Source organism: Prionailurus bengalensis, chromosome B2, assembly GCF_016509475.1.
Source record: "Prionailurus bengalensis isolate Pbe53 chromosome B2, Fcat_Pben_1.1_paternal_pri, whole genome shotgun sequence".
NCBI lineage: Eukaryota > Metazoa > Chordata > Mammalia > Carnivora > Felidae > Prionailurus > Prionailurus bengalensis.
Window position 1 is genome coordinate 21,184,488 of NC_057349.1, and position 54,931 is coordinate 21,239,418.

The following is a 54,931-nucleotide window of genomic DNA, read 5'->3' on the forward strand; positions in this document are numbered from 1 at the left end:
TTTCTTTTATAACTGAAAGTTTGTACCTCTTAATGCCCTTCACTTATTTTGTCCCACCCCCACCCCCCTCCCAGCTCTGGTAGTCAACAGCTTGTTTCCTGTATCTATGAGTCTGTTTCTGTTCTGTTTTTGTTCATTTTTTTTGTTTTTTATAGTCCACACATAAGTGAAATCGTACAGTATTTGTCTTTCTGTCTGACTTGCTTCCGTTAGCATAATACCCTCTAGGTGCATCTGCATTGTTGCAAATGACGAGATTTCGTTCTTTTTTATGGCTGAGTAATACTCCACTGTGTGTACATACCACCTCTTTGTCCATTCATCTATCGATAGACACTTGGGTTGCTCCCATGTTTTTGCTGTTGTAAATAATGCTGCCGTGAAAACAGGGGTACATATATCCTTCAGATGGGTGTTTTCTTTGGATAAATATCCAGAAGTGGAATTGCTGGATTTTTTTTGAGAAATCTCCATACCGTTTTCCATAGTGGCTACACCAATTTACATTCCGACTAACAGTGCATGAGGGTTCCCTTTTCTCTGCATCCTCGCCAACACTTTTTCTTTTTTTTTTTTTTGCCTTTTTTGATAATAACCTATCTGACAGTGAGGCACTATCTCATTGTGGTTTTGCTTTGCATTTCCCTGATGGTGAGTGATGTTGAGCATCTTTTCACTGCCTGTTTGTCACCTTCAAGTCTTCTACCCATTTTTAAAAACAGGATTGTCTGGGTTTTTTGTTTTTATGTTGTATAAATTCTTTACACATTTTGGATACTAACTCCTTTTGGATGTATGATACGCAAACATCTTCTCACATTTAGTCAGTCGTCTTTTTGTTTTGTTGGTTTCCCTTACTGTGCAGGAGGTTTTTAATTCGATGTAATTTCATTTGTTTACTTTAGTTCGAGTTGCCCTTGCCAAAGCAGATGTAGAGGGGTGGTGCCTGGGTGGCTCAGTCAGTAAAGCATCCGACTTCGGCTCAGGTCATGATCTCACAGTTCGTGGGTTCAAGCCTCACAGCAGGCTCTGTGCTGACAGTTAGGAGCCTAGAGCCTGCTTCTGATTCTGTGTCTCCCTCTCTTACTGCCCCTTCCCCGCTCATGCTCTGTCTCTGTCTCAAAAATAAATAAAACATTAAAAAAGAAAAGAAAAGAGCAGAAGTAGGGGGCGCCTGACTAGCTCAGATGGTGGAGCATGGGACTCTTGATCTCAGGGTTGTGGGTTCAAGTCCCATGTTGGGTGTATTGATTACTTAAGAATAAATCTTTTTTTAATTATTTTTTAAAGTTTACTGGGGTGCCTGGGTGGCTCAGTCAGTTAAGCGTCCGACTTCAGCTCAGGTCATGATCTCATGGTTCGTGAGTTCGAGCCCCGTGTCAGGCTCTGTGCTGACAGCTCAGAGCCTGGAGCCTGTTTCGGATTCTGTGTCTCCCTCTCTCTCTGCCCCTCTCCCATTCATGCTCTGTCTCTCTCTGTCTTAAAAATAAATAAACATTTAAAAAAAATTTTTTTAAATAAAGTTTACTTATTTATTTTGAGAGAGAGAGAAAGTGCATGGGAGGAGGGGCAGAGAGAGAGGAGAGAGAGAATTCCAAACAGGCTTTGAGTGCCGTCAGCGGAAAGCCTGATGTGGGGCTCGAACCCACGTACCAGGAGATCATGACCTGAGCTGAAACCAAGAATCCGATGCTTAACTGACTGAGCCACCCAGGTCCCCCCAAAATAAAATCTTTTTAGAAAAAGCAGAAGTAAAAAAAGGGATTCTCTGAGGTTGTGTGTGTCTATTGTGGATAAACAATAAAATCAATTCGAGGCAGTGTGTGCAGTGGTGATTCATTCTGGAGAGCAGGATTTGTTGAGGAAAGTTTGTATGCAAGGGAAGCACAGGGTAGAGAAGGCTGTCCACTGAGGACATAAAAAGAAAAAAGAGAATGGGGCACCTGGGTGGCTCAGTTGGTTGAGCATCCGACTTCCGCTCAGGTCATGATCCAGCAGTTTGTGAGTTCGAGCCCCGCATCGGGCTCTGTGCTGACAGCTCAGAGGCTGGAGTCTGCTTCAGATTCTGTGTCTCCCTCTCTCTCTGCCCCTTCCTGGTCATGCTCTGTCTCTCAAAAATGAATAAACGTTAAAAAAATTTAAAAAGGAAAAAAGAGAAGTTGGGGCAGGAAAAAAATAGGAAGGTGCATACACATGCACATCTGGCTTCCTCAGGGGCCAAATGATTAAACAAAAAAGGCTGATCCCATTTGTAGGAAAGACTTTTTAGCCTTTGAGTTTATGGCTTTATATCAAGCTGGTCCAACTTACAAGACACAAAGGAAAAGGCGAAATAACAATCATTCTTTAGAATCAAGATTGCTGAGGTAAAAATATTACCAAGGAAGGTCTCTGTCCATTGCAGCAGATTTAAACAGGTTAACTGTCAAAATGGAAAAGTTCAAAGGCGTAAATATTAGTGTATGGTGTCAGAATTAGGGTAGTGGTTACCTTGGGGAGTAACTGGGGGGAGGGGTACCAAAGAAGGGCTTTCTGGGGTGACGGCAGGGTTCTAGTTCCCAACCTGGAGACTCCGTGTGTATGCAGGTGTGAAACTTCATCCAACTGTACTCTTATGATTTGTATATATTTATGTATGTATGTTATACTTCAACAAAAAAATTTACTCAAAATGCCTACTTCAAGGCGTTTCATTGCCTTGGTAATTCATTGGTAGTTGAATCTATATAAAAGAAGAAGCAATTTCAAAGCTATCCCTACTTTTCTTTAAAGAAGGTGCCTTTAGCTCCTTCTATCAGCATCTATTAGTATAGATACTAATAATTAAGAGAAAGAGTGCCTATTCATGAATTGAGTGTTTTGAGCTTCCCAAGAGATGAGAAACTAGCCTCACATAATTAAAGGAAGTATGGGGTTACCCGTACTCTAGTTGGCCAAAGCCAACTGGGTAGAGAAAAGTCTAGTCCTCTGCAGGTCAAGGGGTCAGCTAGCCTGTACTTTCCTAATTGTTTTCTTCTCTGGTATTATTAAAGGCCTAATTGGGCTGCTGGTAAACAATGAATACAGATTAGTGGTCATTAACCAGGGAGGTGGATCGCCTCAGCAGGTAGTTTCTGCTGGTTTTACTTGCAGTCGATTGATCATCAGGGATGACCAGGCTATGACTGTAGCTGCCCTACAGCCATGTTCTCACTCTAAGGGAAATACTCTTCCCTCTACCCCCACCCCCATCCCCACCCCCACTTGCGGGATGAAGATGGCAAACACAACACAGGGACACAGAGGCCCCACAGTACTGAACAGGCTTTCAGATGTGACTGCAGCCCTCTTCCCTTAGCTCTTCCATCCAGGGCCCTCCTCCACTGACCTAAGTGGCAGTGCTAGGGCAGCTATTAGCTCCTAAAGCCTTCCCTGTCAGGCGTACCCCTTTACCTTGTTTTCTCCAATCTTTTTTTTTTTTTAATGTTTGTTTATTTTTGAGAGACAGAGTGCGGGCAGCGGAGGGGCAGAGAGAAAGGGAGACACAGAATCCGAAGCAAGCTCCAGGCTCTGAGCTGTCAGCGCAGAGGCTGATGATTGATGCAGGGCTCGAACTCACGAACCGTGAGATCATGACCTGAGCCAAAGTTGGACGCCTAACTGACTGAGCCATCCAGGCGCCCCACTCCAGTCTTAAAAGTTGGCAGAAGTGACAAGTAACTCCTCTTTATGGAAAAAAAAAAAAAAGAAACTCTAAAAGGATTTTTATTATTTTCATACTGAAAATATGTTGCAGCATTACATGGGGTGGGACTTTCCAGGGAAGTTTATCAGCATTCCGTAAAAACACACACCCACTTCGACACGGCAGATGCCCCTCTGTCCCCATGAAACGGCGATTCTGTGCAAGATTCCATGAGTAAGAAGGAGCTCTGGTGGTCTTACAAAGTTTGAAAACAGAGGCTCCAGCAGCTCAGGGGTGGTGAAAGTGGCAATGTCCAGCTGGCCCCGCTCGGCGAAGGCTGCGCTGTCCCCACAAACGCCCAGGTGCTCCCCAGCACAGCCTCTGCTGAGATGCCCAGAGGAAAAGGCTGTGCAGCTCTAGAAGCAGTAAAGGGAGAGTTCGAGGCCAGATAGACCAGACGTCGTCCGAACGTTCTCATGTACAGACTAAAGGGACTAAGTACGGACTAAAAGGGAAAAGGGGAGCAAAAGGGAAATAAGTCAAAGTAACCAACCAAGAAATTAAAGACCCCCCAGGCAGTAAACAGAGAAGCTAAAGTCGGGACAGGTCAGCCTCTGATGAAGCAGGAGAGAAAGCCGCCAAATCTGCTTGACATGATCCGAGTCTCATCAATTGCCCTTTTTGCACAATCCAGAGGAATTGTATTTTATAAATGAAACTACTTTATAAAAAATTTTGTTAATGTTTATTTATTTTTGAGAGAGACAGAGACAGAGTGTGAGCAGGGGAGGGGCAGAGAGAGAGGGAGACACGAATCCGAAGTAGGCTCCATGCTCTGAGCTGTCAGCACAGAGCCCGACGCCAGGTTCGAGCTCACGAACTGCGAGATCGTGACCTGAGCCAAAGTGCAACACTCAACCGACTGAGCCACCCAGGCACTCCTAAATGAAGCTACTTTATAAATGAAAGATGTTAATAGTACTACAAATACACTTTGAAGAAGTAGAAAACACGGGGCGCCTGGGTGGCTCAGTCGGTTAAGTGTCCCACCTCTTGATTTGGGCTCAGGTCATGATCTCATAGTTCATGAGTTCGAGCCCCATATTGGGCTCTGTGCTGAGCATGCAGCCTGCTTGAGGTTGAGATTCTCTCTCTCTCTACCTACCTATTTCTCTCTCTGCTCCACCCCTGCTCGCTCTCTCTCTCTCTCTCTCTCTCAAAATAAATAAACTTAAAAAAAAAAAAAGAAGTAGGGGGCACCTGGGTGGCTTAGTCGGTTGAGCGACCGACTTCGGCTCAGATCATGATCTCACAGCTCGTGGGTTCGAGCCCCGCATCGGGCTCTGTGCTGACAGCTCAGAGCCTGGAGCCTGCTTCAGGTTCTGTGTCTCCCTCTCTCTGCCCCTAACCCACTCGCATTCTGTTTCTGTCTCTCTCAAAAATAAATAAACATTAAAAAAAATTGAAAATTCATTCTATGCCTTAAAAAACATTTTTTTGATAAGTATAAATCCCTTTTTTAAGAAGTGAGTTCATGGGCTCATTGTTTCTTTTTCAGTACAACTAGAAATCAATAAAATATCAAATTCAGGGAGGCTTTGACCATAGGCTGGGAGGCGGAGGAGTATGTTAGCAGTTTTTAATCCTGTAACAAGAAACATACCAAATGGCAATTTGAAGTCATCATCATGCATTTAACTTGTTATAAACATCTGATACTACCTAACTTTTTATCTTTTAGTGGAATTATGTATAAAAATGCTTCCTGATCTGGGCTTCTCTTGACAGACTCGGGTGTTCTCGGTGACATCTTTGTTCTCAGGTAGCTCGGCTTTTCCTAATAACTTTGTTAATGTGTTGGGAAAGATTGGAAATTTTTGAAAATGTAATGTAAATGATATGAAGTCATGAATTTGTAGGATTTTAGACCTAACAGATTATCAATCCTTTTTTTTTTTTACGTTTATTTATTTACTTTGAAAGAGACAGAGAACACTTGAGTGGGAGAGGGACAGAAGGAGAGGGAAAGAGGGAGAATCCCAAGCAGACTCTGCACTCGGTCAGTGTACAGAGGCTGATGCCTGGCTCAAATTCACAAAACCGTGAAATCATGACCTGAACCGAAATCAAGAGTCTGACGCTCAACCAACTGAGCCACCAAGCGGCCCCAAAGCTTTTTTTTAAGTTTATTTATTTTGAGAGAGAGAGAGAGAGAGCGAGCAGGGGAGGGGCAGAGAGAGAGAGGGAGAGAGAATCCCAAGCAGGCTCTATGCTGTGAGTGGGTCATGATCCCACAAATGGTGAAATCATGACCTAAGCCAAAATCAAGAGTCAGATGGTTAAGCAGCTGAGCAACCCAGGTGCCTCGAGATTATCAACGCTTTAAGATAATCATATTTGAGAGCCTCTATTTTTTTCCAAATTTACTGAAATATAACCAACGTATAACATTCTGTCAGTTTAAGGTATACAGTGCAGTGATTTGATACACATATATATTGTGAAATGATTACCATGATAGGGTTAGCTAACAACTCCATCACCTCCCATAATTACCTTTGTGTGTGTGTGTGTGTGTGTGTGTGGTGAGAATATTTAACATCTGCTCTTAGTAGATTTAAAGTATATAACTTAGTATCTTAGTAACTTTAGTAACTTAGTAACTTTAGTATTTTATTTAGTAACTTTTACTAACTTAGTAACTTTAGTATTTTATTTAGTAACTTTTAGTAACTTAGTAACTCTTAGTAACTTTAAAGTATATAGCATAGTATCGCGAACTGTGGCCACCAGGCTGTACATTAGAGCTCCAGAACCTATTCATCTTATAACTGGAAATTTGTGCCCTTTGACTTACATTTCCCTCACCCCCAGGCCCTGGGCAATCACCATTCTGTTCTCTGTTTCTATGAGTTCAGCTTTTTATATACCACATATAGGTGAGATCACATAGTATTTGTCCTTTTCTGACTCATTTTACTTAGCATAATGCCCTCAAGGGATTTTAAGAGCCTCTTCTTAAGAACAATTTGTCCCCAAATTTTAAGCTGGAAAGTCAATTGAATCACTATCTGGGGGGGAAAAAAACTGCAATTACATAGCTTTTTACATATTTTTGGAAAGATTTTATTTTTTAAGTAATCTCTACACCCAACATGAGTTTGAACTTACAACCCCAAGACCAAGATTCACATGCTCTACTGACTGAGCCAGCCAGGCATCTCTACCTTTTTCTAGTTTCAGTACTTATGCTAAGAACTATATGCAAGTTGATCATCAGGTTTATGCACTGATCACCAAATAAAAACCAGTAAAACATCAAGTGAGGAAGAAAGAAAGTCTGAAAAAAGTAGAGTGGTAGCCATCATCAGCAGGTGGACAGGGGCTCCTGACCCGGAAAGGTTATGTGACTTGTCTGATGTTGTGTTGCTAATGTTTTATAGCAAACCAAGACCTGAACTAGGCCTTAAGTTTCCTTCATGCCTTAGCTCAGTGCAGTGTCCAAACCTCACATGGCCTCCTGAAGGCAAGTCATTGTCCTAGGGCCACACCCAGCTTGCAAACCAAAAACAGCCAGAAAGGGGTCCAAATCTAGATGTTTCCAACTCACTAGTTTGCTTATATTTACGATTTTTTTTTTTTTTTTAGCATTTATTTTTGAGACAGAGAGACAGCATGAGCGGGGAGGGGCAGAGAGAGAGGGAGACAGAATCTGAAGCAGGCTCCAGGCTCTGAGCTGTCAGCACAGAGCCTGACGTGGGGCTCGAACCCACAAACCATAAGATCATGACCTGAGCAAAGTTGGACACTTGACCAACTGAGCCACCCAGGCGCCCCTATAGTTAGGATTCTTAATGCTCACTGGGTATCAGTCCATGTGAAAGAGCTTTGAAAAAAATACAGTTGCCAGATTCCTTTCCCAGAGATTCTGACTCATGTGCTTTGGGGTGGGGCCCAGGCATTTTATTTTTTAAAAACTCCCCCCAGGTGGTTCTAATGTGTAGCCAGTTAGATGAAAATCACTGTTTGTGGCACTGGTTCCCACCCCTGGTACACATCAGAATCATCCGGTGGAGCTCTGAAAGCCACCTGCCTGAACTTCACCTTCAGAGATGCTGGTGCACCTGGTCTGGGATGCAGCCTCGCACAAAAGCTTCCAGGGTGATTCTAACATCTAGCCAGGGACGAGACCCATTCCTCATGGGCTCCCCAGCCATTCATCACCGGCCTAAGTTGTCTCCCAGGGAGGATTTTAGGGCCCTGATCATTGCCATTCTTAAAATTCCAGCGCTATCAATGCTCAATAAATGCTTGTTGATAGAATTGCCTAATGAGGAGCAGAGTTAATGGACCAGTTAGAAGAAAAGGGCAAGCTTATGAAATAATGAGCATTTAGTATGCTAATGTCCTGAGGGTAGCTTATGCAGTCAGATAGGCAAATACTATGAGAATATGCAGATTATCCTACAAATGCATAGTAGAGGTTACTATCCTAAGCCTGGAATATCCTTATCCCCAAGGATATTTCAAGAATGGGAATAAGTAAATTATACCTCCCTTAACGAATTCCTGCCACAAACAGAATCACTCTTTACTGAGTCTAAAAGCAATCTTGGCACAAGCCTCTGCAGAGCAGGCTAATTCTGTTACCGAGTGTTGTGCCTAGATGAGAACCCAGATGTGTTTTCATGGAGGATAAGACCCATCAGTGTGAATTCATACCAGTAAGAAGAGCTCTTTTCCTGAATGGATTTGAGGACCCAAAGAGAGAAAAATGATTTTCACTCTGAACGTGATTTAACAAGAACGTTAAGTGAACACGTAGGGATAGCAAAGCTGTCTATTCGGCATAATCCCACATTTGTAATAAACGTAGCTAGGAAGAGATTTAACCAAATAGTAACATTGTCTTTGGGTAGTGGGATTACAGTGGCTTTTACTTTATCCTTTATACTGTTCTATGTTTTCTAAATTTTCATCAGGTGCATGTATTCCTTTTTGAACAAAGGAATCAGTCGCTGGTCTATGGCCCTGGTTCCCATCCTGGGGACACACTAGAATCAGTGTGTGGGGAACTTTAAAAATTATCATGGGGCGCCTGGGTGGCTCAGTTGGTTGGGCAACTGACTTCGGCTCAGGTCATGATCTCACAGATCATGAGTTCGAGCCCCACGTCAGGCTCTGTGCTGACAGCTCAGAGCCTGGAGCCTGCTTCAGTTTCTGTGCCTCCCTCTTTCTCTGCCCCTCCCCTGCTCACACTCTGTGTCTCTCTGTCTCTCAATAATAAATAAAGGTTAAAAAAAATTTAAAAATTATCTGCCCGAGTTCCATCTTTTTAAGAATTTAAAAGACTTGAGACCCATATTAAGAATCTGATTGTGTTCTCAGGGGTGCCTGGGGGGGCGCAGTTAAGCGTCCAACTTCAGATCAGGTCATGATCTCGCAGTCCGTGAGTTCGAGCCCCACGTTGGGCTCCGTGCTGACAGCCCAGAGCCTGGAGCCTGCTTCCAATTCTGTCTCCATCTCCCTCTCTCTCTGCCCCTCCCCTGTTAGCGCTCTGTCTCTGTCTCTCTCAGAAATAAATAAACATTAAAAATAATAATAAAAAAATAAAAGAATAATCCAATTGTGTTCAAGCTTGGGAATGATCACTGAAGGGTTTTCTAAACCTGTCAGTACGTAGGTGAGGAGGAACAGGTTTGTCCTGCAATTTGAAAATTCAGCAGGTCTGGCTGGGCTTTCCTAAGCAGTTGGAGATTTTGCAATCGCAGTGATGTGCTGGCCAGGCTCAGCAAAGTTGGTATCAGACAGGGGAATAACGAAGATGAAGTTCCCAATAACCAGGCAGTCTATCCATTCATTGCCAATTCTGACAAGCTAGGAATGCGCTAAACACTCCAGATTGGATTGGTACTGCTGATTGATAATGTGAAGCACACAGAGATATAAGGAGACCATGCTCACAAAGATTTGTGGACTAGTATCCCTAGATATTGACACTTGGCCACGACAGTTGGAAATCAGATGCAAATAACATATGGTTTGCAAATCAGAAGATGCAAAATGAGATGTGGATGAGCCTTTCAGAGAAATTTGAGCCCTGAGTTTATGTGCTTGGTTTATCTATCTGCTTGCTAAGTGCAGTGAATAAAATGGGCAACAAAACCTCAAATCCAGAGCGAGTTTCTCTTACCTTCGGGAACAAGGTTCTCTTTCCTCAGAAACCTCTCATAGCAGCCATCTATAGACTACTTTTTAAAAACCCTGATGCTCAGTTTCCTTTTTCCTGTCCATTTCTTTCACCTCTTTTCAGGCTATTCTGTTGCTTCACACAAATATTCTTCATTCAGTACTTTCCCAAAACAAAACTCTTTCTCTTGATGTCTTCCACCCTAAATACCCCTCAGTACCCATCCCATTTCACTGCCATCGGGAAACCTTACAGTCAGAAAGTTTTATTTTCTGCCTAACTGGATGCCATCAATTACAAATTGAATTGTAAACAACTTGAGGGAAGGAATCTACTTATTCATCTGTATCCCTCCAAAAGCACATAACTCCAGGAGGCTATTGCACATTTGTTGAACAGGTGAATTTCAAAGAAAAATATTATAATGATATCATATGTTTATTTATATGGAGCCATTTTGATTTTTTAAATATTTTCTTTATTTTTGAGAGAGAGAGAGTGCGAGCGGACAGGTGCAGAGAGGAGAGAGAGAGAGAGAGAGAGAGAGAGAGAGAGAATCCACAAAGTAGGCTCCAGGCTCTGAGCTGTCAGCACAGAGCCCGACATGGGGCTCAAACCTGTGAACCATGAGATCATGACCTGAGCTGAAGTCAGACGCTTAACCGACTGAGCCATCCAGGCTCCCGTTATATGAAGCCATTTTAAAAGTACATGGAATTTGGCAGCTCAAATGGGGGCATCCCCAGAATTGTGAAATTGACATCTCTTGGAAATTTCTCAGAAATGCAGTATCTTAGCCTCCTGACTCTTCTCTCTCCTCTCTCCCCCCTACCCACACCCTAGCAAATCAGAATTTGAGTTTTAATAATAATCTCCAGACAATTCCTATAACATTTGAGTCTAAGAAACATTGGTCACTCAACCTTGGCCACACATTGGAATCTATGCAGACTCTCAAAATGCACGATGTTGGGGCACCTAGGTGGCTCAGTTGGTTAAGCATTGGACTTCGGCTCAGGTCGTGATCTCGTGGTTCATGAGTTTGAGACTCGCATTGGGATCTCTGCTGTCAGCACAGAGCCTGCTTTGGATCCTTTGTCCCCCTCTCTCTACCCCTCCCCTGCTCTTTCTCTCAAAAATAAATAAGCATTAAAAATATTTTTAAAAAATAAAAATAGGGGCGCCTGGGTGGCTCAGTCGGTTAAGCGTCTGACTTCAGCCAGGTCATGATCTCGCGGTCCGTGAGTTCGAGCCCCGCGTCAGGCTCTGGGCTGATGGCTCAGAGCCTGGAGCCTGTTTCCGATTCTGTGTCTCCCTCTCTCTCTGCCCCTCCCCCATTCATGCTCTGTCTCTCTCTGTCCCAAAAATAAATAAAAACGCTGAAAAAAAAATTAAAAAAAAATAAAAAATAAAAATAGGGGCGCCTGGGTGGCTCAGTCGGTTAAGGGACTGACTTTGGCTTAGGTCATGATCTCATGGTTCATTGGTTCGAGCTCCCCGTGCAAACATTCAGCACAGAGCCTGGAGCCTGCTTCGGATTCTGTGTCTCCTTCTCTTTCCACCCCTCCCCCACTCACGCTTTGTCTCACTGTCCCTCAAAAATAAATAAATGTAATAAATAAAAAATTTTAAATAAAAATACATGATGTCTGGCCACTTAAACTCCAGGATCCCTAAGATCCTGATTCAATCTAGGGTGGAGCTTGGAATTAGGATTCTTAAGAGTGCCCCCGGTGTCCAGTCAGAGACAAGAACCATTGTGAGTGCTCTTGCTGGAGCTTTCCCAAACTCCTGCAATATTTTGTAAGCCCAGACCCTCACCTACATAGTGATTTCTCTCTTTACAACTCAACCTTCCCATCAGATGGTATTGCTTTTCATCTTGCAAAACATACCTTGTGGTTTCATTTGTTAATAAATGTCTATTGTGCCCCTAGAATTTGTCAGCACAAAGCCTAATCTCAAACTTGCTATCACAGTGAATTATCTAAATTCTCTTTCTTGGGTTCTTTCTTTACTATCCTATTTTCTAATTTTGTAAGCATTCTCCAGTGCTACTGTAAGCATGGCTTATTATTTCCAGAGTGGAGGAAAAGAAAACTACCTTTGCCCAGTTTTAAAGCAACTTAGAGATTATTTTGAGTCACAGAGACACCATCAAAGGCTGATTATATTTAAAAGGAAATATAATGTTTATAATATTTAACCTCTATAATAAACATGCCAACGTTCCACTTTGTCATCCTCACTGTAACTGACAGCACCTCTAGAGGGCTTACGATGCCCCAGGGAACTGTGCTTTTCCTGTATTAACTATCTCAGTTAATCCACCCGACAACCCTACAAGGATTATTTTCGGGGTGAGAAAATAGCGGCACCAAGAAGTTCATAAAGTTGCCCAAGGTCACACAGTTTGTCATGACCTGAAGACAGGTCCTAAGGACAGGACTGAAATGCAGGCAGGCAGACACAGAACCTGCTTATACCCATGCTGCGTGTTCTCTTGAGGCTGGTGTTTCGGGAACATACAATGATGATGATGTGGTTTCAGATTCCAGAGCATGGGAGAGCCTTTTATTCTGTCGTGCTTTTCTGAAGATCATTTAGCACCTTTTTCCAAACCCTTTTCCCACTTTAATCTGTGGCCCATAAAGCTGTTTCCCACGTACAACGCACTGGGAGGTTTAAAAGGATTTCATGTTTGGACAAATTCCTTCTGAATGTTGAGCAAGATAAGAAACAAGTTCTGACTAATATAGTGAAGTCCTAAGTAAAGAAGTCTTGATGGTTTATGATGAAAATTTCCCTTCCTAACCAAGTCCACTTTTATTTTTTTATTTTATTTTATTTTTTAACATTTATTTATTCTCGAGACAGAGAGAGACAGAGCATGAATGGGGGAGGGGCAGAGAGAGAGGGAGACACAGAATCGGAAACAGGCTCCAAGCTCAGAGCCATCAGCCCAGAGCCTGACGCGGGGCTCGAACTCACGGACCGCGAGATCGTGACCTGAGATGAAGTCGGACACTCAACCGACTGAGCCACCCAGGCGCCCCCCAAGTCCACTTTTAAATGTTAATACCTCACTGAAGAAAAGAAGGTAAATAAATGTAATATGTATAGTGTCAGCTAGGAGATGATTTCTTTTCATCTTCTCTTGTTCTTTTTTTATTTATTTAAATTCAAGTGAGTTAACATACAGTATAGTGTTGGCTTCAGGAATAGAACCCATTGATTCTTCTCTTACATATGACACCCAGTGCTCATCCCGAAAAGTGCCCTCCTTCACGACCAACACCCATTTAACCCATTTCCTCACACCCCTGCCCTCCAGCAACCCTCAGTTGCTTATGATTTGCCTCCTTTTCTGTTTTTATATTATTTTTCCTTCCCTTCCCCTATGTTCATCTGTTGTGTTTCTCAAATTCCACATATGAGTAAAATCATGTGATATTTGTCTTTCTCAGACTGACTTATTTCACTTAGTATAATACACTCTAGTTCCATCCACATTGTTGCAAATGGCAAGATTGCATTCTTTTTCATTGCCGAGTAGTATTCCATTGTATATATACACCACACCTTCTTTATCCATTCATCGGTCAATGGACATTTGGGCTCTTTCCATAATTTGTCTATTATTGATAGCACTGTTATAAACATTGGGGTGTTCTAAAGCTAGATTTTTCAACCCCAGCACTTTTGACATTTTAGGCCAGATAATCCTTTGTTGTGGGGGCTGCTCTGAACATTATTAAGATGTTTACCAGTATCCCTGGCCTCTACCCACTAGATGCCAGCAGCACTCTCCCCAGCTTGTAAATTGTGACAACCCAAGGTCTTCAGACACTGCTATGTGCCCCCTGGAGGTAGTGAGTAGGGGGGTAAAACCTCCCCCCACACCAGCTAAGAACCATTGTTCTGAAAATATTCAGGGGCACCTAGGTGGCTCAGTTGGTTGGGCAGCTGACTTCGGCTCAGGTCATGATCTCACACTCTGTGAGTTCGAGCCCCGTGTTGGGCTCTGTGCTGGCAGAGCCTGGAGCCTGCTTCAGATTGTGTGTCTCCTTCTCTCTCTCTGCCCCGGCACCTCTTGCGCTCTCTCTCTCTCTCTTTCAAAAATAAATAAACATTAAAAAAAGTTTTTTTGATGAAAATATTCATTGGAATTCAATACTACATATAATTCATATTTTGCATATTTTGTTCCTAAATATTGTCTCAAAGATTTCATGTCTTCTTAATAGGTCTCCCTTGTATTTTTCTGCTCTTCTCCTGTCCTTGGCTTCCTGAGCCTTCATCAGATAAACTTTCCAGGCAATTTCCAGAAGGCCTGGAAGGCCTAGCAGGGAGCATGGAGATGGAAGGTCCATGAGCGTGATTCTAGGTGGGTGGGGGTACAAGTGGGATATGCCATTGTTGCTGCCTTAACTACAGCCCTGGCTTGATCTCTGTGGGCATCCCACCAAAGCTTATGTGGACGTCATAACAGCTCAGACATTATTCCAGCAGTTCCTTGTAGGAAACAAATGCCTAGGGGCACCTGGATGGCTCAGTTGGTTGAGCGTCCGACTTTGGCTCAGGTCATGATCTCACGGTTCTTGAGTTCAAGCCGCGCATCGGGCTCTGTGCTGACAGCTCGGAGCCTGGAGCCTGCTTCAGATTTGTGTCTCCCTCTCTCTCTGCCCCTCCCCTGCTCACTCTCTGTCTCTCAAAAAGAAATAAAGATTTTTAAAAAAATTAAAAAAGAAAAAAGAAAACAAATGCCTAATCTTTAATGGTATTGACAAACATAAAACATCTCAGCCCTAAATGCAATTTGCCTAAGGGCAAAGCAAGACTCTGATATATTAGCAGAAAAGACAAATTTAGAACACATGAGATAAGTATGCCGACTGGAGATGTTAGTCATCTTTACTCCATATGTATGTGGGACTTCATGGTGCATATATTTATGAATATGAATATATGTGGTAAGAAAATATTGTTTCACTTCCTTGGATCAAGTTTAAGAGGACAAGTTGCACAAGATTGCCCATGGCCAGCTTCTAGTTGACCCTCAACCATGATGCCTAAGAACTCTACCACTGATCACTTACTATGTACCAAATGCTGTCCTAAGTGCTTTACTTGGGGTGTCTCATTTAAGCCTTGCAATAGCCCTAAGAAGTGAGTATCACTGTCCTCTCCATGGGACAGATGACAAAGGCTCAAGTTGGTCAAGTAATCTGACCAAGCTCATATTTCTAGCAAGCCATGAAACAGGATTTCAAACTCAAACAGTTTGTCCCCAAGGGGTGTGTGTGTGTGTGCGTGTGGATTTTTTTTTAATTGTGGTAAAATATACATAGTATAACATTTACCATTTTAGCCATTTAAAGTGTGATAGTTCTGTGGGATTAAGTACATTTACATCATCATGCAAACATCCCCATTATCCATCCATGGTACTTTTTCCATCTTTCCAAACGCAATCATTTTACCTATTAAGCACTAACTTCCCATCACTCTCTACCCCCAGCCCCTGACAACTACCATTCTACTTTCTATCTCTGTGAATTTGACTACTCCCTGTAAGTGGAGCCATACAACGTTTGTCTTTTCATAACTGCCTCATTTCACTTAACATAATGCCTTCAGGGTTCACCTAAGTTATAGCATGTGTCAGGATTTCGTTCCTTTTTAAAAAAAAAAATTTTTTTTTTATTTTATTTTGAGAGAGAGAGACAGAGAGGGAGTGAGTGCACAGGCTGGGGAGAGGGGCAGAGGGAGAGACAGAGAATCTCAAGAGTGGAGAATCTCCACTGAACGTGGAGTCTGACGCGGGGCTAGATCCCATGACTGTGAAATCACGACCTGAGCTGAAATCAAGAGTCTGGCGCCCAGCCAACTGAGCCAGCATCCCTAGGGTTTCTGTCCTTTTTAAGGCTGAATAGAACTGCATGTATGGACCACATTTTGTTTATCCATTCATCTGCTGATAGATACTTGGGCGCTTCCACTTTTTGCCTGTAAAAAGTGAATAATGCTGCTATGAACACGGGCATACAAATATCTCTTTGAGGTCCTGCTTTCAATTCTTTTAGATATATATCCAGCAGTGGACTTGCTGTGGTCATATGGTAATTCTATGTTTAGTTTTTTCAGGACTCATCATACTAATTCTGCAGTGGTTGCACCATATTCTTATATCCCCATCAGCAGTGCACCCTGGTTCCACTTTCTTCACATCCTCTCCAACATTTGTTTTCGTTTTTGATGGTAGCATCCTGGTGGATGTGAGGTGTGACCTTAAGGGTTTGAAAGTTAGTTATATGCCAAGTCTTTCCCTTCTAGAACTTTTCTTCTTTTTTTTTAAATTTTTTAAGTTTGTTGATTTATTTTGAGAGAGTACAAATGGGAGAGAGGCAGAGAGAGAAAGGGAAAGAGAGAGAGAGAGAGAGGGAGAAAAAGAGAATACCAAGCAGGCTCCACACTGTCAGCACAGAGCCTGATGTGGGTCTTGAACTCAGGAGCTGTGAGATCGTGACCTGAGCCATAGTTGGCACTTAACCAACTGAGCCACCCAGGTGCCCCTAGACCTTTTCTCCTTAATTCAATAGTAGTTGCATGCATGTGTGCATGTGCGCGTGCACACACACACACACACACACAGTGGAAAGATCTTGATCATAATACTACCAGTAACTCATGAAGATTCTTGGCCATTACACTCCTCACTGCACTCAGCTTGGTTTCTTTAGCAAGCTGTTTAGGAGGATGGGAGGGCAGGAATGGATAATATAACCACCACCCCCCAGCCTCTAGCCTCCTGGCTGTTAAAGTATGCTTCTTCCTCTTTTCTCTCTTCTACACTCTCAGGGTCCTCTGTAAGCACTTAGGAAACAGAAAAGAAATACATAAATCACATTTCAAGAGACATCAGCTTATTTTGATTCCATTAATTTAATGGGAATGACTGCTCAGGAAACCTGTTCTGACTTGATCAAGGGAGCTTGGTGTAGGCAAATTCTCCACCTGGCATACAGAACTTGGGCAAAAGGTGTGGCTGCCAAGGGAGACAGGAATGACTCACACTGCTTACGACTCAGCAGGGGCCCTACCCTAGACACGTCCCTTTCTCCTCCTCCCTGTTTTTCCTCTGTCTGTTCCATGCTTCCAGGCCTTCCTTGCTTCCAGGCATCCTGGGAAACAGTGGCTGAAATCACATGGTGATGAATCATAACCCATCTGAACACTCAAGTGAAGGCAGTAACAATGACTCCTGAAGTTTCAAGACCCAAGGTCCCAACTCCCAGGCCATGATAGTTTCAGAGCACCTCTAGTTCAAAGGCCTCTGGCCAGAGCTGCTTGCTCAAAAGGGAGGATAGCTCTGAATCTGGACCAAAGCCAAGTTCATTCAGGATGCCAAAGAACTTACACAGTGAGTGAGGTCTGTGAATCAGGCTTTGGGTGTATCCTGGCAATTAAAAAAAAAAAATCATCCAGTGTTGGAATCACAGAATTGTAGCATTTGAAGTCTGAAGGGACTTTTAGATCTATCATATCAAAGAATTTCAGGATTTAAACAATGTATATTATTGATCTTATCCAAAATTGTATTGCAACTGGCTGGTACTATCTCACCAGAACCCATTGCTAAATTTTTAGGAAATTTATGAACCAGTTGACTTTGGTGGGATATTTACACCAGAGAAATTAACAAGTAGTACAAATCAGGGCTTCCTTTTTCCCCCTTTCCTCTTCCACCAAGAGTTGATTGTTAAAAATTTACTGGCACATCCTCGATCCTTTTATTTATGGATGAATTGAGCCCAGAGAGGGGAAATGACTTACCTAGGATCATACTGTTAATTAGTGTCAGAATTTAGACTCCAAATCTTTTGCATCCTATTTCCGTCAATGGCTATCGAAAGCATAGCTCTGTCACCCAAGACCCAGCATCCTGCCCAAAAATAGAGCCATGAAGATGTTACCGCCATAACCACAGGGAGTAAGAGACAAATAGTTATCTTGAAAATAAGTTGTCAGGGGAAAGAGACTGCCTGCTATTTAGACCCATCCTGGAACTTTCTCTAGGGGTGGAGGCTAAGTAATGAGCACCGTTCTTGTCATACGTATGTGGAATGCAACAGGGAGACTGGACACAGTCTCTTCTTTGTAACAATCTCAACAAGAAGAGGCTTGGTAGTCCTGGAAGAAAAAGTGGCATGTTTGGTAGATTGGGGGTAAACAGCCTGACTATAAATAAGAAGGGATTCAGATCTGTAGCCTGAAAAGCCATCACCGAGTACGCGTTCTCAGATTTGCTCTACTGTCTCTTGTGATGACTGTGGTTCCAAAGCAGAAACAAACGAACATCAATGCTTGCACCTGTTTCCCTGGTGTGACTTCCTGTCCTTGCCCAGCAGAACTCAAAAGTCCTCATTTAGGACTTTCACAGGATGGCAGAAGTAGAGAAAGCAGGGCCTGCTACAAGCCAGGTGAGCAAGCAAGGAGAGGGCAGATGGAAAAGATGGAAACCCTGCCTGGGCTGCACCTTCCAAGTGAGCCTCCAGAGCTGGTGCTCAGAAAGGCAGAGGGGTCCCCAGTCCACAGAGGGGAATGAGTCCAGAAGGAACAAGGAGGCCCTCTGCTTCTCCCTGGCTGAACCACCTGGACTAGCGACTGGAGCAGGGAACAGGAGCAGCCATAGTGTATGGGATGCGGAAGAAAGGCGGAATCCTAACATTTCCAAGGCAGGAGAGAGAGAGTCAGATGTCTTTCTGGTTTTCATTTCCTCCACACTCTGAAATCCCTTACAGTTGCTCTGGTCAACCCTGCCTTACTACTGGTGCCTTTCTCATCATTTTCCAGAGGCTCTTTGTCCGTCCTGGCCTCCTCATCCACGACAACGTTTGCTACAACATTGACTCTGAGAGAAACCTGCCTTCTGATCTCAGACACTGCAACCCCCACCCGATTATTTTATCCTTTATAAGGCTGCAATCTCTTTAATCCATCACTATACTCTTGGCCATGAGTAGAGTCAAGATCTCATCTGAAGAGTGATATGATTCCTAGTGTCACTGACCAGGACAAGAGGTCACTTGTGATGGGTAAAGGAGAAGAAAACTCAGGCCCTGGGCGGGTGGCCTTCTTGTCCAGATTTCAGATACCATGTGTGTAAGGAGGGCAGAAGAAAATCAGTCAAGTGGAAATAGCCAATCAAATCCTTGGAAGAGAGGAGCCCAGACAGGGACCCAAAGAAGCCATACCACCTTTGAGGACATGGTAGGGCCCTATTCCCTTTTGGAATGAAACCCATGAGTCCCTCAGAACAACCTGGCTGTGCTAGGTGAGAACCGAATACCTTGCAAATCCGTTATTTGTTGTATTCTCTTTTGGTCTCTGTTAGTACTTGGAAGACTCTTTTTTTTTTTTTTTTTTCCAACAAATGTCTCATTTATTACTGAATGAACACACTGGTGCAGAAGCACAGTAGCAAAGAAAAATCATTTTCCTGATAAAACATATCCATTGTTCAGGCGGTTGTGATGTTTACAGAGTAATAGGATAGGAACACGTGACCTTCATGCAGCATAAACTTGTGTGCCATCTTGTGTGCGATCCCTTATTGACCCGGCCTGGTCCTTCTCCAATGCTTCCTCTCAGAGTTGTACCTGATTTTATTACCAGTTTTCATCCAAATCCAGTGGGGAACAGGATGATTCTGCTTTTGTTTCTTGTCCAGGAATCGCTTGATCCTGAAAGTCTTGTGGGAAGACATGGCGAGGGACGGTCAACTGGACACAGAGAAAAGGAGAGAGAAGGGAAAGTCTTTTTTAATAAGTTCCAGTGTACGGGGTGCGTGGGTGGCTTAGTCGGTTAAGCATCTGACTCTTGGTTCCGGCTCAGGTCATGACCTCACGGTTCGCAAGTTTGAGCCCCATGTAAGGCTCTGTGCTGACAGTGCGGAGCCTGCCTGCGATTCTCTCTCCAACTCTCTCTGCCTCTCTCAAAATAAATAAATAAACTTTAAAAAAAAAGTTCCAGTGTATCACAGGAGTAGTAATGGAAAAAAGTTTTCTTTAGGGTGGAAATACTAAAGCAGTGGCAGCATACTAAATCATTGAGTTTCTGGGTTTTGAACTGACTTTATTTATTTATTTGTTTATTTATTTGTTTATTTATTTATTTTTATTGAGAGAGACAGGGTGCAGAGAGAGGGTGAGAGAGAGAATACCACAAGGGGCAGATTTGGAGAAAAGCAGGACTCACCGGATGCAAGGCTTGAACTCACAAACCATGAGGTCATAACCTGAACTGGAGTCAGATGCTTAACCAACTGAGCCACCCGGGCATCCTGAAGTGACTTTTTATATCTGCCACCTCTTCTTCGCAATTCCTCTTCTGGACTTCCAAGCCTCTCCACTGCCCTGATCCTCTCCTCCGCCTCCTCGGGCTGCACCATGAGGCTGTTTCTGGCCCCTTTCTCTGTGTCTGCCCACCCGGTCCTCAACAATGCCAGCCCTTGTCAAGACTTCAGTTGTCACATTTGTGAGGATGATCCCAAACTGTGACTCTGGTCTTGACCTTTCTCCAGACAAATTTCCAGCCTTCCTCTGGGCCACACTGCTTGGTGAGGCAGTTGCTGTCTTAAGTCAGCATTTCCAAAGCGGAATTTAATTCTTTCAGTCCAAGCTCAAAACTTTCAAAATGATCTTGGACAACTTGCTGACATCTAGTTATCAAAGCATATTGACCTCATGTGCACTGATCCCTTCATGCCACCCTCTTCTGTCCCACATTCATGTCCCCACCTAATCCGGGCTCCCATTACTTCCTCCCCACACCATTGCAAACCCTCCTAACTGGTCTCCCCACTTCCGTTCTCTATCCATTCCAAATCAACCTAGATCAACCTTGACAGATTTCCCTTCCCCAAGCGCAGTCAAAAATTTGTACTCCTTGGCTCAAAGTGCCTCACTCTGCCTGATATTCAAGGTCACCGCTGGTGGGTGCACCGTCACCAAAATCTACCTCCATCTTTTCCTCAACACAAGCTCGTGCTTCCCTGCCTGTTTCAAAATGCATTTTATTTAAAAAATTTTTTTTTAATTTTTTTATGTTTATTTATTTTTGACAGATAGAGGGAGAGAGAGACAGAGCATGAGTGGGGGAGGGGCAGAGAGAGAGACACACGGAATCTGAAGCAGGCTCCAGGCTCTGAGCTGTTAGCACAGAGCCTGACGCGGGGCTCAAACTCACGGACCTCGAGATCATGACCTGAGCCGAAGTCGGACCCTCAACTGACTGAGCGACCCAGGTGCCCTTTTAAAAAAATGTTTAATGTTTGTTTTTGAGAAAGAGAGAGAGAGAGAGAGTGAAAGTAGAGGAGGGTCAGAGAGAGAGGGAGACACAGAATCAAAGCAGGTTCCAGGCTTCAAGCTGTCAGCACAGAGCCCAATGCAGGGCTCAAACCCACGAACCGAGAGATCATGACCTGAGCTGAAGTCGAATGCTTAACAGACTGAGCCACCCAGGTGCCCAGTGCATTTTTTTTTTAATTTTAATGTTTACTTATTTTTGAAAGAGAGAGCTTGAGCAGGGGAGGGGCAGAAAGAGAGGGAAACAGAGGATCTGAAGCAGGCTCCGAACTGACAGCAGACAGCTTGATGTGGGACTTGAACTCATAAACCATCAGATCACAACCTGGGCCGAAGTCGGATGCTCAACCAACTGAGCCACCCGAGCGCCCCTAGTCCAAAATGCATTTTAAATGATAGGTCCACTCGGACCTTTTCCTGATACCCTCTCCAGATGCCCCGCTTGCTCTCGTGCAGCCCTAGTGCTCTGCGGGCTCCCTTCCTGCCCTGTATCATCACAAGGCCCATGCTTGTTACCATTCGTCAGCTCCTTCGTTTCCCCACCGCGGGGAACGCCGTCACCTCTCACAGGGCCCAGGCCAGAAACTGGAGGATTCCAGATGCCTTCCTCTATCTCACTCGGGTCCTCGCAAATCAGCCTCTGAGACAGCTCTCTCACATCTGTCCCCTCTGGTCATCCTCCCTTGCCCTGTGTGAGCTCAGGACATCCCCATCTGGGAGCTGGGGCAGGACCGTCCTTGTGGCACTGAGATAGAAAGCCTGCCATCTCCACCCAGCTCGCTACCTGTGTGATTCCGGGGAGGTTGCTCGGCTTTTCTGAGCATTAGTTTTCTCACCTGCAAAGGGTTAAAAAAATAAAAAAAAATAATTTCCCACCTGGCCCGTGGCTGCAGTGACACAAGAATAAATCCAGTGCTCTCTATGCTACCAAGGAGCTCTATAAAAAAAGACACAAAACCCTGTCTGATCCCACCTATAACTTCCAATGCCAATAACTGGCAGAATAAAATTTTGTTGTTTTTTTTTCTTTTGTATTTGTTGGGTTTTTTTAAATTCTTTTGGTTGTTTTATTTTTTATTTTGTTATTTATTTTTTATTTTTTATTTTTTTGCTTAGCCTGTAAGACTGTGCACGCCATGGCCTGGCTGTACCTCTTACTGCTCTGAGGAGCCCCCAAGATAAAAAAGCACGCAGCAAGTCCTTGCACACACTCAAGTCTTGCACGTGCTGTTGTCCAGGTCTCTGATCATCCTGAGCCACCTCCGCTTTACTCCTTGATGCTTTCCACGTCTACTAACTTCTCACGCTCTTTAAGACACAACTGGAGGGTCACCTTCTCTGAGAAGCCTCCCTGGCCCCCCAGGAAATGTGGGGAGCGCTCCTCTGTATTCCAATCATCCCCATACTTAATCCATGCTATTTTCCAACTGGCTCTCCTCCCTGCTGAACTTGAGGTCCCTGTCCTGTTGGACTTGATACCCTGGTACCCAGCTCTGGGCCTAGGATATATATACCGCTAATAATTTTGTTTTGAACGACTGAAGGAATGAATGAATCCTATCTATGCCCCCCACTCCTACATACTATAAGCTCATCAAAGACCAAGGTTGTATTTCTTCTAACATCTGCCAGTTGGTCCTACGCTAAAGAGATTCTTAATCAATACTTGGCTGTTTAAAGAACAGCCAAGGAGGACAGTGTGGCACAAACACAGTGGGCAAAGGGGACAATAAGATGAGCCAAGGGGGCCAGACAGGAATGGAGCTTTGAGGCCATGGGAAGAAAGAGTGTGGGCTTCGTGCAAGTGCAGTAGGAAGCTACTGGAGGGGCTGAAGTAGACGAACAACTTCAGGTTTACGATTTTAAGCAAAGCTGAGCCGTAAAGGCCACATGCTGTATGACTTCATTGTATGACATACTTATCACGCTCAGAACCCTCCCCAGGAAATATTCAGTTTTCTCATCTCTAAGGTTAGACCAACTCACGTCCAAGGTCACGTTTAGTTCCATGTTTTTTAAATTTCTTGTTAAATAAAAAATGACTGTTAAGCTAAAGGAATAGAACCCGGCATAGCAACCCCAGGGGAGGGATGCCTAGATTCTGTTTCAGCAGCACTATGATATGGTGGGAAGGACCCAGGAGATTTGGATTCTTCACTGGTTTGAGCATTTACCACTGGAGTGACCTTAGAAAAATCATCAAATCCTCCAGCTCTTTGTTTTTGTATCTCTAAAATACGGGAGCTCTAGAGGGTGGCTTCGATGGTCCCTCCCATAGAAAGTTTGAGTTCTAACCCACCCTGGCTTTCTGAAGGCAACCTAGACCCGTCTTGAATAAAGTATGTATTCACCCACATTGTAGATTCTAACAGTTTTAATAAAATTAATGCCATTGATTTTTTTCTGTTAAAAAGACTGAGATATGGGGAACCTGGGTGGCTCAGTCAGTTAAACGTCCGACATTTGATATCAGCTCAGGTCTTGAACTCAGGGTCATGAGTTCAAGTCCCGCTTTGTGTCCATGCTGGGTGCACAGTGTGCTTAAAAAAATAAAAAAAATTTTAAAAAGACTGAGAGAAATACATGGAATATATTGCATATTAAAAAGAGTGTGGTAGGGGCGCCTGGGTGGCGCAGTCGGTTAAGCGTCCGACTTCAGCCAGGTCACGATCTCGCGGTCTGTGAGTTCGAGCCCCGCGTCGGGCTCTGGGCTGATGGCTCAGAGCCTGGAGCCTGTTTCCGACTCTGTGTCTCCCTCTCTCTCTGCCCCTCCCCCGTTCATGCTCTGTCTCTCTCTGTCCCAAAAATAAATAAACGTTGAAAAAAATTTAAAAAAATAAAAAAAAATAAAAAGAGTGTGGTAGCTCCATCTTCAAGAAAACACCAAATAGTCGATGATGCTGGTGCTGCAGGACGGCCCTGGAATGGGAGCTCGCAGAGGCATGACTGAGGACAAGGAGTGGATCCCTGTCACCAAGCTGGGCCACTGATCAATGACATGAAGATGAAGTCCCTGGAAGAGATCTATCTCTTCTCCCTGCCCATCAAGGACTCCAAGGTCATTGACTTTTTTCTGGGGGCATTCCTCAAGGATGAGAGTTTTTCTGTTTTGGTTTTGGTTTGGGTTTTTTAATGTTTATTTATTTTGAGAGAGACAGATACAGAATGTGAGCGGGGTAGAGGCAGAGACAGAAAGTGACACAGAATTCGAAGCAGGATCCAAGCTCTGAGCTGTCAGCACAGAGCCCAATGCGGGGCTCAAACCCACGAACCGCAAGATCATGACCTGAGCCAATGTTGGACACTTAACAGACTGAGCCACCCAGGTGCCCCTCAAGGATGAGGTCTTGAAGATTATGCTTGTGTAAAGCAGACCCCTGCTGACCAGAAGACTAGGTTCAAGGCATTTGTTGCCATCAGAGATTATTGCAGACACGTCGGTTTGGGTGTTAAGTGCTCCAAGGAGGTAGTCAGTCACTGCCATCCATTGGACCATCATACTGAGCAAACTTTCCATTGTCCCTGTGAAGTGAGGCTATCAGGGGAACAAGGTTGGCGAGCCCCACACTGTCTCATGCAAGGGAGCCAGCGCCTGTGGCTCTGTGCTGGTGTGTTTCATCCTTGCCCATAGAAGCACTGGCATCCCTGCCAACAAAGGCACTGTCTCAGCCCTTGTACCCAAGAAGCTACTGGTGATGGCCAGTATTAACGACTGTCACCCCTCACCCAGGGGCTGTACTGCCACTGTGGGCAATTTCAGCAAGGCCACTTTTTCTTTTTAAATTTATTTATTTATTTATTTTGAGAGAGACAGAGACAGTGCAAGTGGGGGAGGGGCATAGAGAGAGGGAGAGAGAGAATCCCAAGCAGGCTCTGTGCTACCAGCATAGAGCCCCATGTGGGGCTCAAGCTCATGAAACTGTGAGATCATGACCTGAGCCGAAACCAAGAGTTGGATGCTTAACTGACTGAGCCACCCAGGCACCCCGATCCATGTCACTTTTGATGCCATTTCCAAGACCTACGGTTATGTCACCCCTGACTTCTGGAAAGAGACAGTGTTTGCCAAGTCTCCCTACTAGAAAATCACTGACCGTCTTTGGAAGACCCACACCAGAGTCTCCATACAGGGGATCCCGGCTCCAGCTGTGGCCACTATATAGTGTTACACAAGAAAACTAAAGTGAAGTAAAGCCTGTAAAAGAAAAGAATGTGATAGATTTATAAACACTGACATGGAAGATGTCCCATGAGTGTTGCTGTTAGAAAACTGAGTTACAAAACAGTATGTAGTATAGTCCCCCCTTATCTACAGTTTCAGCTACCCGCGGTCAACCTCAGTCTGTAAGCAGATGACCGTCCTTCTGGCACATCAGCAGGTCAGTAGTAGCCTAACACTATATCACAGTGCCTCCGTCAGTCACCTCACTTCATCTCATTATGTAGGCATTTTATCTTCTCATGTCATCACAAGAGGAAGCAGAGTGAGTACAGTATGGTCAGCTATGTTGAAAGATCACATTCACCTGACTTTTACTACAGTATATTCTTACAATGTTTTTATTTTATTATTGGCTATTATTGTTTATCTCTTGAAATTAGACTTCATCATAGGCATGTACATATAGGAAAAAACAGAGTATATATAGGGTTGGATACTCTCTGTGGTTTTAGGCATCCACTGGGGTCCTTGGGATGGATCCCCCATCGATAAAGAAGGACAACTGCATAATATATCATTTTTATAAGACAAGAGTGTGTGCACATATAAATACACAAATCTATTCCTCGCTCAGTCTTTACTGTCTTACTATGCACCACAGTCCGCCCAGTGGCTCCAGGCAAACACACAGAAATCAGTCACTCTTGGTTCCTTCCCTTCCTTCGCACCTTAGCTCTCTCTCTTCATAGGAGACAGGGGGAAAGCCCATGGATGTTGGGAAGTTTTATGGTCTTGGGAGAGAAGACAATGCACCAAAGAAGATTAGAGAATAATTTGGAATAGATGTTGTCGTTGGAGGAGAAAGAACCCTGCGGTCGCGGTGGTCAGAGAAGAGGCATGAAGGGGCTGAGTTGGGCTTGAGTGGGGAGTCAGGCTAGATGAGGGCAGGCCCTCTAGAGGAGCAGACACGTGAGGGAAGTGGAGGGAGTGTGTGGCATGTCAGAGGAGAGGGGCCACTACTGAGCAGGCTGGGCAAAGGCACTTGTGTTCATCTTCTAGGGCTCCCACAACAGAGTTCCATAGATCGGAGGTGTTTAAACAACACAAGTTCATTTTCTCAGTTCTGGAGGCTGGAAGTCCAAGATCAAGGTGTTGGCAGGATTGATTCCTTCTGAGGCCTCTCTCCTTGGCCTGCAGATGCTGCCTTCTTCCTGGGTCCTCACACAGTCTTCCCTCCGCATGTGTCTGTGTCCTAAACTCCTCCTCCTCTTATAAGGACACCAGTCAGACTGGATTAGAGTCTATCCTACTGACCTCATTTTAACTTAATCACCTCTTTAAAGACCCTGTCTCCAAATACAGTCACATTCCGAGGTACTGGGGGATAGGACTTCAATGTATGGATTTTGAGGGAAACACAGTTCAGTTCGTCACACTGTCTATGCCTGAGGTATAGTAGGTGGTCAGGAAATTGTTGAAAGACTGAATAAATGAAGTGCATAAGATTTCTTTGTTTATGGGCACAGCAGGAAGTTTGTAGGACACTTAAAGTTGTAAAGATCATGGAGAGAAAGTCTAGATCCAAGCTCTAAGACACTCTTGAGCAAAGGGCCCCCATGATGTTGATGTTGTTGCAAGCACATTAGATGACAATGTTCTGCCCTGTGGTTTGGAGCAGAGGTGAGGCTGGGAGGAGAGAGATCAGGTGAAAAACCATTTCAGTCATTCCAGGTGTGTGGTGACAAGAGGTAGGGGCCACAGAATGAAAGCTGGAGGCAGATGGATGTGCCCAGGGTAGGGGTGGGAGGGGGTGGTGTTCCAAGCACCTGCACCCAGCTGATGTGTATGTGAGAGCCATATTCTGCCTTCACCTTGAGAACAAGAAGTCCTCTAGAAACTGGAAAGGCAGTGGTTACCAAAGCTGTGTAAGATGATCTCATAGGTCCTGGGACACAAATGACTCCAAACAATTCCTTTTGACTCAGGGCCCTCTCAATTTGTCCCACCCTCAGCTGGGTCTACTCTGCCCTTGAATATGAGTAGACTGCACTAAGATTCTTATTGGTTGGCAGAGATATTAAACTTATTCCCACCTTGTCTTGGGTTTTGTGGTTCTCTCCCCTAAGCACACCACTTGTACCCACTAGGACGCCCTCTCCCTTCTTCCCTTCCTCTGAAAATTCTACCTGGCTTTCAAGGCCCAATTTATATATTGCCTTATCCACACACCTCTTGGTAGCACTACAGCTCATGTGAGTCTGTCCTTTGGCTGAGCCCTAATCACCTAAGGGCTCACTATAAGATGATATATAGTGATACTATAAGATGTATCATGATGTTAAATAAGGTACCATGCCCATGCTTAAGATATTTGGAACATTTTTATGCCATGCAAACTCCCCCTTGAGACTCTAAGTTCCTTGAGGTCATGAATTTGGAGCTTCTTATGTATTTGTTACACTGTAAAACCTAGTGCATATTAGGTGCTCAACAAATTAATGCTGAAACAATAGCCAACACGCCAAAGGTCCACATAAATGGAGTTAGCGGGCAAAAAAGGGCAGAGATAGAATATAAGCATATTCATTTCAATTCGTAGAAATAGCCACTAAGCTCTAACCCCACCAGCTTGCCCAGTACTTCCTTAATGTGGCTCAAAAAAAGCCTTAGCTCCAAGTCAAAGGGGTTCTTAACTTCCAAAAGGAACTTCACTCTCTCTGTCTCAAAAATAAATAAACATTTAAAAAAAATTAAAAAAAAAAAAGGGGGCGCCTGGGTGGCTCAGTCGGTTGAGCGTCCGACTTCAGCTCAGGTCACGATCTCGCGGTCCGTGGGTTCGAGCCCCGCATCGGGCTCTGGGCTGATGGCTCAGAGCCTGGAGCCTGCTTCGGATTCTGTGTCTCCCTCTCTCTCTGCCCCTCCCCCGTTCGTATAAAAAAAAAAAAACCAACAACAAAAGGAGCTTCATGTGTAGGAACTCAAACTTGACTTAACCTCATATGCATAATGTTGATAAAAGGGTTGAGTGGACCAGACTCTTGGCAGTCTGCACCTGAGGAGGTGATTAACCAGTCCTGGGAAGCAGGTTGGACCAACACTTCTGATAAGGATCAGGCAGAGGGCCTGAGGGGAGCTGGCACCAGGGCGGCCTTTGGGGAGGAAGACTGTTGTTAGAATTCTCCTTAAGGGAAGAGACCAGGGGCGCTTGGGTGGCTCAGTCGGTTAAGAGTCTGACTTCACCTCAAGTCATGATCTCGTGGTCTGTGAGTTTGAGCCCCGCGTTGGACTCTGTGCTGACAGCTCAGAACCTGGAGCCTGCTTCTGATTCTGTGTCTCCCTCTCTCTGTGCCCCTCCCCTGTTCATGCTCTGTCTCTCTCTGTCTCAAAAATAAATAAAGCCTTAAAAAAAAGGGGGGGGGGGGGAAGAGACTAAAGGAGAATTGGCAATTTTTTTGGAGAAAAATGTAACAGCTGATCCTCAAATTTGCATAGAATTGCAGGAAGTAATGAATACAAAAAGAATCTTGGGAAAGAAGAACAAATTGAAAGAAAAAAACAAGAAGAAGAACAAATTGAGAGGACTCACACTTCCTAATTTCAACATTTATCACAAAACTGCAGTAATCAAATGAGTGGAGTACTGGCATAAGGACAGATAAATCGAGCAACAGAATAAAATTGAGAATCTAGAGATAAACTCATGTGTCTATGGTCAAATGATTTTCAACAAGGGTGCCAAGTCCATTCAATGGGAGAGAGAACAGACTTATCAATAACCGATGCTGGCAAAACGGGATTCCTACATGCAAAAGAATGAAGTTGGGCTCTCATACACTGTACACAAAAATAACTCAGATTGATCAGTGACCTAAATATAAGGGCTAAAACCCTGGGGCACCTGGATGGCACAGTTGGTTGAGCATCCGACTCTTGGTTTTGGTTCAGGTCATGATCTCACGATTCATGGGATTAAGCCCTGCTATCAGCATGGAGCCTGCTTTGGATTCTCTCTCTCCCTCTCTCTCTCTCTCTCTCTGTCTCTTTCTGCCCCTCTCCTGCTTTTGCTCTCTCTCAAAACAAATAAATTTAAAAAAAAATTAAAATTTTGTGCACCAAAGACATTATCAAGAAAGTGAAAAGAATCTATGGAATGGAAGAAAATATTTTCAGATTAAATATCTGATAATGGTTTACTATCTAGATTATATAAAGAATTCCTAGGGGTGCCTGGGTGGCTCAGTCCATTGAGCATCCGACTTCGGCTCAGGTCATGATCTCATGGTTCATGGGTTCCAGCCTCACATGGGGCTCTGTGCTGACAGCTCAGAGCCTGGAGCCTGCTTTAGATTCTGTGTCTCCCTCTCTCTGCCCCTCTTCCAATCGTTCTCTCTCTCTCTCTCTCTCTCTCTCAAAAATAAATAATAAAAACTTAAAAAAAAAAAGAACTCCTAACACTCAACAAGACAAACAACCAAATTTAAGAAATGGGCAAAAGACTTAAACAGACATTTCTCCAAAGAAGAAATACAAATGGCCATCAAGCATGTAAAAAGATATTCAACATCATTAATCATTAGGGAAATGTAAATCAAAAACACAGTAAAATACCGCCTTCTAACCATTAGGATGGTCATTATCAAAAACAAATAAATAGAAAGAAACAAGTGCTGGTGAAGATGTGGAGAAACTGGAACCCTGATGGGGATGTAAAACGGTGCTGCCACTGTGAAAAGCTGGTGTCTCCCCCCAAAAACTAAATGTAGAATTACCATATGACCCAGCAATTGCACTCATAGGTATATAGACAAAAGAACTGAAAACAAGTGTACAGATACTTGTCCACATTATTCACAATCGCCAAAAGGTAGAAACAACCCAAGCATCCATCAGCAGATGCATAGATAAACAAAACATTGTATTCAGTCCTAGAAAAGGAATAAAGTTCTGATATAACACAGACAAACCTTGAAAGCATTATGCTAAATGAAATAAACCCAACAAGGGGTGCCTGGGTGGCTCAGTCGGTTAAGCCTCTTTTGATTTCGGTTCAGGTCATGATCTCACGTTTGGTGAATTTGAGCCCCACAATGGGCTCTGTACAGGGAGTGTAGAACCTGGTTGGGATTCTCTCCTTCCCTCTCTCTCTGCCCCTCCCACACTTATCTTGCTCTCTCTTTCTCTCCAAATAAATAAACTTAGAAACAAAGAAACCAAACACAAAAGGTCAAATATTGTATGATTTCATCTATATGAAGCATCTACAATAGGCAAATTGATAGACACAGAAAGTGTAATTGCAGTTATCAGGGGCTGGGGAAATGGGGAGTTATTAATGCTCACAGAGTTCCTGTTTGGGTGGTAGAAAAGTTTTGGAAATCGATAGTGGTGATGCTGGTACAACACCGTGTATGTAATTAATGTCACTGAATTGTACACTTTCAAGTGGCTAAGATGGCACATGGCAAATTCCGTGACTTATATTTCAGCACAATTCAAAAAAATCTTATAAAATGAAATGAAAGAAGAATTGGTAGAGACAAGGAGGAAAGAGAATGCAAGGTGGGTACGGTGCTCTCTGGAATGGGTTGTTATTGGGAGACTGGATGGTGGTGGGCAGCCTTTTATTCCAAAGATATTTTGTGTTAGGCACCAAACATATGCCTAGATACAAAAAAAAAAAAAAAAAAAAAAAAAAGAAAGAAAAGAAAAGAAAAGCAAGAAAATCATTAGTAGGGAAGATTTGCTCCAGCAAATATGAGAGAAGCAACATTGACCTTAGAGTTATGAGACTAACCCACAGGCTCTCTGGGTCAACCCACGATGCCAAGATAATGACTCTAAGGTCACTGTCTATGCCCAAGTTTTACCATTCTGGTGGCACTTATTTCCTCTGCCATGTCGAAGCTCAAGTCTCATATAATATATGGGAATGTCACAAAAAAATGTCTCAGGTGACAGGTGCCAGAAAGCTTGTGTAGCTCAAAAATGTTTATTCTTCCAGCCTCTCTTCTGTAGAAAAAAAAAAAAAAAGAGGGTGTGCCTGGGTGGCTCAGTCAATTGAGCATCAACAGTCCTGAGATCGAGCCCCGTGTTGGGCTCTGTGCCAAGTATGGAGCCTACTTGATTCTCTCTCCTTCCCTCTGCCCCTCCCTTGCTCAATATAAACAAAGAAGAAAAAAAAAAAAGAGGCCAGTATGGCTTGCATAGTCCTTTCCATTTACTTTTTAAGACAAAATATGTCTGCTTCCTATTCTACAGCATTACAAACTCTGCTATCGTGAGAGAAAGCCGCACAGAGTCACACTCCTTCCTTGAAGGGATGTGACTTTAAATCCTCCCCCTGGCGTGTCCAGGAGTTACCAGCTGCACCAGGATAGTGCTGCCCGGCGCGGTCCTCCACCTCCTGGGACGGACTCTGAGCAGGGTGGTGTTGCAACCTGTCTCTAGAATGGCATGAGCATTGAGATACAGTACTTCGCAGTGCTTGGCACACAGTAGATACTCAAAATATGTTTGTGCGATACAGAGAATCCCAGGGCCCTCTGAGCTGGAGAAAGAAGCACGAGGAGGTGATTGTGAGGGGCAATAAAAGTGACATCCGTGGAATACTAATGAAGTCTAAGTTCAACGTTAAGACAGGGACATGTTTATTTTTTAAATTTTTTTTTCAACGTTTATTTATTTTTGGGACAGAGAGAGACAGAGCATGAACGGGGGAGGGGCAGAGAGAGAGGGAGACACAGAATCGGAAACAGGCTCCAGGCTCTGAGCCATCAGCCCAGAGCCTGACGCGGGGCTCGAACTCCCGGACCGCGAGATCGTGACCTGGCTGAAGTCGGACGCTTAACCGACTGCGCCACCCAGGCACCCCGGGACATGTTTATTTTTTAAAATTTTTAATGTTTATTTTTGAGAGAGAGACAGAGCGTGAGTGGGGGAGGGGCAGAGAAAGAAGGAGACACAGAATCTGAAGCAGGCTCCAGGCTCCGAGCTGTCAGCACAGAGTCTGACAGGGGCTCGAACCCAAGAACTGTGAGATCATGACCTGAGCCGAAGTTGGATGCTTAACCGACTGAGCCACCCAAGCACCCCTAAGACGGAGACGTTTTTAAAAGAGAGCACACACGGTCCTTTATTTGCTTCAAGTGTCTTTGAATATCTCTGCCATTTCATTTCAATGATCTTAAACCTTCCATTGGATCAGGAACTGATTTTCAGGAATAGCCACTGTTGAAATGAAGACTGAACTGACTGTAAATTGGGCATGTCATTAATTATTTAAACCTACTGAATGAAATAGACCACCTGAGGGGCACCTGGCTGGCTCAGTCCCAAGAGCATGAGACTCTTGATCTCAGGGTTGTGAGTTTGATCCTACATTGGGGATAGAGATTACTGAAGAAAATAAAAACTTTAGGGGTGCCTGGGTGGCTTAGTCAGTTAAGCGTCTGACTTCAGCTCAGGCCATGATCTCATGGTTCATGAGTTTGAGCCCCACGCCGGGCTCTGTGCTGACAGCTTGGAACCTAGAGCCTGCTTCAGATTCTGTGTCTCCCTCTCTCTCTCTGCCCCTCCCCTGCTCATGCTCTCTCTCTCTCTCTCTCTCTCAGAAATAAACATTAAAAAAATTTTTTTAAGAAAATACTTTAGGGGAGCTTGGGTGGCGCAGTCGGTTAAGCGTCCAACTCCAGCTCAGGTCACGATCTCACAGTCCGTGAGTTCGAGCCCTGCGTCAGGCTCTGGGCTGATGGCTCGGAGCCTGGAGCCTGTTTCTGATTCTGTGTCTCCCTCTCTCTCTGCCCCTTCCCCGTTCACGCTCTGTCTCTCTCTGTCCCCAAAATAAAAATAAAACGTTGAAAAAAAAAAAAGAAGAAAATACTTTTAAAAAATAAGTGAAATAGACCTCCTCAAAAGCACAAATAAAAGTGATGTAAAGAGACTTTTAAAAAAGATACTTCTGTATGAATGACATCTGGGTAAATTTGATATGATGGCTAGTTTGCTTTTATTTTCACTGCTTTCTTCTGATTTAACTTGTGCTATGCAGTTACACCCCACAGCTGGCCCTAAACACTAATTGCTAAGAGACAGCTCTTGCAGGGAGGTAGATTCAATTAGCATCACGTCTTTAATGACCCCACGTATTACATACATCACATGTATAATTACTTATTTTATGGCATCATGCTATCCCATAGATAAACAAAAACTTTGAGAAAATTTACTAGCTTTTTGGGGCGTGTCCCCCAAAGGGTGTCATTTTCATTTGAACCAGTAACCAAGATGAAAATAACCCTACTGTCAAGGGTTAACCTGTGGAGGTACATTAAGTTCAGAAATTCCCCCTTGTGAGGGGGAATTTTAACATAAAATGGCCAAAATGTCCATCACACCCACACGTACAAGGGAAGGCACAGCGTTGGAAGTGTACATTTGAATAATCCAGACATCTTGTATTCAGAGAACTCCAAGAAAAGCATGGGAGACTGCCCTATGAGTAAATCATTAAAACAAAGTCTGACTTGGGGTACCTGGGTGGCTCAGCCAGTAAAGCATCTGACTTTAGCTCAGGTCATGATCTCATGATTCATGGGTTCGAGTCCAGCATCAGGCTCTGTGCTGACCGCTCGGAGCCTGAAGCCTGCTTTGGATTCTGTGTCTCCCTCTCTCTCTCTCTCTCAAATAAATAAACATAAAAAAAACCAAGTCTGACAAGGACACAAGGCAGACATGAGGAGGGGTTAGAGGCCAGCCACAGCCTTTATGTGGGGATTCAATATCGAACAATGAACGGGCGTTTTCATGGCAGACAAAAGTCAGGATGACATTCCAGAAAGAATGAGCAGAGCAGCACGTGCCAGGGCACGGAAAGGGTGGTGGGTTTGGGAGAATTCCCTGTAAACCTGCGCTGCTGTACCTGGGGCAAAATCAGTGGGAGGTCAGAAGAACAATGGAAAACTTGAGGTAACGCCTGAGATTTCTCCTCACTAGGTAATAAAGGAAGCCTCTGCACAGGCAGTTCGTCTTCATCTTAAAATACAAAGGTAAGTTGGGGTATTGGATTGTAAAATACGATTGAGATAGAATGAGCAGTCCTAGGAACAACTGAACCCCCAATCGCCAAGCTCAGCCGTGCTCCTCAGAGAACCAGTAGCATCAAAAGAAGACTGTCTCTTGCCATGCTCCCTCCATCTCTGGTTTTTAAAAACTTGTCCGTTTACCACAAGGAAGCCAGGCGAAAGAAGGACAATCAGACGTGGAGAGTATTGGGGCAGTTCCCAACGGGCTGCGTGAGCCTGCGGTCACTGTGCTTCTGTCCTGGGTCAAGACTGAGAAGCTGCAGAAGGAGAGTTAGAGGTGTGGCAGGTAGGAGATGATGCACAAGGAACAGCAGTCTGGAGAACTGATAGTTTCTGTTTGTTTTTTTTTTAAGTTTATTTATTTATTTTTGAGAGAGACAGAGACAGCATGAGCAAGGAAAGGGTAGAGAATCCCAAGCAAGCTGCACTGTCAGTACAGAGCCCGACGCAGGGCTCGAGCCCATGAAACCGTGAGATCATGACCTGAGCTGAAAACCAAGAGTTGAACAAAGGCTTAACCGACTGAGCCACCCAGGTGCCCCAGAACCGAAGGTTTCTACGCAGTAGAGTTCTGTTCTTTATTGCCTACTCGCCATTCTCTAAGAAAGGCAGCTGTTGCTGGTAATTCTCATTCCACACCCACCACTTCTGCTGTGGACGGATTTCCTCCCCTAATGTCTTCCACCATCCAAATGTTTCTGCTATTCATGCCCTCAGAATGGAGATTCCACACGAAGCTGTCTGGTGTTTATCATGGACCACAGGAGGTGCTCTGCCTCTCATTCTGTTTCCTCCCCAACGTCCACTACTTCCTACCAGAAAAGATTAGAAATTCCCTCTGATCAAGATGTGACAAGGTTCATTTGCACATTTAACAAATTATGTTCTTTTTGTGTAACAAATATAACTATTTTTTTAATGTTTATTTTTGAGAGAGAGAGCACAGGTGGGATGGGGCGGACACAGAGAGGGAGACACAGAATCTAAAGCAGGCTCCAGGCTCTGAGCTGTGAGCACAGAGCCCGATTTGGGGCTCGAACCCACGGACTGTGAGATCATGACTTGAGCCAAAGTCAGACGCTCAACCGACTGAGCCACCCAGGTGCCCCAACAAATAATTTTAGTAAGTTATTGCAGCATCTAATTGAGGAAGGGGAGGAGGAAAGGAGATAATATATACAAACCCACCATTCTGTGGTGGGTGCTCTCAACATATTATCTCATTTAATCCTCTCAATGTTCCTGTGAAGGAAGCTTGTTCAACCCATTTTACAGATGTGAAAATAAACAAGAACTTCCCAGCCCAGTTCTTGAATACAGTGGTCTAGGCAAGTATCCAGCACAGAAGATGACTGATAAATGGTAGGCAAGTTCCACTGGATCCTTGTCCCTGATCAAGTTGATAAAGATTTACCTAGGTTTTCCTGCTTTTTCACCCAGAGCCAGTTATCATGTCCTATCTTGGCACTCAAAACATATATTGATGGAAAGCAGAAAGTTCTTCACACTATATTTGGCTCTCTAAAGGAAAAGTCAAAGTCTTATATGCATTTAAAATACTACTTTTTGCCACAAGGGATTTAAAGTGATTTACCACAAAGATAGGTACAATAACATGACTAAATATAAATAAGAATAAAATAATAAGATTATATATAACATAAATATAATAGTTAAAATAAAAGTTAATAACAGAAGAGTAAAAAAAAAGTATCATAAACTACAGGCTATAAGGAAATACATAGTTGCTATGATTAAGCCTTAATTTTTACTTTTTGTTTACTACCAGCCAAACTGAAAATGAAAACATGGTCAGTTAATAGTTCTTTTTTTTTTTTTAATGTTTATTTATTTTTCAGGGAGAGAGAGAAAGACAGAGTGTGAGTCGGGGAGGGGCAGAGAGAGACAGGGAGACAGAGAATCCGAAGCAGGCTCCAGGCTCTGAGCTGTCAGCACAGAGCCCGATGTGGGGCTCGAACCCACAAATTGCCAGATCATGACCTGAGTGGAAGTCAGACAGTTAACCAACTGAGCCACCAGGCACCCCAGTCAGTTGATAGTTCTAAGTGTTAGAGAGAAAAAGAAACTTCCTCAAGGGAAGCTTAGCTTTTCTAAAAATTTAGTTTTAAAATATATACCTCATACACAATTTCATATTAGCTTCTATCCTCCCTACCTAATGATAGAATAGACACTATTCCTATCATATATTCCCATAGCAAAAGCAAAGCATTAAAGTAGAATTCTCCAGTCAAGGTTAGAGTCTCTAGAAAGGTCCTCAAGGTGGGATACAGATTCCATATCAGTTATCAATTGCTATGTAACAAATCACCCCAAAGCTTAAACCAACCACCACTTTATTTGTTCATTATTCTGAGAGTCAGCAAATTAGGCTGAGCTTAGCTGGGCAGTTCTAACAGTGCTCAAGCCTCACACTACAGAAGTTCTGATTTAACTGGTCTTGGATGCGGCTCTTCATTGGCAGCTCCCTAGGTGATTCTTACGTATTGTCAAGCTTAAGAACCACTGGCACAGTGCATAACCCTGAATCACAACTGAGAGAAGGCAATTATCCTCAGGTGAAGTTAAAAGGACTTTAAGAAATGCCAGACCCAGGGGTGCCTGAGTGGCTCAGTCGGTTAAGCATCTGACTTCCGCTCAGGTCGTGATCTCACGGTTCATGAACTTGAGCCCCGCTTTGGGCTCTGTGCTGACAGCTCAGAGCCTGGAGTCTTCTTCGCATTCTGTGACTCCCTCTTTCTCTGTCCTTCCCCTAGTTGTACTACGTGTCTCTCTCAAAAAATAAATAATAAACATTAAAAAAATTTAAAAAAAGAAATGCCAGACTCAGATTATCCAAAATAATAGTGAAAAAGAACAAACTTGGAGAATTCATACTTCCTGACTTCGAAACTTACCATACAGTTACAGTAATCAAGACAGTGTATAGCATAAGTATCAATATATAGAGAGCAATGGATCAGAGCTCAGAGCCCAGAAATAAATCCTACTTTTATACTCAGTTGATTTTCAGCAAGGGTTGAAAGAGCCCCAAGATCTTTCAAAGGGGAAAGAACATTCTTTTCAACAAATGGCACTGGGGCAACTGGATATCCACATGCAAAGGAATGATTCTGAATCCCTTCCTTCCATAATAGAGAAAAAGTAATGCAAAATGGATTGCAGACCTACATGTAAGGGCTAGAATGCTATAACTCTTAGAAAAAAAGCCCAGGATTGTATACCATGGCCAAGTAGGATTTATCCCCAGAATGCAATGTTGTTTTAACATCCAAAATCCAACTAATGTAACTCACTATACTGATAGAATAAAGGACAAAAAAACCACATGGTCCTCAACAGCTGCAGAAAAATCATTGCTCAATATCCAATGATATTCATGATACAATCTCTCAACAAACTAGAAATAGGGGCACCTAGGTGTCTCAGTCATTTAAGCGTCCAACTTCAGCTCAGGTCATGATCTCACAGTTCATGAACTTGAGCCCCATGTCGGGCTCTGTGCTGACAGCTCAGAGCCTGGAGCCTGCTTTGGATTCTGTGTCTTCCTCCCTCTCTGTGCCCCTCCCCAGCTTGCTCTCTCTCTCTCTTTCTCTCTCTCTCTCTCTCTCTCAAAAAATACATAAAACACTAAAAAAAATTTTTTAAAAACTAGAAATAAAAGGAGGCTTCCTCAATTTGACACAGGCTATGTATGAAAACCTGACAGCTGACACTATACTTAATAGTGAAGACTGAACATATAATGGAATACAATTCAACCTTAAAAAGAAGGAACTTCTTTTTTTTTTTTAATGTTTAAAATTTTTATTTATTTTTGAGAGAGAGAGAGACAGACAGAGCATGAGCAGGGGAGAGGAAGAGAGGGAGGGAGACACAGAATCCACAGAAGGCTCCAGGATTTGAGCTGTCAGCACAGAGCCCGACATGGGGTCAAACTCACGAACTGTGAGATCATGACCTTAACCAAAGTTGGACATTTAATCGACTGAGCCACCCAGGTGCTCTGGAACTTCTTTTTTTTTTTTTTTAAGTTTCTTTATTTATTTTGAGAGAGAAAGAGAGAGAGAGCAGGGGAGGGGCAGAGAAAGAAGGAGAGAGAGAATCCCAAGCAGGCTCCACACTGCCAGTACAGAGCCCAATGTGGGGCTCAAACTCACAAACCATGAGATCATGACTTGAGCCTAAACCAAGAGTGGTAAGCTTGACTGACTGAGCCACCCAGGTGCCCCAAAAAGAAGGAACTTCTGACACATACTACAACATGCATGAACCTTGAGGGCGTTATGCTAAGTGAAATAAGCCAGTCACAAAAACATAAATACTGTATGATTCCACTGATAATGAAGTATCTAGAATAGTATAATCTGTAGAGGCAGAAAGTAGAATGGTGGTTGTCCAGGGCTGGAAAGATAGGGGGAGGGGGATTTTTTGTTTAGGGGGTACAGAGTTTCAGTTTGAGAAGACGAAAAGAGTTCTGGAGCTGGATGGTGGTGATGGTTGTATAACAATGTGAACGTACTCAATGCCACTGAATTGTACACTTAAAGATGGTTAAAATGATAAATCTTATGTTATGACTTTTATATTTCACCACAAGCTAAAAAATAAAAAGAAGCAGGGGCACCTGGGTGGCTCAGTCAGTTAGGCATCTGCCTTCGGCTCAGGTCATGATCTCATGGTTCATGGGTTCAAGTCCCTCGTCGGGCTCTGCACTGACAGTGTGGAGCCTGCTTCTGATCTTCTGTCTCCCTCTCTGTCCGCCCCTCCCCTGCTCTCTCTCTCAAAAATAAAATAAACATTTAAAAAAAAAGTAGATAAAACAGTGAAAAAAAAAACTAATGTTTCCCTCTGCGACTGGGAACAATATTTTCTCTCACCACTTTTATTCAACTTTGTCCCAGAGTCTCTAGCCAGTGAAATAATGCAAGAATAAACAAATAAAAGGTATATAGATTGGAAAGAGAAGAAGCATAACTGTCTTTATTCATAGACAACATGATCCTGTATGTAGACAATTTTAAGGAGTTTCCAAAAACTTACTAGAATTAGTAAACCAGATCAGCAAGGCCACAGGATAAACGAACCAATACACAAAATTAATTGTATTTCAATATACTAACAATAAACAATCTAAAAATAAAATTAAAAAGTAATTCCAGGGGTGCCTGGTTGGCTCAGTTGGTTAAGCATCTGACTTTGGCTCAGGTCATGATCTCATGGCTTGTGGGTTCGAACCATGTGTCGGGCTCTGTGCCAACAGCTCAGAGCCTGGAGCCTGCTTCAGATTCTGTGTCTCCCTCTCTCTCTGACCCTCCCCCACTTACACTCTGTCTGTCTGTCTGTCTCTCTCTCTCAAAAATAGACATTTAATTTTTTTTTTAAATAGCAATTCCATTCACAATAGCATCAAAAAATAAAATACTTGGAAATAAATTTAACAAAAGAAGTGCAAGAACTATGCACTAAAACCAGAAAACATTACCAGGTATTTATCTGAAGATCTGAATAAATGGAGAGATGTACCATGTACATAGACTAGAAGGCTCAATATAGTTAAGAGGGTAATCCTTCTGGGGCACCTGGGTAGCTCACTCAGTTAAGCAACCGACCAGCTCAGCTCATGTCGTCGTGGCTGGTGACTTCAAACCCCACATCGGGCTCTCTGCTGTCAGCATGGGGCCTGCTTTGGATCCTCTCTCTCCCTCTCTTGCTGCCCCTCCCCAACTAGCATGCATGCTCTTTCTCTCTCGAAAATAAGTAGACACTTTAAAAAAAAAAAAGGGAAATCCTTCATAAATTGATCTAGAAATTACATGAAATCCCAATTAAAATCTCATGAGTTTTTTGGTAGAGTTTGACAACCTGACCCTAAAAGTTATATGAAATTCAAAGAACCTAGAAGAGCCAAACAATTTTGAAAAAGAAGAACAAAGTTGGAGGACTTATACTACCTGATTTAAAAACTTAACTATATAGCTATAATAATTAAGACAATCTTATATTGGCATAAGCATAGATATATGGGGCAATGGAACAGAATAGAATGTCCAGAGATAAGCCCTTACCTTTATGATCAGTTGATTTTCAACAAAGATATGGAGGCAAAAAATATGTGTGTGTGTGTGTGTGTCCTTACCTCACAGTATTCACAAAAATTCATTAATAGACTTAAATATGTAGGAATTAAATAATTATGTTTACAGATGCTAAAATCTACCCCCCTAAAACCCCCTCCCCCCCCAAAAAAAACCCCTGACTAAATAGCTCCTTGCTTTATTTTACTCAGGCAAACGACTGAGGCTAAAGATGGGCCAAGTATCTTTTTTTAAATTTTTTTTTTCAACGTTTATTTATTTTTGGGACAGAGAGAGACAGAGCATGAACGGGGGAGGGGCAGAGAGAGAGGGAGACACAGAATCGGAAACAGGCTCCAGGCTCTGAGCCATCAGCCCAGAGCCTGACGCGGGGCTCGAACTCCCGGACCGCGAGATCGTGACCTGGCTGAAGTCGGACGCTTAACCGACTGCGCCACCCAGGTGCCCCAAGATGGGCCAAATATCTTGAATGGAATTGTGTGTTATTTTGAACACCTTTATCAATATTTTTCACTTTGTGACCAGATTTGTCAAGCTGAGTCTCTTGGAAGGAAACCCCCATCACAGCATCCTGCTGGACATCTGCATTGGAAAGAAAGGCAATGGGATTTTTAAGTTGACCCTGAGGGTATTGAAAAATCCTAGGGACGCCTGGGTGGCGCAGTCGGTTAAGCGTCCGACTTCAGCCAGGTCACGATCTCGCGGTCCGTGAGTTCGAGTCCCGCGTCAGGCTCTGGGCTGATGGCTCAGAGCCTGGAGCCTGTTTACGATTCTGTGTCTCCCTCTCTCTCTGCCCCTCCCCCGTTCATGCTCTGTCTCTCTCTGTCCCAAAAATAAATAAATGTTGAAAAAAAAATTAAAAAAAAATCCTAGATGGGTTCTAAACTCAGATTTTGTTTTATAGAAGAATACATTTGTTTTCCATCAAGAGAATTTAATTAAGAATTAGGCCAGTAAATTCTCAAACTCAGCTGTAATCATTCTCTCCAATTTATTTCGAAGACATGGCCAAGAAGGGGAGACCTACCCAGGGCTGTTTGGTACCGGATTTCTTTGGCCCCCGAGGGTGGAGAGGGTTTACAAAGCCCTCAGTCAGAAGCTGTGGTTATGGGGATTTCACACAGGAGATGCCCAAGTGTGTGTTTCTCCTGACAGCCTGGAATATTGCTGATCCAGGACCGAGCCTGCTTAAGTGAAATGCCTCGGAGGCAAGCAATCCCTCAATTAATCTTCTCTGGCTTCAGTAGACCTGAGAAATGAAAGGGCACACCTCTCTCTCAAGGGAGAGCTGTGGGTTTGTCCATGTCTTCTGGATTCCTTCCAGCTTCTGGGTAGGTTTTCTTTCTTGCAAGTCTGGAATGGGTGTGGAAAGCAGCACTTCCGTTCATGTCCACCAGTGGTAGCATGCTCATTCACCACCAACACAAGCAGCAACTGGTAGGACCAACACCTTGCTTCTTTTGTTTAGAGATTTGGTACAAAGAAAAGCAAGCCCCCTCCTATGAGGCTAATAAAAGGGAATTTGTCTTTAAAACAAGGATATACACCCCAAACATGACTTCCACCTATCTCCCTACCTACACACAAATACTCATTAAAGTTGAATTTAGGGGACACCTGGGTGGCTCAGTTGGTGAAGCATACGACTTAGGCTCAAGGCAAAATATGGTTCATGGGTTCGAGCCCCACATTGGTTCCACTCTGACTGCAGAGCTTGTTTGGGATTCTCTCTCTCCTTCTCTCTCTGCCCCTGCCCCACTCGTGCGTGCACTCTCTCTCTCAAAATAAATAAATAAACTTTAAAAACATCGAATTTAAGAATAGCCTCTCATGTCTCTTAAGACATAAACTCCCCCCTTAACAAATTAACCTTAAAAACTCTATTCCAGTTAGTAGTGACCTTTCTTCATTTTGGAATATGTCACTCTCTCATCAGAGACATCAAATCTGTTTCTTCTCATGAATAATAATGTCACAATTAAGAATTATAACTTTTGGGGCGCCTGGGTGGCACAGTCGGTTAAGCATCCGACTCTTGATCTCAGCTCAGGTTATGATCTCTCAGTTAGGGAGTTCGAGCCCTGCCTCAGACTCTGCTCTGATGGTGCAAAGCCTGCTTGGGGTTCTGTCTCTCCTTCTTTGTGCGCCTTCCCCACTTGTGCTCTTGCTCTTTCTGTCTCTCAAAATGAATAAGTAAACATAAAAAAAATTTTTTAAAGAATTATAACTTTTGTTTAATGTTTACTTAATTTTGAGGGAGAGACACAGAGCGTGAGCAGGGGAGGAGCAGAGAGAGAGGGAGACACAGAATCAAAAGCAGGCTCCAGACTCTGAGCTGCCAGCACAGAGCCTGACACGGGGCTGGAACCCACAAACCGTGAGGTCACGACCTGAGCTGAAGTCTGATGCTTAACCAACTAAGCCACCCAGATGCCCCAAGAATTATAACTCTTAATATTTATTTGCCCTCATGCTATACTTTCTCCCTGAGAATTTCAAGATGAAATGACTATCATGTTAGGACAAGTCATTCCCCAGTGTGGCACACAACCATACCGTCCTTTTCAGATCTATTCCTCGATTTTATGATAAATAGATTGTAGGAAATGACAGGACCACTCCAAACTTGTGACAAAGTTAAGCCTGGCATGCGATCCCTGCTTCTCCAATGTTACTTCTGGGTATTTCTCCTACCAATACTCTATTTCCTACCATTTTTTAAAAAATGAAACATTGTTCTTTTTCATCATTCTGCCTTTTTCTGATATTTCCTTTCATGTTTTAAAACTAGCATTGTTTTGAGGGGCGCCTGGGTGGCGCAGTTGGTTAAGCGTCCGACTTCAGCCAGGTCACGATCTCGCGGTCTGTGAGTTCGAGCCCCGCGTCAGGCTCTGGGCTGATGGCTCAGAGCCTGGAGCCTGTTTCCGATTCTGTGTCTCCCTCTCTCTCTGCCCCTCCCCCGTTCATGCTCTGTCTCTCTCTGTCCCAAAAATAAATAAACGTTGAAAAAAAAATTAAAACTAGCATTGTTTTGGGGCACCTGAGTGGCTCAGTTGGTTAAGCGCCAACTTCAGCTCAGGTCATGATCTCACAGTTCATGAGTTCCAGCCCCGAGTCAGGCTCTGTGCTGACAGCTCAGAGCCTGGAGCCTGTTTCAGATTCTGTGTCTCCCTCTCTCTCTGCCTCTCCCCTAGTCATGCTCTGTCTCTGTCTCTCAAAAATACTAAATAAAAACATTTAAAAAAAGCTAGCAGTGTTTCAGGTTATGAAATTAATACTATTCCTTATAAAATTTTATTTTATTTTTATTTTTTTTATAAAATTTTAAAATATGAAAAGTTATGAAGAAGAAAATCAAGTCACCCATAATCCCTCCACCAAGAGATAATCACTGTTAACATTTTTGGTGTATTTCCCTTTAGTATTTTTATGTATGACATTTCCCTCCCAAAACTACATAGCAAATAAATGAAAGGCAATTTTCCCATTCTCAATCCATATCCATTGTGGATAATACCACTTATGTTTGGTCTTGAACTTGTCCCACAGTGCCACCAGCCCTGATCTTCCAGTCCCTGCCTTGTGGTCTGTTTCTCCATCCAAACCCTGAACCCAAATTCCCCGGCTGGGGCGCCACTCACACTGAACTCCAGCTTTGGGTTTTGACTATTTGACTTCAATGCTGTCTGACCCCTTGGACCTTTGGAAACATGAATTGTAAAGGCAAAAACTTCATGGAACTCTGCACCCAACATAACAAAAATCAAGCAAGACTTCATGAAGAATCTACATTCTTCATCGTTTTTGATGCTTTGGAAATTAATCTAGGGTTTTACTCTGCCTTTTTTAAAGGCAAGCATTTTCAAAGACATAAGATGCTGGAGAATAGGCACCAGGCCATTTATAACTCTAGCACATGGCCCATAGTAAGTGCTCAATAAATGTCTGATGAGTGCTTAAGTGACATCTATTGAATTCTTACTTCCTGTCTGGGGGAATATAATTAAAGCTGGAAGTTAATAGCAACAGTAATGAATGTGGTCAGTGGCTCTTCCTCCCTTACCAGCCAGAATCACTGGTCTTTAATCATTTAAACATGTCTGTTCCCCTAGGCTGGGTCTCCCCTTCCTGATGACTGGCCTCCTCCTGCTGCCTTTGTGCCTGCTGCTTCCACTGTACCTCCCCTGATGGACCGAGATGTGGCTCCCCCACCAAGGACAGCACTGGCCTCCCCCTTCACTGACCAGCAGCCCCTCTTCTCACCTCCCACCACCGCACCTGTTGTGGTAGACCCGCTTCTTGCCAAGCTGTATGACCATTTTTCATCCTTGTCTTACCTAACCTCTCCAAGGTGGTTGACACACTTGCCCTCTGCCCCTCTTGAAACTCCCTCGTTGGCATGCACAATTCCTTCCTCTGAGCTCTCCTTGAACTTCTGGCTGCCCCCTTCCAGCCTCTTGGGCAGAGTCCTCCACTGCCTGAGCCATAAATGTTGGAATCCCCCCCCCCACTTGCCTCCTTGGTTCTCTTCTCTTCTTACCCCGCAGACCTGTCTCTCTGATCTCCCCCATCCCATGACTTCTGCACCATCCATGGGTCCTGCACGCCCCATGGGGTGGAATATCACAGGAGTGTCCGCTATAGAATGCCACACAGATGTCCCTCCAGATCCACATGTCCCAGTGGAACTTACATCTTCCATTTTAATCCTGCCCTTCTCTTACTGTTTCATGACACCCAAGCCTGAAACTTTGGGAGTCCCCACGTTCTTCCACAGGCACCCCTCTAATGGTTCACCAAGTCCTGCCCATTCTACCTCTTTTCTATTTGTCCAGTTATCCTCCAGACTGGGATCTTTCCAAGATGTCCGTCTGAACTTCCCTGCCCGCAGCAACACCCATTCCTCTTATACAGCCTCCTTCATGTGGTTGGCAGGCCCTTTGGAATCGGGTCCGTGCTTACCTCACTAGCTTCATCCCTTAATAGTTCCTGGGGTCTAGTCATACCCAACCTTCTAATTCATTCAAAAAGCCCTGCTGTCTCTCGTCTCCAGGTGGTTGCACCCACTTTTAATCTACCTGGAGTCCTTTCTACCCCTTCCTTCACCTGGCCAGCCCCTGCCCCTCCTTTGGGTCTTAGCTTAGACATTATTTTTGGAGGAGTTTTTCAGGAAGCCCCACATCCCTTAGAACATGCTCCTGATACACATGCTGCAAAAATACTACGTACCGTCTGAGCACTTACACGCTAACTGTGATTGCCTTCATACCTGCCTGGGTGGCCAAGTGAATGTTCCGTTTGTGGAGAGGCAGACGCCAAGTTTATCCTCTTCCCTGCATGCAACACAGTACAATGCCAGCGCATAGTAGATGCTCAGCAAAAACACTGGGTGAATGTCAAATTAGTGAATGAGCGAAGGAATGAAAGAATGTTCTTCTCTCTTTTGTCAATGTTCTTTTCATCTCTTGCCAGGATGAAGCAGAGATTCCTAACAGACGTCCCCACACTCTTGTCCAATTTATTTTCCACATTTGGGTACCAATGATCATTCTAAAAAGAAAACCTACGGGCGCCTTGGGTGGTTCAGTCAGTTAAGCGGCCAACTTCAGCTCAGGTCATGATCTCACTGTTTGTGGGTTCAAGCCCCGCGTCAGGCTCTGTGCTGCCAGCCCAGAGCCTGGAGCCTGCTTCAGATTCTGTGTCTCCCTCTTTCTGCTCCTCTCCTTCTCACACTCTGTCTCAAAAATAAATAAACATTGAAAAAAAATTAAAAAGCAAAAAGAAAAAGCAAACTTAATCATGTCATGCCCTGGTTTAAAATCAATCGCTATGCATTTCTCACAAGATAAAGTGCAGACTTAAGCATAGTTTTAAGGCCTTTTAGGATTTTGCTCCTACTTACCTCCTCACTACAGCCCCTCTCCTGATGAAACACTAATCTCCAGTGCCTCTGACCCACTCTTGGCTCTTCCTGAAGGCCAGGCTCTGTGGGCTCTGGGAGGGGGGTGCTTTGCATATGCAGCTCCTCCCTTTCCCCTTTGCCCCGCCCACCCCCACTTCTACCTCAGGACGCCCCTTAGGAACCACCTCTTAGGAATCTACCTCTGAGCCCTCAGTTCCCTGGCAAGTAGAATGAGGTATCTTAATGTGGTTCTTCATCTTAATCTGTAGGTTCTTCCCTTGTCTTCAATCAGCCTTCATCAGCCTGTAGGTGTCCGCCAGGCAGTTCCACACGATTGGATTCGTGAGAGGGAAGAGGAAAGCCTCAGCTCAGTGAGGAAAGTAACAGGTGAACAGTGAGGTCATTAACACAGAGCTATTTTCAAAAATGTCAAAGATAATCGTGACCCCCGATGACAATCCTGTGCTAATATCTCAGCAGTCACATCACCTCCTCTGTGGTGGGAGGGGACAGACGTGCAAAGGGAACAAGGATGAGGGAGGGGACAAATACGAGAGGGGCCTTGCAAGAATCCAGATGATACTGACCACAAACTGAGGCATATAATTAACTTCACTTCTGCACCTGCACTTCATTCCCACCTTTAAAGTATCACCAAGAGAGCCTACAGATTTTACTATATTCTGCTTTTATCCAGTTATTTAAATTTGGGGTACAAATTGTTTTTTTTTTTTGATAAACAGAATCACATTTTTAAATATTGCTGCTTAAAAATATTGCTGCTTGTTGCACACCCATTAAGGTGACCCATTAAAAAAAGAGAGGAAAGAAAAGAACATGTTGGTGAGGATGTGGAGGAACTGGAACTAAAACAGTAGTGGTTTCCCAAAAATGAAACATAGAATTACCTGATGATACGGCAATCCCACTGCTGGGTATTTACCCAAAAAGAATTGAAAGCAGGGACTCAAAGAGATATTTGTGTACCCCTGTTTGTGAGAGCACTATTCTCAATGCCCAAAAGGGTGGAAAGAATCCACGTGCCCATCCACAGATGAATGGATAAAGGAAATGTGGTGCATACATACATTGGAATACAATATTATTTAGCCTTTAAAAAGAAAGAAAATTCTAGGGACGCCTGGGTGGCTCAGTCAGTTAAGGGTCCAACTTCAGCTCAGGTCATGATGTCATGGCTCATGACTTTGAGCCCCATGTCAGGCTCTGTGCTGACAGCTCAGAGCTTGGAGCCTGCTTCAGATTTTGTGTGTCTCTCTCTGCCCCTCTCCTGCTTGCACTCTTTTTCTCTCTCTCAAAATTAAATAAACGTTAAAAAAATTTTTTTAAAGAAAGGAAATTCTGACACATGCTACAACATGGATGAACCTTGAGGTCATTATGCTAAGTGAAATAAGCCAGTCACAAAAGGACGAATACTATGTGATGCCAATTTTAGGAGGTACCTAAAGTAGTCAAATTCATAGAGACAGAAAGTAGAAGGGTGGTTGCTGGGGGGTGGGGTTATTTTTCATGGGTGTAGAGTTTCCATTTTGTAGGATAAATGTCTGGAGATGGATGGTGGTGATGGTTTTACAACAATGTCAATGTGTTTAATGCCACTGAACTGCACACTTAAAAGTGGTTAAGATGGTAAGTATTATGTTACCTGTATTTCCCACAATTAAAGAAAAGTGGGGGAGCCCATGAATGAGTCCGTTTGTAAAGCCAAAGTCTCCTGTTTTAGGTGAGGAGTCACACTTCTTCCTCCTAACTAATATGCTTTGGAAGTTCAGGTTTATGTATAAACCTAAAGCCGGTCACACCTAAGATCTGTTTTGCTCTGCAATCTGCCCATTTGCAATCACTTCTCCAAGGAGATTCTGTGAGAGTCACTCATATACAAATATTTATTTAATACTTGTGCCTAACAAATTACTTAGAGTCGTGGTCATTCACACACCTCCATCACTATGTGTTGTATGACGAGCAACCTGTTGGTTACTAATGTCATTCTGTAATTGTCCCCACCGCAGGGAGACCATCACAGAAGTGAAGTGAGAAACTCACACTCCTTTCAGCCTTGTTGGTAGGAGTGCTGGGTTGGGTGAATAATGGATCCACCAGCCACAAACGAGGCTTCCTCTGACTCACTGGTACAAGAAGCTGCTTTATCTCCCTGCCCCCCCCCCCAATCCTTTCCTCTGGAGAAGTCAGGGACTGAGATAAAAGTGAGCATGCTGCACTCCAAGTGTAAGGAGGCTGCTGAATCAGGAGTCCACCCAGCCCTCACAACATGGCCCCAATAACGCCTTGGCCATGCCTTTCATCCAAGGACCTCAAAGTCCTTAAAAGCATTAACTTGTGAATCCTTGTCCAGGTCCTGGGAAATGATCGGGGCTATTTCAAAGTCAGAAAAACTAAGGCACAGTGGAGGTCATGGTCATACTGAGTATCACACAAGATGATGGTCCAATAAGAACTGAGGACTTCCATGTTATCTTTAACCAGCATCCCCTCTCCTGCCTTGTTTTAGAAATCAATTCATATTTTCAGTGGGCGGGGGAAAAAGGAATAACAATTTTGTACAAAACATAATCCTCCAATAACCCAGTAATTTAGGACATCTCAGAGAATCTACATTTCTCGTTGCTTTTAGAAAAGCTGTTCTTCCTGAACTTTCCTGGGAGTGTCTCTTCTTTTGGAAAACCTTATTTCTTATGATGCCAGAAATCTCTTGGAAGGCAGTTACCTCAGGCTGTAAGACAGAGAATTTCCCAGACTTAGTGTACAGAAAAATCACCTGGAGATCTATCCGATCCAATAGTCTGGATGGGGCTGAGCTCAGTTTCTTGGTCCAAGGACCACATTTTGGGTAGCAAGGAGCTAGACAGAGAACGCCCCTTGCAGACAATGAATACCCTTCCTGAAAAATAACATGTGAAGCCTATGCATTCCTACCCCTAGCACCAGATTTCTGGGAGCTTAATTATTCTGCGTCTTTAATTATTCTGAGTTTAATTATTATGACTCTTTAGAGTCTAATTTGCAAACCATGCTAATGTTAGCACCTTGCAGCACTGGATAGAGGTGAGAAAGTTGTGGTTTTTAAAGCTTATACAAACTAGAGAGACAGCATTCTCTCTGATCAGACTTAACATGGTTTATGGACATGATCCTTTAAAAGAGCAGTACCAAGTATAATTGTTTGCTAAGCTGCATTCCAAAGCAATAGATTGAAAAAAAAAAGAGTAGCATTCATAAGAGGTCACTTGGGGGTGGAAAGAAAATTTACTTTCCTCTTTTTTTTTGATGTTTATTTTGAAAGAGATGCATGTGTGCTACAGCGGGGGAAAGGGACAGAGGGAGACAGAGAGAGACAGAGAGAGAGAGAGAGAGAGGGAATCCCAAGCAGGCTCCACACTCAGCAACACCCCCCCTCGCGCCCAAGGAGGAGGCTTGATCCCACCACCCTGAGATCATGACCTGAGCAGATATCAAGAGTCCCAGACTCAACTGACTGAGCCATCCAGGCGCCCCAGAAAAATTACTTTCAAACTAACTACCTGGTGCACCTTAGGTACATAGTCCAGGCACATACGACGTTTTGCTGCACATATCTATCAGTGTTTGACATGACCTTTCACCTCTGCCCTGTTATTCATGGTCCCCACTGTTGTCATAGTAACACTGATAACCCTTCCTGGCTTCTCAACTCCTATGGAATGCCAGAGTCCTCCAAGCAGTCTCATTTCTTAAGGTTTCCAGTCTGTCATCCTGTAAACTAAGAGGCAGGTGACGCCGCAGGGCACAATTTCTGAATGATAAGCCATATTGCAAAGTCCTGGTTCTTCTTGGACTGCACACTTCCACCCACAGCCAGCCCAGCACAGGCCACAATCACAGCCGGGGGGGAGGCTGGCCTGCACTCCTGCGGACCAGGCATCCAGGACAGGGACAGAGCGTGCACCTGGCAACATCTACTGCCCGCCAGCACCTCCCCAGGTGCCTCTGCGCAGGGAGGATGGCAGAGAGGGCACTTAGGAGGAGGGGGCCGGCTGGGGCAGGGAGGGAGCAGCCCCTCCAGCTCTGGCTTCCGCTGTACAGACTTTCATTCTCTTCATAAATTCCTACCGCCTGACAACAAAGAACTTCATCTTTTTCTTTCATACTGGCAAATATTGCAAATGTTCTGAAAAGGGCAGATAATACGGCAAATAAATACATACCAGCTTTATCAGATACCAACATTAAATTTTTCGCAAGAAACAAAGGTACAGGTACAGTGTTCCCTGTATACTCCTCCCTGGTCCTCTTTCTCTTCCTCTTTCCAGAGCTGACTATTATCATCACTTTGCTACTTGTCATTTGTGTGAACTTTATAGTGTCACTCCATATGTTACCTGATAATAAAAGTATGCTGCTATTGGGGTGCCCGGCTGGCTCAGTTGGGAGGACATGCAATTTATAGTCTCAGGGTCCTGAGTTCAAGCCCCACACTGGGCACAGAACCTGCTTTAAAAAAGATTATGTCATTGTTTTGCATGGCTTTATATAAATGGCATCCCACTGAATGCATCATCTTGAAAACTTGTTGTTTTTTTTTTCACCTGACATTACATAACCATGGTGATACACATAGTTGATTCATTTTCAGTTTCTGTAGAGTATCCCATTGCATGGATTTAAACGTATTTATCCATCCTTCTGTTGGTGGGCATTGAAGTCACTCAAAATTTGCACTCTTGGGGCGCCTGGGTGGCGCAGTCGGTTGAGCGTCCGACTTCAGCCAGGTCACGATCTCGCGGTCTGCGAGTTCAAGCCCCGCGTCAGGCTCTGGGCTGATGGCTCAGAGCCTGGAGCCTGTTTCCGATTCTGTGTCTCCCTCTCTCTCTGCCCCTCCCCCGTTCATGCTCTGTCTCTCTCTGTCCCAAAAATAAATAAATGTTGAAAAAAAAAATTTAAAAAAAATTTGCACTCTTGGGGCACCTGGGTGGCTCAGTTGGTTGAGCGTCAGACTTCAGCTCAAGTCATAATCTCATGGTTCATGAGTTTGAGCCCCACATGGGGCTCTCTGCTATTAGTGCAGAGCCTGCTTCAGATCCTCTGTCTCCCTCTTTCTCTGCCCCTCCCCACCTTGTGTGCTCTCTCTCTCTCCCCAAAATACATAAGCATTAAAATAATTTGCACTCTGGGTGATGGGCATTGAGGAGGGCACCTGTTGGGATGAGCACTGGGTGTTGTATGGAAAGCAATTTGACAATAAATTTCATATTAAAAAAAAATTTTCACTCTTAAAGATGAGGTTGCCATGCTCATACTTGTAAAGTCTCCTTGCGCACATATCCCAGATTCTCGACCCAGGAGTGGAATTCTTGGGACACAGAGTAGGTGTATCTTTAACTTTGCTCAAAGGCAGCCAATGTGCTCTTCCAAGGTGTCCCAGCTTACCCGTCCAGTAGTAGTGGGGCAAGCTCCTATCTCTCCACATCTTTGTCAACACACAGAAGAGTTCGACTTTTTACTTTCTGGTAGTCTGGTAGGAAGGAAGTGCTAACCCCATCCTTTTTTAAAAACAGCCTTATTGAGATACGATCTGTATACCAGACAATTCCCCCATTTAAAGTGTATAATCCAATGGCTTTTAGAAGTATAGTCACAGAGTTGCACGTCCATCACCACAATCAATTGTGGAATATTTTCGTTACCCCAGAAGGAACTTCGGCCCCTCTTAGCCATCACCCCTGTTCCTAGCCCCTCCCCCTCTCTCCACCCCGACCCCAAACAACTGCTGATCTCCTTTCTGTCCCTCCAAATTTGCTTGTCCATTCTGGACATTTCCTATAATCTGAATCCTGCTTCTGTTCTTTTATAACCTGACAACATAACACTTTGTGTTGTGTCTTTAATTTTGAAATATTTAAATATGTGGTTGGTGCCCATTTTAATTTGAATTCCCCTAATTATCAGTAAGTCTCATGAGGTTTTCATATGTTTACTGGCCAATGGGAATTCTTCCTCTGGAAACTGCCAGTTTACATTCTTTTATCCATTTCTTAATAGGATTGCTTGTCTTTTCCTTCTTTGGTTGTAGGAGTTAGTTAAGAATTCTGTATATGAATCCCTTTTTGGCTCCATATGGTATGGATATTGCTGGAAGGCAATCCTCCCTGGATTTCTCAGTGTTCCTGGACTGTCCAGACCTTTCTGAGAAACAGATATTGACATTCTACCAAGACAGAGAATGCCCCCTTTCTCCCCAGACCCATTTTCTCCTTATTTTCTAAAGGTGATAAACCCAGAGCTGGTTGTTTACATTCCAAATGGTTGTAAAACCCCAGAAACCTTCCTCTCCTCTCCCGGAGTGGATTTGCTTACACTGGAGAGCAAAGGGCTCCCCCTTCCACAACCAGGGCCATGTGCCAGCAGGATCCACTCATGCTCTGAGACCCGTAATTGTAGAGCTCTTCTCTGTGTTATAAGCCCCTGTACATGCAGGCTGCATCCAGGCCTCACCGCATTGCCTGTTGGGAACTGGCTCAAAGACCAGTATGGGAGCAAATAATCAGTCCATTCTCTGATCCAGAAACTCCACCTTTCTAGTCAGTATAAATAAATGTCTGTAGATATAAAAACTTAACAGATATTTTCTCCTAGTCTTTTCCCTTTGTGTATGCTGTCTTTTTTTTTTCACTGTGGTAAAATATACATACATAAAATTGATCATTTTAGCCATTTTTTAGTATACAATTCAATGACATTAATATAGTCACAATGTTATGCAACCATCAACGTTATCCATTTCCAGAAATTTTTCATCTTCCAAAACTGAAACTCTATATACATGAAACACTAACTTCCCATCCCTCTCCCCGCCAGCCCCAGTCCCTCTGCATACTCTAGCAACCTCATGTAAGTGGAATCAGAGAGTATTTGTCTCTTTGTGACAGGCCTAGTGCACTGAGCATCACGTCTTCAAGGTTCATCCATGCTGTAGCCTGTGTCAGAATTTTCTTCCTGTGTTTTAATTGTAAAATACAGGGGTGCCTGGGTGGTTCAGTCGGTTGGGCGTCCGACTTCGGCTCAGGTCATGATCTTACGGTCCGTGAGTTCGAGCCCCGCGTCGGGCTCTGTGCTGACAGCTCAGAGCCTGGAGCCTGTTTCGGATTCTGTGTCTCCTTCTCTCTCTGACCCTCCCCCGTTCATGCTCTGTCTCTCTCTGTCTCAAAAATGAATAAACGTTAAAAAAAAAATAAAAAAAAAATAATTGTAAAATACATATAACATAAAATTTAGCACCTTAGCCATTTTTAAATGCATGATTGACCGGAACTAAGTAGATTTGCACTGCTGTGCAACTGACACCAGCATTCGTTCCCAGAACTCTCTTCATCTTGCAAATATGAAACTCTGTTCCCATTGTTTAATGGTACTTAATCCCCACTCTCTCTGTCCTCCAGCTCATTCCTTTTTTAAAAAACATCTTTTTTCTTAAGAGAGAGAGAGAGAGTGCATAAGCAGGGGAGGAGCAGAAAGACGGAGAATCCCAAGCAGGCTCCTCACTGTCAGCACAGAGTCCGTCACGGGGCTTGGTCCCACAAACTGGAAGATCATGACCGGAGCTGAAATCAAGAGTCAGACACTTAACTGACTGAACCACCAGGCACTTCTGGTCTGTGTTTTTTTATATTTCATGAAACACCATTTTAAAAGCATACCATGCTTAAAAAAATACATATATATACGTGTGTGTGTGTGTGTGTGTGTACTATGCTTGCTATAATGGCCTGTCTGGTTCTGGCTCCCATTGCTCTGTAATTATAATGCTGAGGCTCTTTATCTCCAACTCAGGCTCTAGGTCAAACCTGCCCAAATCAGGGCAGAGAGCTTGTTGGCTGGTCCTACTCAAACCTTCTGCCCTGGGCCCTCCTGTCATCACTCCTCAGGCCCATCCCCAGTCTCAGGACTCTGCCCTCTTTTCTGACTCCTCTTGGCTGGGCCCTGTGTACTCTTTCCGGTACTTCTAATGAATGGAGTCTTGTGTCTGAACTCAGTTTCAGGGTCCAGGTCCTTGCTGTGTCCTCTGCCTGGACTGCCAGTACCTCCTCAGATCAGCTGATTGCCTGAATCCTGCTCACCTGCCACGACTTTCTCCAGCTGCTTGCTCTAGAGATCTTTCGTAAGCCCCTCCTCAGTTCAATGAGGTCTTAGACGACCATGGTTGGGGTCACTGCCTCCTCCCCAACACTGCTTAGACTACATCCAGAGGTGCCTACATTCCCCATGTAAACAAACTGATCATCACTCGTTCTACTTTTTTTTTTTTTTTAAGTAGTCTTCCTGCCCAGTGTGGAGTCCAATGTGGGGCTTGAACTCCCTACCTTGAGATCAAGACCTGAGCTGAGATCAAGAGTCGAATGCTTAACCAACTGAACCCCCCAGGTGCCC

General features: G+C 43.9%; 1 protein-coding gene and 1 pseudogene across 1 annotated transcript; one reads left to right on the forward strand and one right to left on the reverse strand.

Annotated features, from left to right (window-relative positions):
* Window positions 1–19,348: 19,348 nt before the first annotated feature.
* LOC122489261 (60S ribosomal protein L39-like) lies at window positions 19,349–41,940 on the reverse strand. The gene is made up of 2 exons (XM_043590864.1): window positions 41,612–41,940; window positions 19,349–19,639 (listed from the first exon to the last, which is right to left on the reverse strand). Exon 2 carries the CDS (start codon window positions 19,621–19,623, stop codon window positions 19,468–19,470), a length of 156 nt encoding a protein of 51 aa, XP_043446799.1. The 5' UTR covers window positions 19,624–19,639; window positions 41,612–41,940; the 3' UTR covers window positions 19,349–19,467.
* Window positions 24,118–25,386, forward strand: LOC122490419 (annotated as a pseudogene).
* Window positions 41,941–54,931: the final 12,991 nt, after the last annotated feature.

Excerpts from the sequence above, each read along its gene's own strand:
- LOC122489261 (XM_043590864.1), bottom strand. The coding sequence starts at position 19,623 with ATGTCTTCCCACAAGACTTTCAGGATCAAGCGATTCCTGGACAAGAAA.